Below are 72089 nucleotides of genomic sequence, written 5' to 3'. Positions count from 1 at the left end.
GAATGTTATTCCTTGGAGACCAATCGGCGCATTAATCACATTTATAAGGTCACAGTCCAGAATCAGTTGAATTAATTCCCACGGTCAATCGTTTCACTGTTGAAAGCGATACAACTTAGTAATATCGGAAGGAAATCACTAAATACATGTTGGTACGAATATGTGATGCAACCGTTGTAACTCAAACGGAATTATACCGCCAAGAAATCAATGAAATGTAGTTTTTAAGAATGTCTTTATTTCTTCAGCGCATGGTAACGGCCAGGATTGGTCCCACAGTAAGAAAATCTTATTTATCTAAATTTTTAAATAAAGCGCTACCGTAGAGCCTAATGTAACCGCTGAATTCCAGCAATCATGTCAAATTAAGAAGAATGTTATTCCTTGGAGACCAATTGGCGCATCAATCACATTTATAAGGTCAAAGTCCAAAATCAGTTCAATTAAGTCCCACAGTCAATCGTTTAACTGTTGAAAGCGATGCAACTTAGTAATATCGGAAGAAAATCACTAAATACATGTTGGTACGATTATGTGACGCAAGCTTTGTAAGTCAAACGGATTGACACCGTTAGAAAGTCAATGAAATGTAGTTTTTAAAACTGTCTCTATTTCTTCTGCGCGCGATAACGGCTAGGATTGGTCCTACAGTACAAAATGACTTATTTATCTAAATTTTTTAATAAAGCGTTACCACAGCGCCCAGTGTAATCGGTGAGTTCCATCAATCATGTCAAACTAAGAAGAATGTCATTTCTTGTAGTCAAAATGACTCATTTATCACATTTATAAGGTCAAAGTCTAAAATCAGTTCAACTAAGTCCCACAGTCAATCGTTTCACTGTTGATAGCGGTACAACTTAGTATTATCGGAAGGAAATCACTAAATACATGTTGGAACGAATATGTGACGCAACCGTTTTAACTCAAACGGATTGACACCGTTAGAAAGTCAATGAAATGTAGTTTTTAAAACTGTCTCTATTTCTTCAGCGCGCGATAACGGCTAGGATTGGTCCCACAGTACAAAATGACTTATTTATCTAAATTTTTAAATAAAGCGTTACCACAGCGCCCAGTGTAATTGGTGAGTTCCATCAATCATGTCAAACTAAGAAGAATGTCATTTCTTGTAGTCAAAATGACTCATTTATCACATTTATAAGGTCAAGGTCTAAAATCAGTTCAACTAAGTCCCACAGTCAATCGTTTCACTGTTGAAAGCGATACAACTTAGTAATATCGGAAGAAAATCACTAAATACATGCTGGTACGATTATGTGACGCAACCGTTCTAACTCAAACGGATTGACACCGTTAGAAAGTCAATGAAATGTAGTTTTGAAACTGTCTCTATTTCTTCAGCGCGCGGTAACGGCTAGGATTGGTCCCACAGTACAAAATGACTTATTTATCTTAATTTTTAAATAAAGCGTTACCACAGCGCCCAGTGTAATCGCTGAGTTCCAGCAATCATATCAAATTAAGAAGAATGTTATTCCTTGGAGACCAATCGGCGCATTAATCACATTTATAAGGTCACAGTCCAGAATCAGTTGAATTAATTCCCACGGTCAATCGTTTCACTGTTGAAAGCGATACAACTTAGTAATATCGGAAGGAAATCACTAAATACATGTTGGTACGAATATGTGATGCAACCGTTGTAACTCAAACGGAATTATACCGCCAAGAAATCAATGAAATGTAGTTTTTAAGAATGTCTTTATTTCTTCAGCGCATGGTAACGGCCAGGATTGGTCCCACAGTAAGAAAATCTTATTTATCTAAATTTTTAAATAAAGCGCTACCGTAGAGCCTAATGTAACCGCTGAATTCCAGCAATCATGTCAAATTAAGAAGAATGTTATTCCTTGGAGACCAATTGGCGCATCAATCACATTTATAAGGTCAAAGTCCAAAATCAGTTCAATTAAGTCCCACAGTCAATCGTTTAACTGTTGAAAGCGATGCAACTTAGTAATATCGGAAGAAAATCACTAAATACATGTTGGTACGATTATGTGACGCAAGCTTTGTAAGTCAAACGGATTGACACCGTTAGAAAGTCAATGAAATGTAGTTTTTAAAACTGTCTCTATTTCTTCTGCGCGCGATAACGGCTAGGATTGGTCCTACAGTACAAAATGACTTATTTATCTAAATTTTTTAATAAAGCGTTACCACAGCGCCCAGTGTAATCGGTGAGTTCCATCAATCATGTCAAACTAAGAAGAATGTCATTTCTTGTAGTCAAAATGACTCATTTATCACATTTATAAGGTCAAAGTCTAAAATCAGTTCAACTAAGTCCCACAGTCAATCGTTTCACTGTTGATAGCGGTACAACTTAGTATTATCGGAAGGAAATCACTAAATACATGTTGGAACGAATATGTGACGCAACCGTTTTAACTCAAACGGATTGACACCGTTAGAAAGTCAATGAAATGTAGTTTTTAAAACTGTCTCTATTTCTTCAGCGCATGGTAACGGCCAGGATTGGTCCCACAGTAAGAAAATCTTATTTATCTAAATTTTTAAATAAAGCGCTACCGTAGAGCCTAATGTAACCGCTGAATTCCAGCAATCATGTCAAATTAAGAAGAATGTTATTCCTTGGAGACCAATTGGCGCATCAATCACATTTATAAGGTCAAAGTCCAAAATCAGTTCAATTAAGTCCCACAGTCAATCGTTTAACTGTTGAAAGCGATGCAACTTAGTAATATCGGAAGAAAATCACTAAATACATGTTGGTACGATTATGTGACGCAAGCTTTGTAAGTCAAACGGATTGACACCGTTAGAAAGTCAATGAAATGTAGTTTTTAAAACTGTCTCTATTTCTTCTGCGCGCGATAACGGCTAGGATTGGTCCTACAGTACAAAATGACTTATTTATCTAAATTTTTTAATAAAGCGTTACCACAGCGCCCAGTGTAATCGGTGAGTTCCATCAATCATGTCAAACTAAGAAGAATGTCATTTCTTGTAGTCAAAATGACTCATTTATCACATTTATAAGGTCAAAGTCTAAAATCAGTTCAACTAAGTCCCACAGTCAATCGTTTCACTGTTGATAGCGGTACAACTTAGTATTATCGGAAGGAAATCACTAAATACATGTTGGAACGAATATGTGACGCAACCGTTTTAACTCAAACGGATTGACACCGTTAGAAAGTCAATGAAATGTAGTTTTTAAAACTGTCTCTATTTCTTCAGCGCGCGATAACGGCTAGGATTGGTCCCGCAGTACAAAATGACTTATTTATCTAAATTTTTAAATAAAGCGTTACCACAGCGCCCAGTGTAATTGGTGAGTTCCATCAATCATGTCAAACTAAGAAGAATGTCATTTCTTGTAGTCAAAATGACTCATTTATCACATTTATAAGGTCAAGGTCTAAAATCAGTTCAACTAAGTCCCACAGTCAATCGTTTCACTGTTGAAAGCGATACAACTTAGTATTATCGGAAGGAAATCTCTAAATACATGTTGGTACGAATATGTGACGCAACCGTTTTAACTCAAACGGATTGACACCGTTAGAAAGTCAATGAAATGTAGTTTTTGAAACTGTCTCTATTTCTTCAGCGTGCGATAACGGCTAGGATTGTTTCCACAGTAATAAATGCTTATTTATCTTAACTTTTAAACAAAGCGCTACCACAGCGCCCAGTGTAATCGCTGAGTTCCAGCAATCATGTCAAATTAAAGAGAATGTTATTTCTTCTAGTCATAATGGCTCATTTATTACATTTATAAGGTCAAAGTCCAAAATCAGTTCAATTAAGTCTCACAGTCAATCGTTTCTCTGTTGAAAGCGATAAAACTTAGTAATATCGGAAGAAAATCACTAAGAACATGCTGGTACGATTATGTGACGCAACCGTTTTAACTCAACCGGATTGACACCGTTAGAAAGTCAATGAAATGTAGTTTTTGAAACTGTCTCTATTTCTTCAGCGTGCGATAACGGCTAGGATTGTTTCCACCGTAATAAATGACTTATTTATCTTAACTTTTAAACAAAGCGTTACCACAGCGCCCAGTGTAATCGGTGAGTTCCATCAATCATGTCAAACTAAGAAGAATGTCATTTCCTGTAGTCAAAATGACTCATTTATCACATTTATAAGGTCAAAGTCCAAAATCAGTTCAACTAAGTCCCACAGTCAATCGTTTCACTGTTGAAAGCGATACAACTTAGTAATATCGGAAAAATATCACTAAATACATGTTGGTACGAATGTGTGACGCAACCGTTTTAATTCAAACGGAGTGACACCGTTAGAAAGTCAATGAAATGTAGTTTTTGAAACTGTTTCTATTTCTTCAGGGTGCGATAACGGCTAGGATTGTTTCCACAGTAATAAATGACTTATTTATCTTAACTTTTAAACAAAGCGCTACCACAGCGCCCATTGTAATCGCTGAGTTCCAGCAATCATGTCAAATTAAGGAGAATGTTATTTCTTTTAGTCATAATGGCTCATTTATTACATTTATAAGGTCAAAGTCCAAAATCAGTTCAATTAAGTCTCACAGTGAATCGTTTCTCTGTTGAAAGCGATACAACTTAGTAATATCGGAAGAAAATCACTAAATACATGCTGGTACGATTATGTGACGCAACCGTTTTAACTCAAACGGATTGACACCGTTAGAAAGTCAATGAAATGTAGTTTTTGAAACTGTCTCTATTTCTTCAGCGTGCGATAACGGCTAGGATTGTTTCCACCGTAATAAATGACTTATTTATCTTAACTTGTAAACAAAGCGCTACCACAGCGCATAGTGTAATCGCTGAGTTCCAGCAATCATGTCAAATTAAGGAGAATGTTATTTCTTCTAGTCACAATGGCTCATTTATTACATTTATAAGGTCAAAGGCCAAAATCAGTTCAATTAAGTCCCACAGTCAATCGTTTCTCTGTTGAAAGCGATACAACTTAGTAATATCGGAAGAAAATCACTAAATACATGCTGGTACGATTATGTGACGCAACCGTTTTAACTCAACCGGATTGACACCGTTAGAAAGTCAATGAAATGTAGTTTTTGAAACTGTCTCTATTTCTTCAGCGTGCGATAACGGCTAGGATTGTTTCCACCGTAATAAATGACTTATTTATCTTAACTTTTAAACAAAGCGTTACCACAGCGCCCAGTGTAATCGGTGAGTTCCATCAATCATGTCAAACTAAGAAGAATGTCATTTCCTGTAGTCAAAATGACTCATTTATCACATTTATAAGGTCAAAGTCCGAAATCAGTTCAACTAAGTCCCACAGTCAATCGTTTCACTGATGAAAGCGATACAACTTAGTAATATCGGAAAATTATCACTAAATACATGTTGGTACGAATGTGTGACGCAACCGTTTTAATTCAAACGGAGTGACACCGTTAGAAAGTCAATGAAATGTAGTTTTTGAAACTGTTTCTATTTCTTCAGGTTGCGATAACGGCTAGAATTGTTTCCACAGTAATAAATGACTTATTTATCTTAACTTTTAAACAAAGCGCTACCACAGCGCCCAGTGTATTCGCTGAGTTCCAGTAATCATGTCAAATTAAGGAGAATGTTATTTCTTTTAGTCATAATGGCTCATTTATTACATTTATAAGGTCAAAGTCCAAAATCAGTTCAATTAAGTCTCACAGTCAATCAATTCTCTGTTGAAAGCGATACAACTTAGTAATATCGGAAGAAAATCACTAAATACATGCTGGTACGATTATGTGACGCAACCGTTTTAACTCAAACGGATTGACACCGTTAGAAAGTCAATGAAATGTAGTTTTTGAAACTGTCTCTATTTCTTCAGCGTGCGATAACGAGTAGGATTGTTTCCACCGTAATAAATGACTTATTTATCTTAACTTTTAAACAAAGCGCTACCACAGCGCATAGTGTAATCGCTGAGTTCCAGCAATCATGTCAAATTAAGGAGAATGTTATTTCTTCTAGTCAAAATGGCTCATTTATTACATTTATAAGGTCAAAGTCAAAAATCAGCTCAATTAAGTGCCACAGTCAATCGTTTCTCTGTTGAAAGCGATACAACTTAGTAATATCGGAAGAAAATCACTGAATACATGTTGGTACGATAAGGTGAAGCAACCGTTCTAACTCAAAGGGATTGACACCGTTAGAAAGTCAATGAAATGGAGTTTTTGAAACTATCTCTATATCTTCAGCGCGCGCTAACGGCTAGGATTGGTCCCACAGTAAAAATGACTTCTTTATCTAAATTTTTAAATGAATCGCTACCACAGGGTCCAGTCTATACGCTTAGTTCCACCAATCATGTCAAAATAAGAAGAATGGTATTTCTTGGTGTCCAATTGTCTCACTTATAACATTTATAAGGTCAAAGTTCAAAATCAGTTCAATTAAGTCGCACAGTCAAACGTTTCACAGTTAAAAGCGATGCAACCTAGTATTATCGGAAGGAAATCACTAAATACATGTTGGTACGAATATGTGACGCAACCGTTTTAACTCAAACGGATTGACACCGTTAGAAAGTCAATGAAATGTAGTTTTTAAAACTGTCTCTATTTCTTCAGCGTGCGATAACGGCTAGGATTGTTTCCACCGTAATAAATGACTTATTTATCTTAACTTTTAAACAAAGCGCTACCACAGGGTCCAGTCTATACGCTTAGTTCCACCAATCATGTCAAATTAAGAAGAATGGTATTTCTTGGTGTCCAATTGTCTCACTTGTAACATTTATAAGGTCAAAGTTCAAAATCAGTTCAATTAAGTTGCACAGTCAAACGTTTCACAGTTAAAAGCGATGCAACCTCTTATTATCGGAAGGAAATCACTAAATACATGTTGGTACGAATATGTGACGCAACCGTTTTAACTCAAACGGATTGACACCGTTAGAAAGTCAATGAAATGTAGTTTTTAAAACTTTCTCTATTTCTTCAGCGTGCGATAACGGCTAGGATTGTTTCCACCGTAATAAATGACTTATTTATCTTAACTTTTGAACAAAGCGTTACCACAGCGCCCAGTGTAATCGGTGAGTTCCATCAATCATGTCAAACTAAGGAGAATGTCATTTCCTGTAGTCAAAATGACTCATTTATCACATTTATAAGGTCAAAGTCCGAAATCAGTTCAACTAAGTCCCACAGTCAATCGTTTCACTGTTGAAAGCGATACAACTTAGTAATATCGGAAAAATATCACTAAATACATGTTGGTACGAATGTGTGACGCAACCGTTTTAATTCAAACGGATTGACACCGTTAGAAAGTCAATGAAATGTAGTTTTTGAAACTGTCTCTATTTCTTCAGGGTGCGATAACGGCTAGGATTGTTTCCACAGTAATAAATGACTTATTTATCTTAACTTTTAAACAAAGCGCTACCACAGCGCCCAGTGTAATCGCTGAGTTCCAGCAATCATGTCAAATTAAGGAGAATGTTATTTCTTTTAGTCATAATGGCTCATTTATTACATTTATAAGGTCAAAGTCCAAAATCAGTTCAATTAAGTCTCACAGTCAATCGTTTCTCTGTTGAAAGCGATACAACTTAGTAATATCGGAAGAAAATCACTAAATACATGCTGGTACGATTATGTGACGCAACCGTTTTAACTCAAACGGATTGACACCGTTAGAAAGTCAATGAAATGTAGTTTTTGAAACTGTCTCTATTTCTTCAGCGTGCGATAACGGCTAGGATTGTTTCCACCGTAATAAATGACTTATTTATCTTAACTTTTAAACAAAGCGCTACCACAGCGCACAGTGTAATCGCTGAGTTCCAGCAATCATGTCAAATTAAGGAGAATGTTATTTCTTCTAGTCAAAATGGCTCATTTATTACATTTATAAGGTCAAAGTCAAAAATCAGTTCAATTAAGTGCCACAGTCAATCGTTTCTCTGTTGAAAGCGATACAACTTAGTAATATCGGAAGAAAATCACTAAATACATGTTGGTACGATTATGTGAAGCAACCGTTCTAACTCAAACGGATTGACACCGTTAGAAAGTCAATGAAATGGAGTTTTTGAAACTATCTCTATATCTCCAGCGCGCGTTAACGGCTAGGATTGGTCCCACAGTAAAAATGACTTCTTTATCTAAATTTTTAAATGAATCGCTACCACAGGGTCCAGTCTATACGCTTAGTTCCACCAATCATGTCAAATTAAGAAGAATGGTATTTCTTGGTGTCCAATTGTCTCACTTATAACATTTATAAGGTCAAAGTTCAAAATCAGTTCAATTAAGTTGCACAGTCAAACGTTTCACAGTTAAAAGCGATGCAACCTAGTATTATCGGAAGGAAATCACTAAATACATGTTGGTACGAATATGTGACGCAACCGTTTTAACTCAAACGGATTGACACCGTTAGAAAGTCAATGAAATGTAGTTTTTAAAACTGTCTCTATTTCTTCAGCGTGCGATAACGGCTAGGATTTTTTCCACCGTAATAAATGACTTATTTATCTTAACTTTTAAACAGAGCGCTACCACAGCGCATAGTGTAATCGCTGAGTTCCAGCAATCATGTCAAATTAAGGAGAATGTTATTTCTTCTAGTCAAAATGGCTCATTTATTACATTTATAAGGTCAAAGCCCAAAATCAGTTCAATTAAGTCCCACAGTCAATCGTTTCTCTGTTGAAAGCGATACAACTTAGTAATATCGGAAGAAAATCACTAAATACATGCTGGTACGATTATGTGACGCAACCGTTCTAACTCAAACGGATTGACACCGTTAGAAAGTCAATGAAATGTAGTTTTGAAACTGTCTCTATTTCTTCAGCGCGCGGTAATGGCTAGGATTGGTCCCACAGTACAAAATGACTTATTTATCTTAATTTTTAAATAAAGCGTTACCACAGCGCCCAGTGTAATCGCTGAGTTCCAGCAATCATGTCAAACTAAGAAGAATGTCATTTCTTGTTGTCAAAATGACTCATTCATCACATTTATAAGGTCAAAGTCCAAAATCAGTTCAACTAAGTCCCACAGTCAATCGTTTCACTGTTGAAAGCGATACAACTTAGTAATATCGGAAAAATATCACTAAATACATGTTGGTACGAATGTGTGACGCAACCGTTTTAATTCAAACGGATTGACACCGTTAGAAAGTCAATGAAATGTAGTTTTTGAAACTGTCTCTATTTCTTCAGGGTGCGATAACGGCTAGGATTGTTTCCACAGTAATAAATGACTTATTTATCTTAACTTTTAAACAAAGCGCTACCACAGCGCCCAGTGTAATCGCTGAGTTCCAGCAATCATGTCAAATTAAGGAGAATGTTATTTCTTCTAGTCATAATGGCTCATTTATTACATTTATAAGGTCAAAGTCCAAAATCAGTTCAATTAAGTTTCACAGTCAATCGTTTCTCTGTTGAAAGCGATACAACTTAGTAATAACGGAAGAAAATCACTAAATACATGCTGGTACGATTATGTGACGCAACCGTTTTAACTCAAACGGGTTGAAACCGTTAGAAAGTCAATGAAATGTAGTTTTTGAAACTGTCTCTATTTCTTCAGCGCGCGATAACGGCTAGGATTGGTCCCACAGTACCAAATGACTTATTTATCTTAATTTTTAAATAAAGCGTTACCACAGCGCCCAGTGTAATCGCTGAGTTCCAGCAATCATGTCAAACTAAGAAGAATGTCATTTCTTGTAGTCAAAATGACTCATTTATCACATTTATAAGGTCAAAGTCCAAAATCAGTTCAACTAAGTCCCACAGTCAAGCGTTTCACTGTTGAAAGCGATACAACTTAGTAATATCGGAAAATATCACTAAATACATGTTGGTAGGAATGTGTGACGCAACCGTTGTAACTCAAACGGATTGACACCTTGAAAAAGTCAATGAAATGTACTTTTTGAAGCTGTCTCTACTTCTTCAGCGCAAACTAACGGCTAGGATTGGTGCCACAGTAAAAAATGACTTATTCATCTTAATTTTTAAATAAAGCCTTACCACAGCGCCCAGTGTAATCGCTGAGTTCCAGCAATTATGTCAAATTAAGAAGAATGTTATTTCTTGGAGTCCAATTGTCTCACTTACAACATTTATAAGGTCAAAGTCCAAAAGCAGTTCAATTAAGTCGCACAGCCAAACGTTTCACAGTTAAAAGCGATGCAACCTAGTAATATCCGAATACTTTCGCTAAATACATGTTGGTACGAATATGTGACGCAACCGTTTTAATTCAAACGGATTGACACCGTTAGAAAGTCAATGAAATGTAGTTTTTGAAACTGTCTCTATTTCTTCAGGGTGCGATAACGGCTAGGATTGTTTCCACAGTAATAAATGACTTATTTATCTTAACTTTTAAACAAAGCGCTACCACAGCGCCCAGTGTAATCGCTGAGTTCCAGCAATCATGTCAAATTAAGGAGAATGTTATTTCTTCTAGTCATAATGGCTCATTTATTACATTTTTAAGGTCAAAGTCCAAAATCAGTTCAATTAAGTTTCAAAGTCAATCGTTTCTCTGTTGAAAGCAATACAACTTAGTAATATCGGAAGAAAATCACTAAATACATGCTGGTACGATTATGTGACGCAACCGTTTTAACTCAAACGGATTGACACCGTTAGAAAGTCAATGAAATGTAGTTTTTGAAACTGTCTCTATTTCTTCAGCGCGCGATAACGGCTAGTATTGGTCCCACAGTTAAAATGATTTATTTATCTTAATTTTTAAATAAAGCGTTACCACAGCGCCCAGTGTAATCGCTGAGTTCCAGCAATCATGTCAAACTAAGAAGAATGTCATTTCTTGTAGTCAAAATGACTCATTTATCACATTTATAAGGTCAAAGTCCGAAATCAGTTCAACTAAGTCCCACAGTCAATCGTTTCACTGTTGAAAGCGATACAACTTAGTAATATCGGAAAAATATCACTAAATACATGTTGGTACGATTGTGTGACGCAAACGTTTTAATTCAAACGGATTGACACCGTTAGAAAGTCAATGAAATGTAGTTTTTGAAACTGTCTCTATTTCTTCAGGGTGCGATAACGGCTAGGATTGTTTCCACAGTAATAAATGACTTATTTATCTTAACTTTTAAACAAAGCGCTACCACAGCGCCCAGTGTAATCGCTGAGTTCCAGCAATCATGTCAAATTAAGGAGAATGTTATTTCTTCTAGTCATAATGGCTCATTTATTACATTTATAAGGTCAAAGTCCAAAATCAGTTCAATTAAGTTTCAAAGTCAATCGTTTCTCTGTTGAAAGCAATACAACTTAGTAATATCGGAAGAAAATCACTAAATACATGCTGGTACGATTATGTGACGCAACCGTTTTAACTCAAACGGATTGACACCGTTAGAAAGTCAATGAAATGTAGTTTTTGAAACTGTCTCTATTTCTTCAGCGCGCGATAACGGCTAGTATTGGTCCCACAGTTAAAATGATTTATTTATCTTAATTTTTAAATAAAGCGTTACCACAGCGCCCAGTGTAATCGCTGAGTTCCAGCAATCATGTCAAACTAAGAAGAATGTCATTTCTTGTAGTCAAAATGACTCATTTATCACATTTATAAGGTCAAAGTCCGAAATCAGTTCAACTAAGTCCCACAGTCAATCGTTTCACTGTTGAAAGCGATACAACTTAGTAATATCGGAAAAATATCACTAAATACATGTTGGTACGATTGTGTGACGCAAACGTTTTAATTCAAACGGATTGACACCGTTAGAAAGTCAATGAAATGTAGTTTTTGAAACTGTCTCTATTTCTTCAGGGTGCGATAACGGCTAGGATTGTTTCCACAGTAATAAATGACTTATTTATCTTAACTTTTAAACAAAGCGCTACCACAGCGCCCAGTGTAATCGCTGAGTTCCAGCAATCATGTCAAATTAGGGAGAATGTTATTTCTTCTAGTCATAATGGCTCATTTATTACATTTATAAGGTCAAAGTCCAAAATCAGTTCAATTAAGTTTCACAGTCAATCGTTTCTCTGTTGAAAGCGATACAACTTAGTAATATCGGAGGAAAATCACTAAATACATGCTGGTACGATTATGTGACGCAACCGTTTTAACTCAAACGGATTGACACCGTTAGAAAGTCAATGAAATGTAGTTTTTGAAACTGTCTCTATTTCTTCAGCGCGCGATAACGGCTAGGATTGGTCCCACAGTACAAAATGACTTATTTATCTTAATTTTTAAATAAAGCGTTACCACAGCGCCCAGTGTAATCGCTGAGTTCCAGCAATCATGTCAAACTAAGAAGAATGTCATTTCTTGTAGTCAAAATGACTCATTTATCACATTTATAAGGTCAAAGTCCAAAATCAGTTCAATTAAGTCGCACAGCCAAACGTTTCACAGTTAAAAGCAATGCAACCTAGTAATATCCGAATACTTTCGCTAAATACATGTTGGTACGAATATGTGACGCAACCGTTTTAATTCAAACGGATCGACACCGTTAGAAAGTCAATGAAATGTAGTTTTTGAAACTGTCTCTATTTCTTCAGCTCGCGATAACGGCTAGGATTGGTCCCACAGTACAAAATGACTTATTTATCTTAATTTTTAAATAAAGCGTTACCACAGCGCCCAGTGTAATCGCTGAGTTCCAGCAATCATGTCAAATTAAGAAGAATGTCATTTCTTGTAGTCAAAATGACTCATTTATTACATTTATAAGGTCAAAGTCCAAAATCAGTTCAACTAAATCCCACAGTCAATCGTTTCACTGTTGAAAGCGATACAACTTAGTAACATTGGAAAAATATCACTAAATACATGTTGGTACGAATGTGTGACGCAATCGTTGTAACTCAAACGGATTGACACCGTGAGAAAGTCAATGAAATGTACTTTTTGAAGCTGTCTCTACTTCTTCAGCGCAAACTAACGGCTAGGATTGGTCCCACAGTAAAAAATGACTTATTCATCTTAATTTTTAAATAAAGCCTTACCACAGCGCCCAGTGTAATCACTGAGTTCCAGCAATCATGACAATATAAGAAAAATGTTATTCCTTGGAGACCAATTGGCGCATTATTCACATTTTTAAGGTCACAGTCCAGAATCAATTGAAATAATTCCCACGGTCAATCGTTTCACTGTTAAAAGCGATACAACTTAGTAATATCGGAAGGAAATCACTAAAAACATGTTGGTACAAATATGTGACGCAACCGTTTTAATTCAAACGGATTGACACCGTGAGAAAGTCAATGAAATGTACTTTTTGAAGCTGTCTCTACTTCTTCAGCGCAAACTAACGGCTAGGATTGGTCCCACAGTAAAAAATGACTTATTCATCTTAATTTTTAAATAAAGCCTTACCACAGCGCCCAGTGTAATCGCTGAGTTCCAGCAATCATGACAAATTAAGAAAAATGTTATTCCTTGGAGACCAATTGGCGCATTATTCACATTTTTAAGGTCACAGTCCAGAATCAATTGAAATAATTCCCACGGTCAATCGTTTCACTGTTAAAAGCGATACAACTTAGTAATATCGGAAGGAAATCACTAAATACAAGTTGGTACAAATATGTGACGCAACCGTTGTAACTCAAACGGATTGACACCGTTAGAAAGTCAATGAAATGTAGTTTTTGAAACTGTCTCGATTTCTTCAGCGTGCGATAACGGCTAGGATTGTTTCCACAGTAATAAATGACTTATTTATCTTAACTTTTAAACAAAGCGCTACCACAGCGCCCAGTGTAATCGCTGAGTTCCAGCAATTATGTCAAATTAAGGAGAATGTTATTTCCTCTAGTCATAATGGCTCATTTATTACATTTATAAGGTCAACGTCCTGAATCAGTTCAAATAATTCCCACAGTCAATCGTTTCACTGTTAAAAGCGATACAACTTAGTAATATCGGAAGAAAATCACTAAATACATGATGGTACGATTATGTGACACAACCGTTGTAACTCAAACGCATTGACACCGTTAGAAAGTCAATGAAATGTGGTTTTGAAACTGTCTCTATTTCTTCAGCGCGCGATATCTGCTAGGATTGGTCCAACAGTAAAAAAAGACTTATTTATCTTAATTTTTAAATAAAGCGCTACCACAGCGCCCAGTGTAATCGCTGAGTTCCAGCAATCATGTCAAATTAAGAAGAATGTCATTTCTTGGAGTCCAATTGTCTCACTTGTAACATTTATAAGGTCAAAGTCCAAAATCAGTTCAATTAAGTCGCACAGTCAAACGTTTCACAGTTAAAAGCGATGCAACCTAGTAATATCAGAATACTTTCGCTAAATACACGTTGGTACGAATATGTGACGCAACCGTTGTAACTCAAACGGATTGACACCGTTAGAAAGTCAATGAAATGTAGTTTTTGAAACAGTCTCTATTTCTTCAGCGTGCAATAACGGCTAGGATTGTTTCCACCGTAATAAATGACTTATTTATCTTAACTTTTAAACAAAGCGCTACCACAGCGCATAGTGTAATCGCTGAGTTCCAGCAATCATGTCAAATTAAGGAGAATGTTATTTCTTCTAGTCAAAATGGCTCATTTATTACATTTGTAAGGTCAAAGTCAAAAATCAGTTCAATTAAGTGCCACAGTCAATCGTTTCTCTGTTGAAAGCGATACAACTTAGTAATATCGGAAGAAAATCACTAAATACATGTTGGTACGATTATGTGAAGCAACCGTTCTAACTCAAACGGATTGACACCGTTAGAAAGTCAATGAAATGGAGTTTTTGAAACTATCTCTATATCTTCAGCGCGCGCTAACGGCTAGGATTGGTCCCACAGTAAAAATGACTTCTTTATCTAAATTTTTAAATGAATCGCTACTACAGGGTCCAGTGTATACGCTTAGTTCCACCAATCATGTCAAATTAAGAAGAATGGTATTTCTTGGTGTCCAATTGTCTCACTTATAACATTTATAAGGTCAAAGTTCCAAATCAGTTCAATTAAGTCGCACAGTCAATCGTTTCACAGTTAAAAGCAATACAACTTAATAATATCGGAAGAAAATCACTATATACATGCTGGTACGATTATGTGACGCAACCGTTCTAACTCAAACGGATTGACACCGTTAGAAAGTCAATGAAATGTAGTTTTTGAAACTGTCTCTATTTATTCAGCGCGCGGTAACGGCTAGGATTGGTCCAACAGTACAAAATGACTTATTTATCTTAATTTTTAAATAAAGCGTTACCACAGCGCCCAGTGTAATCGCTGAGTTCCAGCAATCATGTCAAACTAAGAAGAATGTCATTTCTTGTTGTCAAAATGACTCATTTATCACATTTATAAGGTCAAAGTCCAAAATCAGTTCAACTAAGTCCCACAGTCAATCGTTTCACTGTTGAAAGCGATACAACTTAGTAATATTGGAAAAATATCACTAAATACATGTTGGTACGAATGTGTGACGCAACCGTTTTAATTCAAACGGATTGACACCGTTAGAAAGTCAATGAAATGTAGCTTTTGAAACTGTCTCTATTTCTTCAGGGTGCGATAACGGCTAGGATTGTTTCCACAGTAATAAATGACTTATTTATCTTAACTTTTAAACAAAGCGCTACCACAGCGCCCAGTGTAATCGCTGAGTTCCAGCAATCATGTCAAATTAAGGAGAATGTTATTTCTTCTAGTCATAATGGCTCATTTATTACATTTATAAGGTCAAAGTCCAAAATCAGTTCAATTAAGTTTCACAGTCAATCGTTTTTCTGTTGAAAGCGATACAACTTAGTAATATCGGAAGAAAATCACTAAATACATGCTGGTACGAATATGTGACACAACCGTTTTAACTCAAACGGATTGACACCGTTAGAAAGTCAATGAAATGTAGTTTTTGAAACTGTCTCTATTTCTTCAGCGTGCGATAACGGCTAGGATTGGTTCCACCGTAATAAATGACTTATTTATCTTAACTTTTAAACAAAGCGCTACCACAGCGCACAGTGTAATCGCTGAGTTCCAGCAATCATGTCATATTAAGGAGAATGTTATTTCTTCTAGTCATAATGGCTCATTTATCCAATTTATAAGGCCAAAGTCCAAAATCAGTTCAACTAAGTCCCACAGTCAAGCGTTTCACTGTTGAAAGCGATACAACTTAGTAATATCGGAAAAATATCACTAAATACATGTTGGTACGAATGTGTGACGCAACCGTTGTAACTCAAACGGATTGACACCTTGAAAAAGTCAATGAAATGTACTTTTTGAAGCTGTCTCTACTTCTTCAGCGCGCGATAACGGCTAGGATTGTTTCCACAGTAATAAATGACTTATTTATCTAAATTTTTAAATGAATCGCTACCACAGGGTCCGGTGTAATCGCTGAGTTCCGGCAATCATGTCAAATTAAGAAGAATGTCCTTTCTTGGAGTCCAATTGTCTCATTTATCACACTTATGAGGTCACAGTCCAAAGTTAGTTCTATTAAGTCCCACAGTCAATCGTTTCACTGTTAGAAGCGATGCAACCTAGTAATATCAGAAAAATATCGCTAAATACATGTTGGTACGAATATGTGACGCAACCGTTGTAACTCAAACGGATTGACACCGTTAGAAAGTCAATGAAATGGAGTTTTTAAAACTGTCTCTATTTCTTCAGCGCGCGCTAACGGCTAGGATTTGTCCCACAGTAAAAAATGACTTATTTATCTAAATTTTTAATAAAAGGGCTACCACAGAGCCTAATGTAATCGCTGAGTTCCAGCAATCATGTCAAATTACGAATAATATCATTTCTTGTAGTCAAAATGACTCATTTATCACATTTATAAGGTCAAAGTTTAAAATCAGTTCAATTAAGTCCCACAGTCAATCGTTTCACTGTTGAAAGCGATACAACTTAGTGATATCGGAAAAAAATCACTAATAACATGTTGGTACGAATGTGTGACGCAACCGCTGTAACTCAAACGGATTGACACCGTTAGAAAGTCAATGAAATGGAGTTTTTGAAACTGTCTCTATATCTTCAGCGCGCGCTAACGGCTAGGATTGGTCCCACAGTAAAAATGACTTATTTATCTAAATTTTTAATGAATCGCTACGACAGGGTCCAGTGTAATCGCTGAGTTCCGGCAATCATGTCAAATTAAGAAGAATGTTCTTTCCTGGAGTCCAATTGTCTCATTTATCACACTTATAAGGTCACAGTCCAAAGTTAGTTCAATTAAGTCCCACAGTCAATCGTTTCACTGTTTGAAGCGATGCAACCTAGTAATATCAGAAAAATATCGCTAAATACATGTTGGTTGGAATATGTGACCCAACCGTTGTAACTCAAACGGATTGACACCGTTAGAAAGTCAATGAAATGTACTTTTTGAAGCTGTCTCTATTTCTTCAGCGCGAACTAACGGCTAGGATTGGTCCCACAGTAAAAAATGACTTATTTATCTAAATTTTTAAACAAGGGCTACCACAGAGCCTAATGTAATCGCTGAATTCCAGCAATCATGTCAAATTAAGAAGAATGATATTCCTTGAAGACCTATTGCCTCATTTATCACATTTATAAGGTCACAGTCCTGAATCAGTTCAAATAATTACCACAGTCAATAGTTTCACTGTTAAAAGCGATACAACTTAGTATTATCCGAAGAAAATCACTAAATACATTTTGGTACGAATATGTGACGCAACTGTTGTAACTCAAACGGATTGACACCGTTAGAAAGTCAATGAAATGTGGTTTTTGAAACTGTCTCTATTTCTTCAGCGCGCAATAACGGCTAGGATTGGTCCCACATTAAAAAAAGACTTATTTATCTTAATTTTTAAATAAAGCGCTACCACAGCGCCCAGTGTAATCGCTGAGTTCCAGCAATCATGTCAAATTAAAAAGAATGTTATTTCTTGGCGTCCAATTGTCTCACTTATAACATTTATAAGGTCAAAGTCCAAAATCAGTTCATTTAAGTCGCACAGTCAAACGTTTCACAGTTAAAAGCGATGCAACCTAGTAATATCCGAATACTTTCGCTAAATACATGTTGGTACGAATGTGTGACGCAACTGTTGTTACTCAAACGGATTGACACTGTTAGAAAGTCAATGAAATGGAGTTTTTAAACTGTCTCTATATCTTCAGTGCGCGCTAACGGCTATGATTGGTCCCACAGTAAAAATGACTTATTTATCTAAATTTTTAAATGGATCGCTACCACAGGGTCCAGTGTAATCGCTGAGTTCCGGCAATCATGTCAAATTAAGAAGAATGTTATTTCTTGGCGTCCAATTGTCTCACTTATAACATTTATAAGGTCAAAGTCCAAAATCAGTTCATATAAGTCGCACAGTCAAACGTTTCACAGTTAAAATCAATGCAACCTAGTAATATCCGAATACTTTCGTTAAATACATGCTGGTACGAATATGTGACGCAACCGTTGTAACTCAAACGGAATTATACCGCCAAGAAATCAATGAAATGTAGTTTTTGAGAATGTCTTTATTTCTTCAGTTCGTGCTAACGGCCAGGATTGGTCCCACAGTAAGAAAATCTTATTTACCTAAATTTTTAAATAAAACGCTACCACAGAGCCTAATGTAATCGCTGAGTTCCAGCAATCATGTCAAATTACGAATAATATCATTTCTTGTAGTCAAAATGACTCATTTATCACATTTATAAGGTCAAAGTCCAAAATCAGTTCAATTAAGTCCCACAGTCAATCGTTTCACTGTTGAAAGCGATACAACTTAGTAATATCGGAAAAAAATCACTAAATACATGTTGGTACGAATGTGTGACGCAACCGCTGTAACTCAAACGGATTGACACCGTTAGAAAGTCAATGAAATGGAGTTTTTGAAACTGTCTCTATATCTTCAGCGCGCGCTAACGGCTAGGATTGGTCCCACATTAAAAATGACTTATTTATCTAAATTTTTAATGAATCGCTACCACAGGGTCCAGTGTAATCGCTGAGTTCCGGCAATCATGTCAAATTAAGAAGAATGTTCTTTCCTGGAGTCCAATTGTCTCATTTATCACACTTATGAGGTCACAGTCCAAAGTTAATTCAATTAAGTCCCACAGTCAATCGTTTCACTGTTTGAAGCGATGCAACCTAGTAATATCAGAAAAATATCGCTAAATACATGTTGGTTCGAATATGTGACCCAACCGTTGTAACTCAAACGGATTGACACCGTTAGAAAGTCAATGAAATGTACTTTTTGAAGCTGTCTCTATTTCTTCAGCGCGAACTAACGGCTAGGATTGGTCCCACAGTAAAAAATGACTTATTTATCTAAATTTTTAAACAAGGGCTACCACAGAGCCTAATGTAATCGCTGAATTCCAGCAATCATGTCAAATTAAGAAGAATGATATTCCTTGAAGACCTATTGCCTCATTTATCACATTTATAAGGTCACAGTCCTGAATCAGTTCAAATAATTACCACAGTCAGTAGTTTCACTGTTAAAAGCGATACAACTTAGTATTATCCGAAGAAAATCACTAAATACATTTTGGTACGAATATGTGACGCAACTGTTGTAACTCAAACGGATTGACACCGTTAGAAAGTCAATGAAATGTGGTTTTTGAAACTGTCTCTATTTCTTCAGCGCGCAATAACGGCTAGGATTGGTCCCACATTAAAAAAAGACTTATTTATCTTAATTTTTAAATAAAGCGCTACCACAGCGCCCAGTGTAATCGCTGAGTTCCAGCAATCATGTCAAATTAAGAAGAATGTTATTTCTTGGCGTCCAATTGTCTCACTTATAACATTTATAAGGTCAAAGTCCAAAATCAGTTCATTTAAGTCGCACAGTCAAACGTTTCACAGTTAAAAGCGATGCAACCTAGTAATATCCGAATACTTTCGTTAAATACATGTTGGTACGAATGTGTGACGCATCTGTTGTTACTCAAACGGATTGACACCGTTAGAAAGTCAATGAAATGGAGTTTTTAAACTGTCTCTATATCTTCAGTGCGCGCTAACGGCTATGATTGGTCCCACAGTAAAAATGACTTATTTATCTAAATTTTTAAATGGATCGCTACCACAGGGTCCAGTGTAATCGCTGAGTTCCGGCAATCATGTCAAATTAAGAAGAATGTTATTTCTTGGCGTCCAATTGTCTCACTTAAAACATTTATAAGGTCAAAGTCCAAAATCAGTTCATATAAGTCGCACAGTCAAACGTTTCACAGTTAAAATCAATGCAACCTAGTAATATCCGAATACTTTCGCTAAATACATGCTGGTACGAATATGTGACGCAACCGTTGTAACTCAAACGGAATTATACCGCCAAGAAATCAATGAAATGTAGTTTTTGAGAATGTCTTTATTTCTTCAGTTCGTGCTAACGGCCAGGATTGGTCCCACAGTAAGAAAATCTTATTTACCTAAATTTTTAAATAAAACGCTACCACAGAGCCTAATGTAATCGCTGAGTTCCAGCAATCATGTCAAATTACGAATAATATCATTTCTTGTAGTCAAAATGACTCATTTATCACATTTATAAGGTCAAAGTCCAAAATCAGTTCAATTAAGTCCCACAGTCAATCGTTTCACTGTTGAAAGCGATACAACTTAGTAATATCGGAAAAAAATCACTAAATACATGTTGGTACGAATGTGTGACGCAACCGCTGTAACTCAAACGGATTGACACCGTTAGAAAGTCAATGAAATGGAGTTTTTGAAACTGTCTCTATATCTTCAGCGCGCGCTAACGGCTAGGATTGGTCCCACATTAAAAATGACTTATTTATCTAAATTTTTAATGAATCGCTACCACAGGGTCCAGTGTAATCGCTGAGTTCCGGCAATCATGTCAAATTAAGAAGAATGTTCTTTCCTGGAGTCCAATTGTCTCATTTATCACACTTATGAGGTCACAGTCCAAAGTTAATTCAATTAAGTCCCACAGTCAATCGTTTCACTGTTTGAAGCGATGCAACCTAGTAATATCAGAAAAATATCGCTAAATACATGTTGGTTCGAATATGTGACCCAACCGTTGTAACTCAAACGGATTGACACCGTTAGAAAGTCAATGAAATGTACTTTTTGAAGCTGTCTCTATTTCTTCAGCGCGAACTAACGGCTAGGATTGGTCCCACAGTAAAAAATGACTTATTTATCTAAATTTTTAAACAAGGGCTACCACAGAGCCTAATGTAATCGCTGAATTCCAGCAATCATGTCAAATTAAGAAGAATGATATTCCTTGAAGACCTATTGCCTCATTTATCACATTTATAAGGTCACAGTCCTGAATCAGTTCAAATAATTACCACAGTCAATAGTTTCACTGTTAAAAGCGATACAACTTAGTATTATCCGAAGAAAATCACTAAATACATTTTGGTACGAATATGTGACGCAACTGTTGTAACTCAAACGGATTGACACCGTTAGAAAGTCAATGAAATGTGGTTTTTGAAACTGTCTCTATTTCTTCAGCGCGCAATAACGGCTAGGATTGGTCCCACATTAAAAAAAGACTTATTTATCTTAATTTTTAAATAAAGCGCTACCACAGCGCCTAGTGTAATCGCTGAGTTGCAGCAATCATGTCAAATTAAGAAGAATGTTATTTCTTGGCGTCCAATTGTCTCACTTATAACATTTATAAGGTCAAAGTCCAAAATCAGTTCATTTAAGTCGCACAGTCAAACGTTTCACAGTTAAAAGCGATGCAACCTAGTAATATCCGAATACTTTCGTTAAATACATGTTGGTACGAATGTGTGACGCATCTGTTGTTACTCAAACGGATTGACACCGTTAGAAAGTCAATGAAATGGAGTTTTTAAACTGTCTCTATATCTTCAGTGCGCGCTAACGGCTATGATTGGTCCCACAGTAAAAATGACTTATTTATCTAAATTTTTAAATGGATCGCTACCACAGGGTCCAGTGTAATTGCTGAGTTCCGGCAATCATGTCAAATTAAGAAGAATGTTATTTCTTGGCGTCCAATTGTCTCACTTAAAACATTTATAAGGTCAAAGTCCAAAATCAGTTCATATAAGTCGCACAGTCAAACGTTTCACAGTTAAAATCAATGCAACCTAGTAATATCCGAATACTTTCGCTAAATACATGCTGGTACGAATATGTGACGCAACCGTTGTAACTCAAACGGAATTATACCGCCAAGAAATCAATGAAATGTAGTTTTTGAGAATGTCTTTATTTCTTCAGTTCGTGCTAACGGCCAGGATTGGTCCCACAGTAAGAAAATCTTATTTACCTAAATTTTTAAATAAAACGCTACCACAGAGCCTAATGTAATCGCTGAGTTCCAGCAATCATGTCAAATTACGAATAATATCATTTCTTGTAGTCAAAATGACTCATTTATCACATTTATAAGGTCAAAGTCCAAAATCAGTTCAATTAAGTCCCACAGTCAATCGTTTCACTGTTGAAAGCGATACAACTTAGTAATATCGGAAAAAAATCACTAAATACATGTTGGTACGAATGTGTGACGCAACCGCTGTAACTCAAACGGATTGACACCGTTAGAAAGTCAATGAAATGGAGTTTTTGAAACTGTCTCTATATCTTCAGCGCGCGCTAACGGCTAGGATTGGTCCCACAGTAAAAATGACTTATTTATCTAAATTTTTAATGAATTGCTACCACAGGGTCCAGTGTAATCGCTGAGTTCCGGCAATCATGTCAAATTAAGAAGAATGTTCTTTCCTGGAGTCCAATTGTCTCATTTATCACACTTATGAGGTCACAGTCCAAAGTTAGTTCAATTAAGTCCCACAGTCAATCGTTTCACTGTTTGAAGCGATGCAACCTAGTAATATCAGAAAAATATCGCTAAATACATGTTGGTTCGAATATGTGACCCAACCGTTGTAACTCAAACGGATTGACACCGTTAGAAAGTCAATGAAATGTACTTTTTGAAGCTGTCTCTAATTCTTCAGCGCGAACTAACGGCTAGGATTGGTCCCACAGTAAAAATGACTTATTTATCTAAATTTTTAAACAAGGGCTACCACAGAGCCTAATGTAATCGCTGAATTCCAGCAATCATGTTAAACTAAGAAGAATGATATTCCTTGAAGACCTATTGCCTCATTTATCACATTTATAAGGTCACAGTCCTGAATCAGTTCAAATAATTACCACAGTCAATAGTTTCACTGTTAAAAGCGATACAACTTAGTATTATCCGAAGAAAATCACTAAATACATTTTGGTACGAATATGTGAGGCAACTGTTGTAACTCAAACGGATTGACACCGTTAGAAAGTCAATGAAATGTGGTTTTTGAAACTGTCTCTATTTCTTCAGCGCGCGATAACGGCTAGGATTGGTCCCACATTAAAAAAAGACTTATTTATCTTAATTTTTAAATAAAGCGCTACCACAGCGCCCAGTGTAATCGCTGAGTTCCAGCAATCATGTCAAATTAAGAAGAATGTTATTTCTTGGCGTCCAATTGTCTCACTTATAACATTTATAAGGTCAAAGTCCAAAATCAGTTCATTTAAGTCGCACAGTCAAACGTTTCACAGTTAAAAGCGATGCAACCTAGTAATATCCGAATACTTTCGCTAAATACATGTTGGTACGAATGTGTGACGCAACTGTTGTAACTCAAACGGATTGACACCGTTAGAAAGTCAATGAAATGGAGTTTTTAAACTGTTTCTATATCTTCTGTGCGCGCTAACGGCTATGATTGGTCCCACAGTAAAAATGACTTAATTATCTAAATTTTTAAATGGATCGCTACCACAGGGTCCAGTGTAATCGCTGAGTTCCGGCAATCATGTCAAATTAAGAAGAATGTTATATCTTGGCGTCCAATTGTCTCACTTATAACATTTATAAGGTCATAGTCCAAAATCAGTTCATTTAAGTCGCACAGTCAAACGTTTCACAGTTAAAATCAATGCAACCTAGTAATATCCGAATGCTTTCGCTAAATACATGCTGGTACGAATATGTGACGCAACCGTTGTAACTCAAACGGAATTATACCGCCAAGAAATCAATGAAATGTAGTTTTTGAGAATGTCTTTATTTCTTCAGTTCGTGCTAACGGCCAGGATTGGTCCCACAGTAAGAAAATCTTATTTACCTAAATTTTTAAATAAAACGCTACCGCAGAGCCTAATGTAACCGCTGAATTCCAGCAATCATGTCAAATTAAGAAGAATGTTATTCCTTGGAGACCAATTGGCGCATTAATCACATTTACAAGGTCACAGTCCAGAATCAGTTGAATTAATTCCCACGGTCAATCGTTTCACCGTTGAAAGCGATACAACTTAGTAATATCGGAAAAAAATAACTAAATACATGTTGGTACGAATGTGTGACGCAACCGTTGTAACTCAAACGGATTGACACCGTTAGAAAGTCAATGAAATGGAGTTTTTGAAACTCTCTCTATATCTTCAGTGCGCGCTAACGGCTAGGATTGGTCCCACAGTAAAAATGACTTATTTATCTAAATTTTTAAATGGATCGCTACCACAGGGTCCAGTGTAATCGCTGAGTTCCGCCAATCATGTCAAATTAAGAAGAATGTTCTTTCTTGGAGTCCAATTGTCTCATTTATCACACTTATGAGGTCACAGTCCAAAGTTAGTTCAATTAAATCCCACAGTCAATCGTTTCACTGTTAGAACCGATGCAACCTAGTAATATCAGAAAAACATCGTTAATACATGTTGGTGCTAATATGTGACTCAACCGATGTAACTCAAACGGATTGACACCGTTAGAAAGTCAATGAAATGTACTTTTTGAAGCTGTCTCTATTTCTTCAGCGCGAACTAACGGCTAGGATTGGTCCCACAGTAAAAAATGACTTATTTATCTAAATTTTTAAAAAAAGGCTACCACAGAGCCTAATGTAATCGCTGAATTCCAGCAATCATGTTAAATTAAGAAGAATGTTATTCCTTGGAGACCTTTTCCCTCATTTAACACATTTATAAGGTCACAGTCCTGAATCAGTTCAAATAATTCCCACAGTCAATCGTTTCACTGTTAAAAGCGATACAACTTAGGAATATCCGCAGAAAATCACTAAATACATTTTCGTACGATTATGTGACGCAACTGTTGTAACTCAAACGGATTGACACCGTTAGAAAGTCAATGAAATGTGGTTTTTGAATCTGTCTCTATTTTTTCAGCGCGCGATAACGGCTAGGATTGGTCCCACAGTAAAAAAAGACTTATTTACTTAATTTTTAAATAAAGCGCTACCACAGCGCCCAGTGTAATCGCTGAGTTCCAGCAATCATGTCAAATTAAGAAGAATGTTATTTCTTGAAGTCCAATTGTCTCACTTATAACATTTATAAGGTCAAAGTCCAAAATCAGTTCAATTAAGTCGCACAGTCAAACGTTTCACAGTTAAAAGGAATGCAACCTAGTAATATCCGAATACTTTCGCTAAATACATGTCGCTAAATACATACTAAATACAAATACGAATATGTGACGCAACCGTTGTAATTCAAACGGTATTATACCGCCAAGAAATCAATGAAATGTAGTTTTTGAGAATGTCTTTATTTCTTCAGCGCGTGCTAACGGCCAGGATTGGTCCCACAGTAAGAAAATCTTATTTATCTAAATTTTTGAATAAAGCGCTACCGCAGAGCCTAAAGTAACCGCTGAATTCCAGCAATCATGTCAAATTAAGAAGAATGTTATTCCTTGGAGACCAATTGGCGCATTAATCACATTTATAAGGTCACAGTCCAGAATCAGTTGAATTAATCCCCACGGTCAATCGTTTTACTGTTAAAAGCGATACAACTTAGTAATATCGGAAGGAAATCACTATATACATGTTGGTACGAATATGTGACGCAACCGTTGTAACTCAAACGGATTGACGCGGTTAGAAAGTCAATGAAATGTAGTTTTTAAAACTGTCTCCACTTCTTCAGCGCGCGATAACGGCTAGGATTGTTTCCACAGTAATAAATGACTTATTTATCTTAACTTTTAAACAAACCGCTACCACAGCGCTCAGTGTAATCGCTGAGTTCCGGCAATCATGTCAAATTAAGAAGAATGTTCTTTCTTGGAGTCCAATTGTCATATTTATTACACTTATGAGGTCACAGTCCAAAGTTAGTTCAATTAAATCCCACAGTCAATCGTTTCACTGTTAGAACCGATGCAACCTAGTAATATCAGAAAAACATCGTTAAGACATGTTGGTACGAATATGTGACCCAACCGTTGTAACTCAAACAGATTGACACCGTTAGAAAGTCAATGAAATGTACTTTTTGAAGCTGTCTCTATTTCTTCAGTGTGCGATAACGGCTAGGATTGGTCCCACAGTAAAAAAAGACTTATTTATCTTAATTTTTAAATAAAGCGCTACCACAGCGCCCAGTGTAATCGCTGAGTTCCAGCAATCATTTCAAATTAAGAAGAAAGTTATTTCTTGGAGTTCAATTGTCTCACTTATAACATTTATAAGGTCAAAGTCCAAAATCAGTTCAATTAAGTCGCACAGTCAAACGTTACACAGTTAAAAGCAATGCAACCTAGTAATATCCGAATAATTTCGCTAAATACATGTTGGTACGAATATGTGACGCAACCGTTGTAACTCAAACGGAATTATACCGCCAAGAAATCATTGAAATGGAGCTTTTGAAACTGTCTCTATATCTTCAGCGCGCGCTAACGGCTAGGATTGGTCCCACAGTAAAAATGACTTATTTATCTAAATTTTTAAATGAATCGCTACCACAGGGTCCAGTTAAATCGCTGAGTTCCGGCAATCATGTCAAATTAAGAAGAATGTTATTTCTTGTAGTCAAAATGGCTCATTTATTGCTTTTACAAGGTCAAAGTCCAAAATCAGTTCAACTAAGTCCCACAGTCAATCGTTTCACTGTTGAAAGCGATACAACTTAGTAATATCGGAAGAAAATCACTAAATACATGTTGGTACGATTATGTGACGCAACCGTTGTAAGTCAAACGGATTAACACCGTTAGAAAGTCAATGAAATGTAGTTTTTGAAACTGTCTCTATTTTTCTAGCGCGCGATAACGGCTAGGATTGGTCCCACAGTACAAAATGACTTATTTATCTCAATTTATAAATAAACCGTTAGCACAGCGCCCAGTGTAATCGGTGAGTTCCATCAATCATATCAAATTAAGGAGAATGTTATTTCTTCTAGTCAAAATGGCTCATTTATTACATTTATAAGGTCAAAGTCCAAAATCAGTTCAATTAAGTCCCACAGTCAATCGTTTCTCTGTTGAAAGCGATACAACTTAGTAATATCGGAAGAAAATCACTAAATACATGTTGGTACGATTATGTGACGCAACCGTTCTAACTCAAACGGATTGACACCGTTAGAGAGTCAATAAAATGGATTTTTTGAAACTATCTCTATATCTTCAGCGCACGCTAACGGCTAGGATTGGTCCCACAGTAAAAATGACTTATTTATCTAAATTTTTAAATGAATCGCTACCACAGGGTCCAGTGTATACGCTTAGTTCCACCAATCATGTCAAATTAAGAAGAATGGTATTTCTTGGTGTCCAATTGTCTCACTTATAACATTTATAAGGTCAAAGTTCAAAATCAGTTCAATTAAGTCGCACAGTCAAACGTTTCACAGTTAAAAGCGATGCAACCTAGTAATATCCGAATACTTTCGCTAAATACATGTTGGTACGAATATGTGACGCAACCGTTGTAACTCAAACGGCATTATACCACCAAGAAATCAATGAAATGTAGTTTTTGAGAATGTCTTTATTTCTTCAGCGCATGGTAACGGCCAGGATTGGTCCCACAGTAAGAAAATCTTATTTATCTAAATTTTTAAATAAAGCGCTACCGAAGAGCCTGTTGTAACTGCTGAATTACAGCAATCATGTCAAATTAAGAAGAATGTTATTCCTTGGAGACCTTTTCCCTCATTTAACACATTTATAAGGTCACAGTTCTGAATCAGTTCAAATAATTCCCACAGTCAATAGTTTCACTGTTAAAAGCGATACAACTTAGGAATATCCGCAGAAAATCACTAAATACATTTTGGTACGATTATGTGACGCAACTGTTGTAACTCAAACGGATTGACACCGTTAGATAGTCAATGAAATGTGGTTTTTGAAACTGTCTCTATTTCTTCAGCGCGCGATAACGGCTAGGATTGGTCCCACAGTAAAAAAAGACTTATTTATCTTAATTTTTAAATAAATCCCTACCACAGCGCCCAGTGTAATCGCTGAGTTCCAGCAATCATGTCAAATTAAGAAGAATGTTATTTCTTGGCGTCCAATTGTCTCACTTATAACATTTATAAGGTCAAAGTCCAAAATCAGTTCAATTAAGTCGCACAGTCAAACGTTTCACAGTTAAAAGGAATGCAACCTAGTAATATCCGAATACTTTTGCTAAATACATGTTGGTACGAATATGTGACGCAACCGTTGTAACTCAAACGGAATTATACCGCCAAGAAATCAATGAAATGTAGTTTTTGAGAATGTCTTTATTTCTTCAGCGCGTGCTAACGGCCAGGATTGGTCCCACAGTAAGAAAATCTTATTTATCTAAATTTTTAAATAAAGCGCTAACGCAGAGCCTAATGTAACCGCTGAATTCCAGCAATCATGTCAAATTAAGAAGAATGTTATTCCTTGGAGACCAATTGGCGCATTAATCACATTTATAAGGTCACAGTCCAGAATCAGTTGAATTAATCCCCACGGTCAATCGTTTCACTGTTAAAAGCGATACAACTTAGTAATATCGGAAGGAAATCACTAAATACATATTGGTACGAATATGTGACGCAACCGTTGTAAGTCAAACGGATTAACACCGTTAGAAAGTCAATGAAATGTAGTTTTTGAAACTGTCTCTATTTTTCTAGCGCGCGATAACGGCTAGGATTGGTCCCACAGTACAAAATGACTTATTTATCTCAATTTATAAATAAACCGTTAGCACAGCGCCCAGTGTAATCGGTGATTTCCATCAATCATATCAAATTAAGGAGAATGTTATTTCTTCTAGTCAAAATGGCTCATTTATTACATTTATAAGGTCAAAGTCCAAAATCAGTTCAATTAAGTCCCACAGTCAATCGTTTCTCTGTTGAAAGCGATACAACTTAGTAATATCGGAAGAAAATCACTAAATACATGTTGGTACGATTATGTGACGCAACCGTTCTAACTCAAACGGATTGACACCGTTAGAGAGTCAATAAAATGGATTTTTTGAAACTATCTCTATATCTTCAGCGCACGCTAACGGCTAGGATTGGTCCCACAGTAAAAATGACTTATTTATCTAAATTTTTAAATGAATCGCTACCACAGGGTCCAGTGTATACGCTTAGTTCCACCAATCATGTCAAATTAAGAAGAATGGTATTTCTTGGTGTCCAATTGTCTCACTTATAACATTTATAAGGTCAAAGTTCAAAATCAGTTCAATTAAGTCGCACAGTCAAACGTTTCACAGTTAAAAGCGATGCAACCTAGTAATATCCGAATACTTTCGCTAAATACATGTTGGTACGAATATGTGACGCAACCGTTGTAACTCAAACGGCATTATACCACCAAGAAATCAATGAAATGTAGTTTTTGAGAATGTCTTTATTTCTTCAGCGCATGGTAACGGCCAGGATTGGTCCCACAGTAAGAAAATCTTATTTATCTAAATTTTTAAATAAAGCGCTACCGAAGAGCCTGTTGTAACTGCTGAATTACAGCAATCATGTCAAATTAAGAAGAATGTTATTCCTTGGAGACCTTTTCCCTCATTTAACACATTTATAAGGTCACAGTTCTGAATCAGTTCAAATAATTCCCACAGTCAATAGTTTCACTGTTAAAAGCGATACAACTTAGGAATATCCGCAGAAAATCACTAAATACATTTTGGTACGATTATGTGACGCAACTGTTGTAACTCAAACGGATTGACACCGTTAGATAGTCAATGAAATGTGGTTTTTGAAACTGTCTCTATTTCTTCAGCGCGCGATAACGGCTAGGATTGGTCCCACAGTAAAAAAAGACTTATTTATCTTAATTTTTAAATAAAGCCCTACCACAGCGCCCAGTGTAATCGCTGAGTTCCAGCAATCATGTCAAATTAAGAAGAATGTTATTTCTTGGCGTCCAATTGTCTCACTTATAACATTTATAAGGTCAAAGTCCAAAATCAGTTCAATTAAGTCGCACAGTCAAACGTTTCACAGTTAAAAGGAATGCAACCTAGTAATATCCGAATACTTTCGCTAAATACATGTTGGTACGAATATGTGACGCAACCGTTGTAACTCAAACGGAATTATACCGCCAAGAAATCAATGAAATGTAGTTTTTGAGAATGTCTTTATTTCTTCAGCGCGTGCTAACGGCCAGGATTGGTCCCACAGTAAGAAAATCTTATTTATCTAAATTTTTAAATAAAGCGCTAACGCAGAGCCTAATGTAACCGCTGAATTCCAGCAATCATGTCAAATTAAGAAGAATGTTATTCCTTGGAGACCAATTGGCGCATTAATCACATTTATAAGGTCACAGTCCAGAATCAGTTGAATTAATCCCCACGGTCAATCGTTTCACTGTTAAAAGCGATACAACTTAGTAATATCGGAAGGAAATCACTAAATACATATTGGTACGAATATGTGACGCAACCGTTGTAACTCAAACGGATTGACACGGTTAGAAAGTCAATGAAATGTAGTTTTTGAAACTGTCTCTACTTCTTCAGCGCGCGATAACGGCTAGGATTGTTTCCACAGTAATAAATGACTTATTTATCTTAACATTTAAACAAAGCGCTACCACAGCGCCCAGTGTAATCGCTGAGTTCCGGCAATCATGTCAAATTAAGAAGAATGTTCTTTCTTGGAGTCCAATTGTCATATTTATCACACTTATGAGGTCACAGTCCAAAGTTAGTTCAATTAAATCCCACAGTCAATCGTTTCACTGTTAGAACCGATGCAACCTAGTAATATCAGAAAAACATCGTTAATACATGTTGGTACGAATATGTGACCCAACCGTTGTAACTCAAACAGATTGACACCGTTAGAAAGTCAATGAAATGTACTTTTTGAAGCTGTCTCTATTTCTTCAGCGCGAACTAACGGCTAGGATTGGTCCCACAGTAAAAAATGACTTATTTATCTAAATTTTTAAAAAAAGGCTACCACAGAGCCTAATGTAATCGATGAATTCCAGCAATAATGTCAAATTAAAAAGAATGTTATTCCTTGGAGACCTTTTGCCTCATTTCTCACATTTATAAGGTCACAGTCTTGAATCAGTTCAAATAATTCCCACAGTCAATCGTTTCACTGTTAAAAGCAATACAACTTAGGAATATCCGAAAAAAATCACTAAATACATTTTGGTACGAATATGTGACGCAACTGTTTTAACTCAAACGGATTGACACCGTTAGAAAATCAATGAAATTTAGTTTTAGAAACTGTCTCTATTTCTTCAGCGCGCGATAACGGCTAGGATTGGTCCCACAGTAAAAAAAGACTTATTTATCTTAATTTTTAAATAAAGCGCTACCACAGCGCCCAGTGTAATCGCTGAGTTCCAGCAATCATGTCAAATTAAGAAGAAAGTTATTTCTAGGAGTCCAATTGTCTCACTTATAACATTTATAAGGTCAAAGTCCAAAATCAGTTCAATTAAGTCGCACAGTCAAACGTTTCACAGTTAAAAGCAATGCAACCTAGTAATATCCGAATACTTTCGCTAAATACATGTTGGTACGAATATGTGACGCAACCGTTGTAACTCAAACGGAATTATACCGGCAAGAAATCAATGAAATGGAGCTTTTGAAACGGTCTCTATATCTTCAGCGCGCGCTAACGGCTAGGATTGGTCCCACAGTAAAAATGACTTATTTATCTAAATTTTTAAATGAATCGCTACCACAGGGTCCAGTGTAATCGCTGAGTTCCGGCAATCATGTCAAATTAAGAAGAATGTTCTTTCTTGGAGTCCAATTGTCTCATTTATCACACTTATGAGGTCACAGTCCAAAGTTAGTTCAATTAAGTCCCACAGTCAATCGTTTCACTGTTGAAAGCGATACAACTTAGTAATATCGGAAAAATATCACAAAATACATGTTGGTACGAATGTGTGACGCAACCGTTGTAACTCAAACGGATTGACACCGTTAGAAAGTCAATGAAATGGAGTTTTTGAAACTGTGTCAATATCTTCAGCGCGCGCTAACGGCTAGGATTGGTCCCACAGTAAAAATGACTTATTTATTTAAATTTTTTAATGAATCGCTACCACAGGGTCCAGTGTAATTGCTGAGTTCCGGCAATCATGTCAAATTAAGAAGAATGTTATTTCTTCTAGTCAAAATGGCTCATTTATTGCATTTATAAGGTCAAAGTCCAAAATCAGTTCAACTAAGTCCCACAGTCAATCGTTTCACTGTTGAAAGCGATACAACTTAGTAATATCGGAAGAAAATCACTAAATACATGTTGGTACGATTATGTGACGCAACCGTTGTAAGTCAAACGGATTAACACCGTTAGAAAGTCAATGAAATGTAGTTTTTGAAACTGTCTCTATTTCTTCAGCGCGCGATAAGGGCTAGGATTGGTCCCACAGTACAAAATGACTTATTTATCTCAATTTATAAATAAACCGTTACCACAGCGCCCAGTGTAATCGGTGAGTTCCATCAATCATATCAAATTAAGGAGAATGTTATTTCTTCTAGTCAAAATGGCTCATTTATTACATTTATAAGGTCAAAGTCCAAAATCAGTTCAATTAAGTCCCACAGTCAATCGTTTCTCTGTTGAGAGCGATACAACTTAGTAATATCGGAAGAAAATCACTAAATACATGTTGGTACGATTATGTGACGCAACCGTTCTAACTCAAACGGATTGACACCGTTAGAAAGTCAATGAAATGGAGTTTTTGAAACTATCTCTATATCTTCAGCGTGCGCTAACGGCTAGGACTGGTCCGACAGTAAAAATGACTTATTTATCTAAATTTTTAAATGAATCGCTACCACAGGGTCCAGTGTATACGCTTAGTTCCACCAATCATGTCAAATTAAGAAGAATGGTATTTCTTGGTGTCCAATTGTCTCACTTATAACATTTATAAGGTCAAAGTTCAAAATCAGTTCAATTAAGTCGCACAGTCAAACGTTTCACGGTTAAAAGCGATGCAACCTAGTAATATCCGAATACTTTCGCTAAATACATGTTGGTACGAATATGTGACGCAACCGTTGTAACTCAAACGGAATTATACCACCAAGAAATCAAAGAAATGTAGTTTTTGAGAATGTATTTATTTCTTCAGCGCATGGTAACGGCCAGGATTGGTCCCACAGTAAGAAAATCTAATTTACCTAAATTTTTAAATAAAGCGCTGCCGCAGAGCCTTATGTAACCGCTGAATTCCAGCAATCATGTCAAGTTAAGAAGAATGTTATTCCTTGGAGACCAATTGGCGCATTAATCACATTTACAAGGTCACAGTCCAGAATCAGTTGAATTAATTCCCACGGTCAATCGTTTCACTGTTAAAAGCGATACAACTTAGTAATATCGGAAGGAAATCACTAAATACATGTTGGTACGAATATGTGACTTAACTGTTGTAACTTAAACGGATTGACACCGTTAGAAAGTCAATGAAATGTAGTTTTTGAAACTGTCTCTACTTCTTCAGCGCGTGATAACGGCTAGGATTGTTTCCACAGTAATAAATGACTTATTTATCTTAACTTTTAAACAAAGCGCTACCACAACGCCCAGTGTAATCGCTGAGTTCCAGCAATCATGTCAAATTAAGAAAAATGTTTTTTCTTTTAGTGAAAATGGCTCATTTATTACATTTATAAGGTGAAAGTCCCAAATCAGGTCAATTAAATCCCACAGTCAATCGTTTCACCGTTGAAAGCGATACAACTTAGTAATATCGGAAAAAATCACTAAATACATGTTGGTACGAATGTGTGACGCAACCGTTGTAACTCAAACGGATTGACACCGTTAGAAAGTCAATGAAATGGAGCTTTTGAAACTGTCTCTATATCTTCAGCGCGCGCTAACGGCTAGGATTGGTCCCACAGTAAAAATGACTTATTTATCTAAATTTTTAAATGGATCGCTACCACAGGGTCCAGTGTAATCGCTGAGTTCCGGCAATCATGTCAAATTAAGAAGAATGTTCTTTCTTGGAGTCCAATTGTCTCATTTATTACACTTATGAGGTCACAGTCCAAAGTTAGTTCAATTAAATCCCACAGTCAATCGTTTCACTGTTAGAACCGATGCAACCTAATAATATCAGAAAAACATCGTTAATACCTGTTGGTGCGAATATGTGACTCAACCGATGTAACTCAAACGGATTGACACCGTTAGAAAGTCAATGAAATGTACTTTTTGAAGCTGTCTCTATTTCTTCAGCGCGAACTAACGGCTAGGATTGGTCCCACAGTAAAAAATGACTTATTTATCTAAATTTTTTAAAAAAGGCTACCACAGAGCCTAATGTAATCGCTGAATTTCAGGAATCATGTTAAATTAAGAAGAATGTTATTCCTTAGAGACCTTTTCCCTCATTTATCACATTTATAAGGTCACAGTCCTGAATCAGTTCAAATAATTCCCACAGTCAATCGTTTCACTGTTAAAAGCGATACAACTTAGGAATATCCGCAGAAAATCACTAAATAAATTTTGGTACGATTATGTGACGCAACTGTTGTAACTCAAACGGATTGACACCGTTAGAAAGTCAATGAAATGTGGTTTTTGAAACTGTCTCTGTTTCTTCAGCGCGCGATAACGGCTAGGATTGGTCCCACAGTAAAAAAAGGCTTTCTTTATCTTAATTTTTAAATAAAGCGCTACCACAGCGCCCAGTGTAATCGCTGAGTTCCAGCAATCATGTCAAATTAAGAAGAATGTCATTTCTTGGAGTCCAATTGTCTCACTTATAACATTTATAAGGTCATAGTCCAAAATCAGTTCAATTAAGTCGCACAGTCAAACGTTTCACAGTTAAAAGGAATGCAACCTAGTAATATCTGAATACTTTTGCTAAATACATGTTGCTACGAATATGTGACGCAACCGTTGTAACTCAAACGGAATTATACCGCCAAGAAATCAATGAAATGTAGTTTTTGAGAATGTCTTTATTCCTTCAGCGCGAACTAACGGCTAGGACTGGTCCCACAGTAAAAAATGACTTATTTATCTAAATTTTTTAAAAAAGGCTACCACAGAGCCTAATGTAATCGCTGAATTCCAGCAATCATGTCAAATTAAGAAGAATGTTATTCCTTGGAGACCAATTGTCGCATTAATCACATTTATTAGGTCACAGTCCAGAATCATTGAATTAATTCCCACGGTCAATCGTTTCACTGTTAAAAGCGATACAACTTAGTAATATCGGAAGAAAATCACTAAATACATGTTGGTACAAATATGTGACACAACCGTTGTAACTCAAACAGATTGACACCGTTAGAAAGTCAATGAAATGTACTTTTTGAAGCTGTCTCTATTTCTTCAGCGCGAACTAACGGCTAGGATTGGTCCCACAGTAAAAAATGACTTATTTATCTAAATTTTTTAAAAAAGGCTACCACAGAGCCTTATGTAACCGCTGAATTCCAGCAATCATGTTAAATTAAGAAAAATGTTATTCCTTGGAGACCTTTTCCCTCATTTATCACATTTATAAGGTCACAGACCTGAATCAGTTCAAATAATTCCCACAGTCAATCGTTTCACTATTAAAAGCGATGCAACTTAGGAATATCCGAAAAAAATCACTAAATACATTTTGGTACGAATATGTGACGCAACTGTTTTAACTCAAACGGATTGACACCGTTAGAATGTCAATGAAATGTAGTTTTTGAAACTGTCTCTATTTCTTCAGCGCGCGATAACGGCTAGGATTGGTCCCACAGTACAAAATGACTTATTTATCTCAATTTATAAATAAACCGTTACCACAGCGCCCAGTGTAATCGGTGAGTTCCATCAATCATGTCAAATTAAGGAAAATGTTAATTCTTCTAGTCAAAATGGCTCATTTATTACATTTATAAGGTCAAAGTCCAAAATCAGTTCAATTAAGTCCCACAGTCAATCGTTTCTCTGTTGAAAGCGATACAACTTAGTAATATCGGAAGAAAATCACTAAATACATGTTGGTACGATTATGTGACGCAACCGTTCTAACTCAAACGGATTGACACCGTTAGAAAGTCAATGAAATGGAGTTTTTGAAACTATCTCTATATCTTCAGCGCGCGCTAACTGCTGGGATTGGTCCCACAGTAAAAATGACTTATTTATCTAAATTTTTAAATGAATCGCTACCACAGGGTCCAGTGTATACGCTTAGTTCCACCAATCATGTCAAATTAAGAAGAATGGTATTTCTTGGTGTCCAATTGTCTCACTTATAACATTTATAAGGTCAAAGTTCAAAATCAGTTCAATTAAGTCGCGCAGTCAAACGTTTCACAGTTAAAAGCGATGCAACCTAGTAATATCCGAATACTTTCGCTAAATACATGTTGGTACGAATATGTGACGCAACCGTTGTAACTCAAACGGAATTATACCACCAAGAAATCAATGAAATGTAGTTCTTGAGAATGTCTTTTTTTCTTCAGGGCATGGTAACGGCCAGGATTGGTCCCACAGTAAGAAAATCTTATTTATTTAAATTTTTAAATATAGCGCTACCGCAGAGCCTATTGTAACCGCTGAATTCCAGCAATCATGTCAAATTAAGAAGAATGTTATTCCTTGGTGACCAATTGGCGCATTAATCACATTTATAAGGTCAAAGTCCAAAATCAGTTCAACTAAGTCCCGCAGTCAATCGTTTCAATGTTGAAAGCGATACATCTTAGTAATATCGGAAGAAAATCAGTAAATACATGTTGGTACGATTATGTGTCGCAACCGTTGTAACTCAAACGGATTGACACCGTTAGAAAGTCAATGAAATGTAGTTTTCAAAACTGTCTCTATTTCTTCAGCGCGCGATAACGGCTAGGATTGGTCCCACAGTACAAAATGACTTATTTATCTAAATTTTTTAATAAAGCGTTACCACAGGGCCCAGTGTAATCGGTGAGTTCCATCAATCATGTCAAACTAAGAAGAATGTCATTTCTTGTAGTCAAAATGACTCATTTATCACATTTATAAGGTCAAAGTCTAAAATCAGTTCAACTAAGTCCCACAGTCAATCGTTTTACTGTTGAAAGCGATACAACTTAGTATTATCGGAAGAAAATCACTAAATACATGCTGGTACGATTATGTGACGCAACCGTTCTAACTCAAACGGATTGACACCGTTAGAAAGTCAATGAAATGTAGTTTTTGAAACTGTCTCTATTTCTTCAGCGTGCGATAACGGCTAGGATTGTTTCCACAGTAATAAATGACTTATTTATCTTAACTTTTAAACAAAGCGCTACCACAGCGCCCAGTGTAATCGCTGAGTTCCAGCAATCATGTCAAATTAAGGAGAATGTTATTTCTTCTAGTCATAATGGCTCATTTATTACATTTATAAGGTCAAAGCCCAAAATCAGTTCAATTAATTCCCACAGTCATTCGTTTCTCTGTTGAAAGCTATGCAACTTAGTAATATCGGAAGAAAATCACTAAATACATGCTGGTACGATTATGTGACGCAACCGTTCTAACTCAAACGGATTGACACCGTTAGAAAGTCAATGAAATGTAGTTTTTGAAACTGTCTCTATTTCTTCAGCGCGCGATAACGGCTAGGATTGGTCCCACAGTACAAAATGACTTATTTATCTTAATTTTTAAATAAAGCGTTACCACAGCGCCCAGTGTAATCGGTGAGTTCCAGCAATCATGTCAAACTAAGAAGAATGTCATTTCTTGTAGTCAAAATGACTCATTTATCACATTTATAAGGTCAAAGTCCAAAATCAGTTCAACTAAGTCCCACAGTCAATCGTTTCACTGTTGAAAGCGATACAACTTAGTAATATCGGAAGAAAATCACTAAATACATGCTGGTACGATTATGTGACGCAACCGTTCTAACTCAAACGGATTGACACCGTTAGAAAGTCAATGAAATGTAGTTTTTGAAACTGTCTCTATTTCTTCAGCGCGCTAAAACGGCTAAGATTGGTCCCACAGTACAAAATGACTTATTTATCTTAATTTTTAAATAAAGCGTTTCCACAGCGCCCAGTGTAATCGCTGAGTTCCAGCAATCATGTCAAACTAAGAAGAATGTCATTTCTTGTAGTCAAAATGACTCATTTATCACATTTATAAGGTCAAAGTCCAAAATCAGTTCAATTAAGTCTCACTGTCAATCGTTTCACTATTAAAAGCGATGCAACTTAGGAATATCCGAAAAAAATCACTAAATACATTTTGGTACGAATATGTGACGCAACTGTTTTAACTCAAACGGATTGACACCGTTAGAAAGTCAATGAAATGTAGTTTTTAAAACTGTCTCTATTTCTTCAGTGCGCGATAACGGCTAGGATTGGTCCCACAGTACAAAATGACTTATTTATCTCAATTTATAAATAAACCGTTACCACAGCGCCCAGTGTAATCGGTGAGTTCCATCAATCATGTCAAATTAAGGAAAATGTTAATTCTTCTAGTCAAAAAGGCTCATTTATTACATTTATAAGGTCAAAGTCCAAAATCAGTTCAATTAAGTCCCACAGTCAATCGTTTCTCTGTTGAAAGCGATACAACTTAGTAATATCGGAAGAAAATCACTAAATACATGTTGGTACGATTATGTGACGCAACCGTTCTAACTCAAACGGATTGACACCGTTAGAAAGTCAATGAAATGGAGTTTTTGAAACTATCTCTATATCTTCAGCGCGCGCTAACGGCTAGGATTGGTCCCACAGTAAAAATGACTTATTTATCTAAATTTTTAAATGAATCGCTACCACAGGGTCCAGTGTATTCGCTTAGTTCCACCAATCATGTCAAATTAAGAAGAATGGTATTTCTTGGTGTCCAATTGTCTCACTTATAACATTTATAAGGTCAAAGTTCAAAATCAGTTCAATTAAGTCGCACAGTCAAACGTTTCACAGCTAAAAGCGATGCAACCTAGTAATATCCGAATACTTTCGCTAAATACATGTTGGTACGAATATGTGACGCAACCGTTGTAACTCAAGCGGAATTATACCACCAAGAAATCAATGAAATGTAGTTCTTGAGAATGTCTTTTTTTCTTCAGCGCATGGTAACGGCCAGGATTGGTCCCACAGTAAGAAAATCTTATTTATCTAAATTTTTAAATAAAGCGCTACCGCAGAGCCTATTGTAACCGCTGAATTCCAGCAATCATGTCAAATTAAGAAGAATGTTATTCCTTGGTGACCAATTGGCGCATTAATCACATTTATAAGGTCAAAGTCCAAAATCAGTTCAACTAAGTCCCGCAGTCAATCGTTTCACTGTTGAAAGCGATACATCTTAGTAATATCGGAAGAAAATCAGTAAATACATGTTGGTACGATTATGTGTCGCAACCGTTGTAACTCAAACGGATTGACACCGTTAGAAAGTCAATGAAATGTAGTTTTTAAAACTGTCTCTATTTCTTCAGCGCGCGATAACGGCTAGGATTGGTCCCACAGTACAAAATGACTTATTAATCTAAATTTTTTAATAAAGCGTTACCACAGCGCCCAGTGTAATCGGTGAGTTCCATCAATCATGTCAAACTAAGAAGAATGTCATTTCTTGTAGTCAAAATGACTCATTTATCACATTTATAAGGTCAAAGTCTAAAATCAGTTCAACTAAGTCCCACAGTCAATCGTTTCACTGTTGAAAGCGATACAACTTAGTATTATCGAAAGGAAATCACTAAATACATGTTGGTACGAATATGTGACGCAACCGTTTTAACTCAAACGGATTGACACCGTTAGAAAGTCAATGAAATGTAGTTTTTAAAACTGTCTCTATTTCTTCAGCGCGCGATAACGGCTAGGATTGGTCCCACAGTACAAAATGACTTATTTATCTAAATTTTTAAATAAAGCGTTATCACAGCGCCCAGTGTAATCGGTGAGTTCCATCAATCATGTCAAACTAAAAAGAATGTCATTTCTTGTAGTCAAAGTGACTCATTTATCACATTTATAAGGTCAAAGTCTAAAATCAGTTCAACTAAGTCCCACAGTCAATCGTTTCACTGTTGAAAGCGATACAACTTAGTATTATCGGAAGGAAATCACTAAATACATGTTGGTACGAATATGTGACACAACCGTTTTAATTCAAACGGATTGACACTGTTAGAAAGTCAATGAAATGTAGTTTTTGAAACTGTCTCTATTTCTTCAGCGTGCGATAACGGCTAGGATTGTTTCCACAGTAATAAATGACTTATTTATCTTAACTTTTAAACAAAGCGCTACCACAGCGCATAGTGTAATCGCTGAGTTTTAGCAATCATGTCAAATTAAGGAGAATGTTATTTCTTCTAGTCATAATGGCTCATTTATTACATTTATAAGGTCAAAGCCCAAAATCAGTTCAATTAATTCCCACAGTCATTCGTTTCTCTGTTGAAAGCTATGCAACTTAGTAATATCAGAAGAAAATCACTAAATACATGCTGGTACGATTATGTGACGCAACCGTTCTAACTCAAACGGATTGACACCGTTAGAAAGTCAATGAAATGTAGTTTTTGAAACTGTCTCTATTTCTTCAGCGCGCGATAACGGCTAGGATTGGTCCCACAGTAAAAAATGACTTATTTATCTTAATTTTTAAATAAAGCGTTACCACAGCGCCCAGTGTAATCGCTGAGTTCCAGCAATCATGTCAAACTAAGAAGAATGTCATTTCTTGTAGTCAAAATGACTCATTTATCACATTTATAAGGTCAAAGTCCAAAATCAGTTCAACTAAGTCCCACAGTCAATCGTTTCACTGTTGAAAGCGATACAACTTAGTAATATCGGAAGAAAATCACTAAATACATGCTGGTACGATTATGTGACGCAACCGTTCTAACTCAAACGGATTGACACCGTTAGAAAGTCAATGAAATGTAGTTTTTAAACTGTCTCTATTTCTTCAGCGTGCGATAACGGCTAGGATTGTTTCCACAGTAATAAATGACTTATTTATCTTAACTTTTAAACAAAGCGCTACCACAGCGCCCAGTGTAATCGCTGAGTTCCAGCAATCATGTCAAATTAAGGAGAATGTTATTTCTTCTAGTCATAATGGCTCATTTATTACATTTATAAGGTCAAAGCCCAAAATCAGTTCAATTAATTCCCACAGTCATTCGTTTCTCTGTTGAAAGCGATGCAACTTAGTAATATCGGAAGAAAATCACTAAATACATGCTGGTACGATTATGTGACACAACCGTTCTAACTCAAACGGATTGACACCGTTAGAAAGTCAATGAAATGTAGTTTTTGAAACTGTCTCTATTTCTTCAGCGCGCGATAACGGCTAGGATTGGTCCCACAGTACAAAATGACTTATTTATCTTAATTTTTAAATAAAGCGTTACCACAGCGCCCAGTGTAATCGCTGAGTTCCAGCAATCATGTCAAACTAAGAAGAATGTCATTTCTTGTAGTCAAAATGACTCATTTATCACATTTATAAGGTCAAAGTCCAAAATTAGTTCAACTAAGTCCCACAGTCAATCGTTTCACTGTTGAAAGCGATACAACTTAGTAATATCGGAAGAAAATCACTAAATACATGCTGGTACGATTATGTGGCGCAACCGTTCTAACTCAAACGGATTGACACCGTTAGAAAGTCAATGAAATGTAGTTTTAGAAACTGTCTCTATTTCTTCAGCGCGCTAAAACGGCTAGGATTGGTCCCACAGTACAAAATGACTTATTTATCTTAATTTTTAAATAAAGCGTTTCCACAGCGCCCAGTGTAATCGCTGAGTTCCAGCAATCATGTCAAACTGAGAAGAATGTCATTTCTTGTAGTCAAAATGACTCATTTATCACATTTATAAGGTCAAAGTCCAAAATCAGTTCAATTAAGTCTCACTGTCAATCGTTTCTCTGTTGAAAGCGATAGAACTTAGTAATATCGGAAGAAAATCACTAAATACATGCTGGTACGATTATGTGACGCAACCGTTTTAACTCAAACGAATTGACACCGTTAGAAAGTCAATGAAATGTAGTTTTTGAAACTGTCTCTATTTCTTCAGCGTGCGATAACGGCTAGGATTGTTTCCACCGTAATAAATAACTTATTTATCTTAACTTTTAAACAAAGCGGTACCACAGCGCATAGTGTAATCGCTGAGTTCCAGCAATCATGTCAAATTACGGAGAATGTTATTTATTCTAGTCATAATGGCTCATTTATTACATTTATAAGGACAAAGCCCAAAATCAGTTCAATTAAGTCCCACAGTCAATCGGTTCTCTGTTGAAAGCGATACAACTTAGTAATATCGGAAGAAAATCACTAAATACATGCTGGTACGATTATGTGACGCAACCGTTCTAACTCAAACGGATTGACACCGTTAGAAAGTCAATGAAATGTAGTTTTTGAAACTGTCTCTATTTCTTCAGCGCGCGATAACGGCTAGGATTGGTCCCACAGTACAAAATGACTTATTTATCTTAATTTTTAAATAAAGCGTTACCACATCGCCCAGTGTAATCGCTGAGTTCCAGCAATCATGTCAAACTAAGAAGAATGTCATTTCTTGTAGTCAAAATGACTCAATTATCACATTTATAAGGTCAAACTCCAAAATCAGTTCAACTAAGTCCCACAGTCAATCGTTTCACTGTTGAAAGCGATACAACTTAGTAATATCGGAAAAATATCACTAAATACATGTTGATACGAATGTGTGACACAACCGTTGTAACTCAAACGGATTGACACCGTGAGAAATTCAATGAGATGTACTTTTTGAAGCTGTCTCTACTTCTTCAGCGCAAACTAACGGCTAGGATTGCTTCTACAGTAAAAAATGACTTATTCATCTTAATTTTTAAATAAAGCGCTACCACAGCGCCCAGTGTAATCGCTGAGTTCCAGCAATTATGTCAAATTAAGAAGAATGTTATTTCTTGGAGTGCAATTGTCTCACTTACAACATTTATAAGGTCAAAATCCAAAAGCAGTTCAATTAAGTCGCACAGTCAAACGTTTCACAGTTAAAAGCGATGCAACCTAGTAATATCCGAATACTTTCGCTAAATAAATGTTGGTACGAATATGTGACGCAACCGTTGTAACTCAAACGGAATTATACGCCAAGAAATCAATGAAATGTAGTTTTTGAGAATGTCTTTATTTCTTCAGCGCGTGCTAACGGCCAGGATTGGTCCCACAGTAAGAAAATCTTATTTATCTAAATATTTAAATAAAGCGCTACCACAGCGCCCAGTGTAATCGCTGAGTTCCAGCAATCATGTAAAATTAAGAAGAATGATATTTCTTTTAGTCAAAATGGCTCATTTATTACATTTATAAGGTCAAAGTCCTGAATCAGTTCAAATAATTCCCACAGTCAATCGTTTCACTGTTAAAAGCGATACAACTTAGTAATATCGGAAGAAAATCACTAAATACATTTTGGTACGAATATGTGACGCAGCTGTTGTAACTCAGACGGATTGACACCGTTAAAAAGTCAATGAAATGTGGTTTTTGAAACTGTCTCTATTTCTTCAGCGCGCGATAACTGCTAGGATTGGTCCCACAGTAAAAAAAGACTTATTTATCTTAATTTTTAAATAAAACGCTACCACAGCGCCCAGTGTAATCGCTGAGTTCCAGCAATCATGCCAAATTAAGAAGAATGTTATTTCTTGGAGTCCAATTGTCTCACTTATAACATTTACAAGGTCAAAGTCCAAAGTTAGTTCAATTAAGTCCCACAGTCAATCGTTTCACTGTTAGAAGCGATGCAACCTAGTAATATCAGAAAAACATCGTTAATACATGTTGGTACGAATATGTGACGCAACCGTTGTAACTCAAACAGATTGGCACCGTTAGAAAGTCAATGAAATGTACTTTTTGAAGCTGTCTCTATTTCTTCAGCGCGAACTAACGGCTAGGATTGGTCCCACAGTAAAAAATGACTTATTTATCTAAATTTTTTAAAAAAGCTACCACAGAGCCTAATGTAATCGCTGAATTCCAGCAATCATGTTAAATTAAGAAGAATGTTATTCCTTGGAGACCTTTTCCCTCATTTATCACATTTATAAGGTCACAGTCCTGAATCAGTTCAAATAATTCCCACAGTCAATCGTTTCACTGTTAAAAGCGATGCAACTTAGGAATATCCGAAAAAAATCACTAAATATATTTTGGTACGAATATGTGACGCAACTGTTTTAACTCAAACGGATTGACACCGTTAGAAAGTCAATGAAATGTAGTTTCTGAAACTGTCTCTATTTCTTCAGCGCGCGATAACGGCTAGGATTGGTCCTACAGTACAAAATGACTTATTTATCTCAATTTATAAATAAACCGTTACCACGGCGCCCAGTGTAATCCGTGAGTTCCATCAACCATGTCAAATTACGGAGAATGTTATTTCTTCTAGTCAAAATGGCTCATTTATTACATTTATAAGGTCAAAGTCCAAAATCAGTTCAATTAAGTCCCACAGTCAATCGTTTCTCTGTTGAAAGCGATACAACTTAGTAATATCGGAAGAAAATCACTAAATACATGTTGGTACGATTGTGTGACGCAACCGTTCTAACTCAAACGGATTGACACCGTTAGAAAGTCAATGAAATGGAGTTTTTGAAACTATCTCTATATCTTCAGCGCGCGCTAACGGCTAGGATTGGTCCCACAGTAAAAATGTCTTATTTATCTAAATTTTTAAATGAATCGCTACCACAGGGTCCAGTGTATACGCTTAGTTCCACCAATCATGTCAAATTAAGAAGAATGGTATTTCTTGGTGTCCAATTGTCTCACTTATAACATTTATAAGGTCAAAGTTCAAAATCAGTTCAATTAAGTCGCACAGTCAAACGTTTCACAGTTAAATGCGATGCAACCTAGTAATATCCGAATACTTTCGCTAAATACATGTTGGTACGAATATGTGACGCAACCGTTGTAACTCAAACAGAATTATACCACCAAGAAATCAATGAAATGTAGTTCTTGAGAATGTCTTTATTTCTTCAACGCATGGTAACGGCCAGGATTGGTCCCACAGTAAGAAATCCTTATTTATCTAAATTTTTAAATAAAGCGCTACCGCAGAGCCTATTGTAACCGCTGAATTCCAGCAATCATGTCAAATTAAGAAGAATGTTATTCCTTGGATACCAATTGGCGCATTAATCACATTTATAAGGTCAAAGTCCAAAATCAGTTCAACTAAGTCCCGCAGTCAATCGTTTCACTGTTGAAAGCGATACATCTTAGTAATATCGGAAGAAAATCAGTAAATACATGTTGGTACGATTATGTGTCGCAACCGTTGTAACTCAAACGGATTGACACCGTTAGAAAGTCAATGAAATGTAGTTTTTAAAACTGTCTCTATTTCTTCAGCGCGCGATAACGGCTAGGATTGGTCCCACAGTACAAAATGACTTATTTATCTAAATTTTTTAATAAAGCGTTACCACAGCGCCCAGTGTAATCGGTGAGTTCCATCAATCATGTCAAACTAAGAAGAATGTCATTTCTAGTAGTCAAAATGACTCATTTATCACATTTATAAGGTCAAAGTCTAAAATCAGTTCAACTAAGTCCCACAGGCAATCGTTTCACTGTTGAAAGCGATACAACTTAGTATTATCGGAAGGAAATCACTAAATACATGTTGGTACGAATATGTGACGCAACCGTTTTAACTCAAACGGATTGACACCGTTAGAAAGTCAATGAAATGTAGTTTTTAAAACTGTCTCTATTTCTTCAGCGCGCGATAACGGCTAGGATTGGTCCCACAGTAAAAAAAGACTTATTTATCTTAATTTTTTAATAAAGCGCCTCCACAGCGCCCAGTGTAATCGCCGAGTTCCAGCAATCATGCCAAATTAAGAAGAATGTTATTTCTTGGAGTCCAATTGTCTCACTTATAACATTTACAAGGTCAAAGTCCAAAGTTAGTTCAATTAAGTCCCACAGTCAATCGTTTCACTGTTAGAAGCGATGCAACCTAGTAATATCAGAAAAACATCGTTAATACATGTTGGTACGAATATGTGACCCAACCGTTGTAACTCAAACAGATTGACACCGTTAGAAAGTCAATGAAATGTACTTTTTGAAGCTGTCTCTATTTCTTCAGCGCGAACTAACGGCTAGGATTGGTCCCACAGTAAAAAATGACTTATTTATCTAAATTTTTTAAAAAAGGCTACCACAGAGCCTAATGTAATCGCTGAATTCCAGCAATCATGTTAAATTAAGAAGAATGTTATTCCTTGGAGACCTTTTCCCTCATTTATCACATTTATAAGGTCACAGTCCTGAATCAGTTCAAATAATTCCCACAGTCAATCGTTTCACTGTTAAAAGCGATGCAACTTAGGAATATCCGAAAAAAATCACTAAATACATTTTGGTACGAATATGTGACGCAACTGTTTTAACTCAAACGGATTGACACCGCTAGAAAGTCAATGAAATGTAGTTTTTAAAACTGTCTCTATTTCTTCAGCGCGCGATAACGGCTAGGATTGGTCCCACAGTACAAAATGACTTATTTATCTTAATTTTTAAATAAAGCGTTACCACATCGCCCAGTGTAATCGCTGAGTTCCAGCAATCATGTCAAACTAAGAAGAATGTCATTTCTTGTAGTCAAAATGACTCAATTATCACATTTATAAGGTCAAACTCCAAAATCAGTTCAACTAAGTCCCACAGTCAATCGTTTCACTGTTGAAAGCGATACAACTTAGTAATATCGGAAAAATATCACTAAATACATGTTGATACGAATGTGTGACACAACCGTTGTAACTCAAACGGATTGACACCGTGAGAAATTCAATGAGATGTACTTTTTGAAGCTGTCTCTACTTCTTCAGCGCAAACTAACGGCTAGGATTGCTTCTACAGTAAAAAATGACTTATTCATCATAATTTTTAAATAAAGCGCTACCACAGCGCCCAGTGTAATCGCTGAGTTCCAGCAATTATGTCAAATTAAGAAGAATGTTATTTCTTGGAGTGCAATTGTCTCACTTACAACATTTATAAGGTCAAAATCCAAAAGCAGTTCAATTAAGTCGCACAGTCAAACGTTTCACAGTTAAAAGCGATGCAACCTAGTAATATCCGAATACTTTCGCTAAATACATGTTGGTACGAATATGTGACGCAACCGTTGTAACTCAAACGGAATTATACGCCAAGAAATCAATGAAATGTAGTTTTTGAGAATGTCTTTATTTCTTCAGCGCGTGCTAACGGCCAGGATTGGTCCCACAGTAAGAAAATCTTATTTATCTAAATATTTAAATAAAGCGCTACCACAGCGCCCAGTGTAATCGCTGAGTTCCAGCAATCATGTAAAATTAAGAAGAATGATATTTCTTTTAGTCAAAATGGCTCATTTATTACATTTATAAGGTCAAAGTCCTGAATCAGTTCAAATAATTCCCACAGTCAATCGTTTCACTGTTAAAAGCGATACAACTTAGTAATATCGGAAGAAAATCACTAAATACATTTTGGTACGAATATGTGACGCAGCTGTTGTAACTCAGACGGATTGACACCGTTAAAAAGTCAATGAAATGTGGTTTTTGAAACTGTCTCTATTTCTTCAGCGCGCGATAACTGCTAGGATTGGTCCCACAGTAAAAAAAGACTTATTTATCTTAATTTTTAAATAAAACGCTACCACAGCGCCCAGTGTAATCGCTGAGTTCCAGCAATCATGCCAAATTAAGAAGAATGTTATTTCTTGGAGTCCAATTGTCTCACTTATAACATTTACAAGGTCAAAGTCCAAAGTTAGTTCAATTAAGTCCCACAGTCAATCGTTTCACTGTTAGAAGCGATGCAACCTAGTAATATCAGAAAAACATCGTTAATACACGTTGGTACGAATATGTGACGCAACCGTTGTAACTCAAACAGATTGACACCGTTAGAAAGTCAATGAAATGTACTTTTTGAAGCTGTCTCTATTTCTTCAGCGCGAACTAACGGCTAGGATTGGTCCCACAGTAAAAAATGACTTATTTATCTAAATTTTTTAAAAAAGCTACCACAGAGCCTAATGTAATCGCTGAATTCCAGCAATCATGTTAAATTAAGAAGAATGTTATTCCTTGGAGACCTTTTCCCTCATTTATCACATTTATAAGGTCACAGTCCTGAATCAGTTCAAATAATTCCCACAGTCAATCGTTTCACTGTTAAAAGCGATGCAACTTAGGAATATCCGAAAAAAATCACTAAATACATTTTGGTACGAATATGTGACGCAACTGTTTTAACTCAAACGGATTGACACCGTTAGAAAGTCAATGAAATGTAGTTTCTGAAACTGTCTCTATTTCTTCAGCGCGCGATAACGGTTAGGATTGGTCCTACAGTACAAAATGACTTATTTATCTCAATTTATAAATAAACCGTTACCACGGCGCCCAGTGTAATCCGTGAGTTCCATCAACCATGTCAAATTACGGAGAATGTTATTTCTTCTAGTCAAAATGGCTCATTTATTACATTTATAAGGTCAAAGTCCAAAATCAGTTCAATTAAGTCCCACAGTCAATCGTTTCTCTGTTGAAAGCGATACAACTTAGTAATATCGGAAGAAAATCACTAAATACATGTTGGTACGAATATGTGACGCAACCGTTTTAACTCAAACGGATTGACACCGTTAGAAAGTCAATGAAATGTAGTTTTTAAAACTGTCTCTATTTCTTCAGCGCGCGATAACGGCTAGGATTGGTCCCACAGTAAAAAAAGACTTATTTATCTTAATTTTTTAATAAAGCGCCTCCACAGCGCCCAGTGTAATCGCCGAGTTCCAGCAATCATGCCAAATTAAGAAGAATGTTATTTCTTGGAGTCCAATTGTCTCACTTATAACATTTACAAGGTCAAAGTCCAAAGTTAGTTCAATTAAGTCCCACAGTCAATCGTTTCACTGTTAGAAGCGATGCAACCTAGTAATATCAGAAAAACATCGTTAATACATGTTGGTACGAATATGTGACACAACCGTTGTAACTCAAACAGATTGACACCGTTAGAAAGTCAATGAAATGTACTTTTTGAAGCTGTCTCTATTTCTTCAGCGCGAACTAACGGCTAGGATTGGTCCCACAGTAAAAAATGACTTATTTATCTAAATTTTTTAAAAAAGGCTACCACAGAGCCTAATGTAATCGCTGAATTCCAGCAATCATGTTAAATTAAGAAGAATGTTATTCCTTGGAGACCTTTTCCCTCATTTATCACATTTATAAGGTCACAGTCCTGAATCAGTTCAAATAATTCCCACAGTCAATCGTTTCACTGTTAAAAGCGATGCAACTTAGGAATATCCGAAAAAAATCACTAAATACATTTTGGTACGAATATGTGACGCAACTGTTTTAACTCAAACGGATTGACACCGTTAGAAAGTCAATGAAATGTAGTTTTTAAAACTGTCTCTATTTCTTCAGCGCGCGATAACGGCTAGGATTGGTCCCACAGTACAAAATGACTTATTTATCTCAATTTATAAATAAACCGTTACCACAGCGCCCAGTGTAATCGGTGAGTTCCATCAATCATGTCAAATTACGGAGAATGTTATTTCTTCTAGTCAAAATGGCTCATTTATTACATTTATAAGGTCAAAGTCCAAAATCAGTTCAATTAAGTCCCACAGTCAATCGTTTCTCTGTTGAAAGCGATACAACTTAGTAATATCGGAAGAAAATCACTAAATACATGTTGGTACGATTGTGTGACGCAACCGTTCTAACTCAAACGGATTGACACCGTTAGAAAGTCAATGAAATGGAGTTTTTGAAACTATCTCTATATCTTCAGCGCGCGCTAACGGCTAGGATTGGTCCCACAGTAAAAATGACTTATTTATCTAAATTTTTAAATGAATCGCTACCACAGGGTCCAGTGTATACGCTTAGTTCCACCAATCATGTCAAATTAAGAAGAATGGTATTTCTTGGTGTCCAATTGTCTCACTTATAACATTTATAAGGTCAAAGTTCAAAATCAGTTCAATTAAGTCGCACAGTCAAACGTTTCACAGTTAAAAGCGATGCAACCTAGTAATATCCGAATACTTTCGCTAAATACATGTTGGTACGAATATGTGACGCAACCGTTGTAACTCAAACGGAATTATACCACCAAGAAATCAATGAAATGTAGTTCTTGAGAATGTCTTTATTTCTTCAGCGCATGGTAACGGCCAGGATTGGTCCCACAGTAAGAAAATCTTATTTATCTAAATTTTTAAATAAAGCGGAACCGCAGAGCCTATTGTAACCGCTGAATTCCAGCAATCATGTCAAATTAAGAAGAATGTTATTCCTTGGAGACCAATTGGCGCATTAATCACATTTATAAGGTCAAAGTCCAAAATCAGTTCAACTAAGTCCCGCAGTCAATCGTTTCACTGTTGAAAGCGATACATCTTAGTAATATCGGAAGAAAATCAGTAAATACATGTTGGTACGATTATGTGTCGCAACCGTTGTAACTCAAACGGATTGACACCGTTAGAAAGTCAATGAAATGTAGTTTTTAAAACTGTCTCTATTTCTTCAGCGCGCGATAACGGCTAGGATTTGTCCCACAGTACAAAATGACTTATTTATCTAAATTTTTAAATAAAGCGTTACCACAGCGCCCAGTGTAATCGGTGAGTTCCATCAATCATGTCAAACTAAGAAGAATGTCATTTCTTGTAGTCAAAATGATTCATTTATCACATTTATAAGGTCAAAGTACAAAATCAGTTCAACTAAGTCCCACAGTCAATCGTTTCACTGTTGAAAGCGATACAACTTAGTAATATCGGAAAAATATCACTAAATACATGTTGGTACGAATATGTGACGCAACCGTTGTAACTCAAACAGATTGACACCGTTAGAAAGTCAATGAAATGTACTTTTTGAAGCTGTCTCTATTTCTTCAGCGCGAACTAACGGCTAGGATTGGTCCCACAGTAAAAAATGACTTATTTATCTAAATTTTTTAAAAAAGCTACCACAGAGCCTAATGTAATCGCTGAATTCCAGCAATCATGTTAAATTAAGAAGAATGTTATTCCTTGGAGACCTTTTCCCTCATTTATCACATTTATAAGGTCACAGTCCTGAATCAGTTCAAATAATTCCCACAGTCAATCGTTTCACTGTTAAAAGCGATGCAACTTAGGAATATCCGAAAAAAATCACTAAATACATTTTGGTACGAATATGTGACGCAACTGTTTTAACTCAAACGGATTGACACCGTTAGAAAGTCAATGAAATGTAGTTTCTGAAACTGTCTCTATTTCTTCAGCGCGCGATAACGGCTAGGATTGGTCCTACAGTACAAAATGACTTATTTATCTCAATTTATAAATAAACCGTTACCACAGCGCCCAGTGTAATCGGTGAGTTCCATCAATCATGTCAAATTACGGAGAATGTTATTTCTTCTAGTCAAAATGGCTCATTTATTACATTTATAAGGTCAAAGTCCAAAATCAGTTCAATTAAGTCCCACAGTCAATCGTTTCTCTGTTGAAAGCGATACAACTTAGTAATATCGGAAGAAAATCACTAAATACATGTTGGTACGATTGTGTGACGCAACCGTTCTAACTCAAACGGATTGACACCGTTAGAAAGTCAATGAAATGGAGTTTTTGAAACTATCTCTATATCTTCAGCGCGCGCTAACGGCTAGGATTGGTCCCACAGTAAAAATGACTTATTTATCTAAATTTTTAAATGAATCGCTACCACAGGGTCCAGTGTATACGCTTAGTTCCACCAATCATGTCAAATTAAGAAGAATGGTATTTCTTGGTGTCCAATTGTCTCACTTATAACATTTATAAGGTCAAAGTTCAAAATCAGTTCAATTAAGTCGCACAGTCAAACGTTTCACAGTTAAAAGCGATGCAACCTAGTAATATCCGAATACTTTCGCTAAATACATGTTGGTACGAATATGTGACGCAACCGTTGTAACTCAAACGGAATTATACCACCAAGAAATCAATGAAATGTAGTTCTTGAGAATGTCTTTATTTCTTCAGCGCATGGTAACGGCCAGGATTGGTCCCACAGTAAGAAAATCTTATTTATCTAAATTTTTAAATAAAGCGCTACCGCAGAGCCTATTGTAACCGCTGAATTCCAGCAATCATGTCAAATTAAGAAGAATGTTATTCCTTGGAGACCAATTGGCGCATTAATCACATTTATAAGGTCAAAGTCCAAAATCAGTTCAACTAAGTCCCGCAGTCAATCGTTTCACTGTTGAAAGCGATACATCTTAGTAATATCGGAAGAAAATCAGTAAATACATGTTGGTACGATTATGTGTCGCAACCGTTGTAACTCAAACGGATTGACACCGTTAGAATGTCAATGAAATGTAGTTTTTAAAACTGTCTCTATTTCTTCAGCGCGCGATAACGGCTAGGATTGGTCCCACAGTACAAAATGACTTATTTATCTAAATTTTTTAATAAAGCGTTACCACAGCGCCCAGTGTAATCGGTGAGTTCCATCAATCATGTCAAACTAAGAAGAATGTCATTTCTAGTAGTCAAAATGACTCATTTCTCACATTTATAAGGTCAAAGTCTAAAATCAGTTCAACTAAGTCCCACAGGCAATCGTTTCACTGTTGAAAGCGATACAACTTAGTATTATCGGAAGGAAATCACTAAATACATGTTGGTACGAATATGTGACGCAACCGTTTTAACTCAAACGGATTGACACCGTTAGAAACTCAATGAAATGTAGTTTTTAAAACTGTCTCTATTTCTTCAGCGCGCGATAACGGCTAGGATTGGTCCCACAGTAAAAAAAGACTTATTTATCTTAATTTTTTAATAAAGCGCCTCCACAGCGCCCAGTGTAATCGCCGAGTTCCAGCAATCATGCCAAATTAAGAAGAATGTTATTTCTTGGAGTCCAATTGTCTCACTTATAACATTTACAAGGTCAAAGTCTAAAGTTAGTTCAATTAAGTCCCACAGTCAATCGTTTCACTGTTAGAAGCGATGCAACCTAGTAATATCAGAAAAACATCGTTAATACATGTTGGTACGAATATGTGACCCAACCGTTGTAACTCAAACAGATTGACACCGTTAGAAAGTCAATGAAATGTACTTTTTGAAGCTGTCTCTATTTCTTCAGCGCGAACTAACGGCTAGGATTGGTCCCACAGTAAAAAATGACTTATTTATCTAAATTTTTTAAAAAAGCTACCACAGAGCCTAATGTAATCGCTGAATTCCAGCAATCATGTTAAATTAAGAAGAATGTTATTCCTTGGAGACCTTTTCCCTCATTTATCACATTTATAAGGTCACAGTCCTGAATCAGTTCAAATAATTCCCACAGTCAATCGTTTCACTGTTAAAAGCGATGCAACTTAGGAATATCCGAAAAAAATCACTAAATACATTTTGGTACGAATATGTGACGCAACTGTTTTAACTCAAGCGGATTGACACCGTTAGAAAGTCAATGAAATGTAGTTTCTAAAACTTTCTCTATTTCTTCAGCGCGCGATAACGGCTAGGATTGGTCCTACAGTACAAAATGACTTATTTATCTCAATTTATAAATAAACCGTTACCACAGCGCCCAGAGTAATCGGTGAGTTCCATCAATCATGTCAAATTACGGAGAATGTTATTTCTTCTAGTCAAAATGGCTCATTTATTACATTTATAAGGTCAAAGTCCAAAATCAGTTCAATTAAGTCCCACAGTCAATCGTTTCTCTGTTGAAAGCGATACAACTTAGTAATATCGGAAGAAAATCACTAAATACATGTTGGTACGATTGTGTGCCGCAACCGTTCTAACTCAAACGGATTGACACCGTTAGAAAGTCAATGAAATGGAGTTTTTGAAACTATCTCTATATCTTCAGCGCGCGCTAACGGCTAGGATTGGTCCCACAGTAAAAATGACTTATTTATCTAAATTTTTAAATGAATCGCTACCACAGGGTCCAGTGTATACGCTTAGTTCCACCAATCATGTCAAATTAAGAAGAATGGTATTTCTTGGTGTCCAATTGTCTCACTTATAACATTTATAAGGTCAAAGTTCAAAATCAGTTCAATTAAGTCGCACAGTCAAACGTTTCACAGTTAAAAGCGATGCAACCTAGTAATATCCGAATACTTTCGCTAAATACATGTTGGTACGAATATGTGACGCAACCGTTGTAACTCAAACGGAATTATACCACCAAGAAATCAATGAAATGTAGTTCTTGAGAATGTCTTTATTTTTTCAGCGCATGGTAACGGCCAGGATTGGTCCCACAGTAAGAAAATCTTATTTATCTAAATTTTTAAATAAAGCGCTACCGCAGAGCCTATTGTAACCGCTGAATTCCAGCAATCATGTCAAATTAAGAAGAATGTTATTCCTTGGAGACCAATTGGCGCATTAATCACATTTATAAGGTCAAAGTCCAAAATCAGTTCAACTAAGTCCCGCAGTCAATCGTTTCACTGTTGAAAGCGATACATCTTAGTAATATCGGAAGAAAATCAGTAAATACATGTTGGTACGATTATGTGTCGCAACCGTTGTAACTCAAACGGATTGACACCGTTAGAAAGTCAATGAAATGTAGTTTTTAAAACTGTCTCTATTTCTTCAGCGCGCGATAACGGCTAGGATTGGTCCCACAGTACAAAATGACTTATTTATCTAAATTTTTTAATAAAGCGTTACCACAGCGCCCAGTGTAATCGGTGAGTTCCATCAATCATGTCAAACTAAGAAGAATGTCATTTCTAGTAGTCAAAATGACTCATTTATCACATTTATAAGGTCAAAGTCTAAAATCAGTTCAACTAAGTCCCACAGGCAATCGTTTCACTGTTGAAAGCGATACAACTTAGTATTATCGGAAGGAAATCACTAAATACATGTTGGTACGAATATGTGACGCAACCGTTTTAACTCAAACGGATTGACACCGTTAGAAAGTCAATGAAATGTAGTTTTTAAAACTGTCTCTATTTCTTCAGCGCGCGATAACGGCTAGGATTGGTCCCACAGTAAAAAAAGACTTATTTATCTTAATTTTTTAATAAAGCGCCTCCACAGCGCCCAGTGTAATCGCCGAGTTCCAGCAATCATGCCAAATTAAGAAGAATGTTATTTCTTGGAGTCCAATTGTCTCACTTATAACATTTACAAGGTCAAAGTCCAAAGTTAGTTCAATTAAGTCCCACAGTCAATCGTTTCACTGTTAGAAGCGATGCAACCTAGTAATATCAGAAAAACATCGTTAATACATGTTGGTACGAATATGTGACCCAACCGTTGTAACTCAAACAGATTGACACCGTTAGAAAGTCAATGAAATGTACTTTTTGAAGCTGTCTCTATTTCTTCAGCGCGAACTAACGGCTAGGATTGGTCCCACAGTAAAAAATGACTTATTTATCTAAATTTTTTAAAAAAGGCTACCACAGAGCCTAATGTAATCGCTGAATTCCAGCAATCATGTTAAATTAAGAAGAATGTTATTCCTTGGAGACCTTTTCCCTCATTTATCACATTTATAAGGTCACAGTCCTGAATCAGTTCAAATAATTCCCACAGTCAATCGTTTCACTGTTAAAAGCGATGCAACTTAGGAATATCCGAAAAAAATCACTAAATACATTTTGGTACGAATATGTGACGCAACTGTTTTAACTCAAACGGATTGACACCGTTAGAAAGTCAATGAAATGTAGTTTTTGAAACTGTCTCTATTTCTTCAGCGCGCGATAACGGCTAGGATTGGTCCCACAGTACAAAATGACTTATTTATCTCAATTTATAAATAAACCGTTACCACAGCGTCCAGTGTAATCGGTGAGTTCCATCAATCATGTCAAATTACGGAGAATGTTATTTCTTCTAGTCAAAATGGCTCATTTATTACATTTATAAGGTCAAAGTCCAAAATCAGTTCAATTAAGTCCCACAGTCAATCGTTTCTCTGTTAAAAGCGATGCAACTTAGGAATATCCGAAAAAAATCACTAAATACATTTTGGTACGAATATGTGACGCAACTGTTTTAACTCAAACGGATTGACACCGTTAGAAAGTCAATGAAATGGAGTTTTTGAAACTATCTCTATATCTTCAGCGCGCGCTAACGGCTAGGATTGGTCCCACAGTAAAAATGACTTATTTATCTAAATTTTTAAATGAATCGCTACCACAGGGTCCAGTGTATACGCTTAGTTCCACCAATCATGTCAAATTAAGAAGAATGGTATTTCTTGGTGTCCAATTGTCTCACTTATAACATTTAAAAGGTCAAAGTTCAAAATCAGTTCAATTAAGTCGCACAGTCAAACGTTTCACAGTTAAAAACGATGCAACCTAGTAATATCAGAAAAACATCGTTAATACATGTTGGTACGAATATGTGACCCAACCGTTGTAACTCAAACAGATTGACACCGTTAGAAAGTCAATGAAATGTACTTTTTGAAGCTGTCTCTATTTCTTCAGCGCGAACTAACGGCTAGGATTGGTCCCACAGTAAAAAATGACTTATTTATCTAAATTTTTTAAAAAAGGCTACCACAGAGCCTAATGTAATCGCTGAATTCCAGCAATCATGTTAAATTAAGAAGAATGTTATTCCTTGGAGACCTTTTCCCTCATTTATCACATTTATAAGGTCACAGTCCTGAATCAGTTCAAATAATTCCCACAGTCAATCGTTTCACTGTTAAAAGCGATGCAACTTAGGAATATCCGAAAAAAATCACTAAATACATTTTGGTACGAATATGTGACGCAACTGTTTTAACTCAAACGGATTGACACCGTTAGAAAGTCAATGAAATGTAGTTTTTGAAACTGTCTCTATTTCTTCAGCGCGCGATAACGGCTAGGATTGGTCCCACAGTACAAAATGACTTATTTATCTCAATTTATAAATAAACCGTTACCACAGCGTCCAGTGTAATCGGTGAGTTCCATCAATCATGTCAAATTACGGAGAATGTTATTTCTTCTAGTCAAAATGGCTCATTTATTACATTTATAAGGTCAAAGTCCAAAATCAGTTCAATTAAGTCCCACAGTCAATCGTTTCTCTGTTGAAAGCGATACAACTTAGTAATATCGGAAGAAAATCACTAAATACATGTTGGTACGATTGTGTGACGCAACCGTTCTAGCTCAAACGGATTGACACCGTTAGAAAGTCAATGAAATGGAGTTTTTGAAACTATCTCTATATCTTCAGCGCGCGCTAACGGCTAGGATTGGTCCCACAGTAAAAATGACTTATTTATCTAAATTTTTAAATGAATCGCTACCACAGGGTCCAGTGTATACGCTTAGTTCCACCAATCATGTAAAATTAAGAAGAATGGTATTTCTTGGTGTCCAATTGTCTCACTTATAACATTTAAAAGGTCAAAGTTCAAAATCAGTTCAATTAAGTCGCACAGTCAAACGTTTCACAGTTAAAAACGATGCAACCTAGTAATATCCGAATACTTTCGCTAAATACATGTTGGTACGAATATGTGACGCAACCGTTGTAACTCAAACGGAATTATACCACCAAGAAATCAATGAAATGTAGTTCTTGAGAATGTCTTTATTTCTTCAGCGCATGGTAACGGCCAGGATTGGTCCCCCAGTAAGAAAATCTTATTTATCTAAATTTTTAAATAAAGCGGAACCGCAGAGCCTATTGTAACCGCTGAATTCCAGCAATCATGTCAAATTAAGAAGAATGTTATTCCTTGGAGACCAATTGGCGCATTAATCACATTTATAAGGTCAAAGTCCAAAATCAGTTCAACTAAGTCCCGCAGTCAATCGTTTCACTGTTGAAAGCGATACATCTTAGTAATATCGGAAGAAAATCAGTAAATACATGTTGGTACGATTATGTGTCGCAACCGTTGTAACTCAAACGGATTGACACCGTTAGAAAGTCAATGAAATGTAGTTTTTAAAACTGTCTCTATTTCTTCAGCGCGCGATAACGGCTAGGATTTGTCCCACAGTACAAAATGACTTATTTATCTAAATTTTTAAATAAAGCGTTACCACAGCGCCCAGTGTAATCGGTGAGTTCCAGCAATCATGACAAATTAAGGAGAATGTTATTTCTTCTAGTCATAATGGCTCATTTATCACATTTATAAGGTCAAAGTACAAAATCAGTTCAACTAAGTCCCACAGTCAATCGTTTCACTGTTGAAAGCGATACAACTTAGTAATATCGGAAAAATATCACTAAATACATGCTGGTACGATTATGTGACGCAACCGTTCTAACTCAAACGGATTGACACCGTTAGAAAGTCAATGAAATGTAGTTTTTGAAACTGTCTCTATTTCTTCAGCGCGCGATAACGGCTAGGATTGGTCCCACAGTACAAAATGACTTATTTATCTTAATTTTTAAATAAAGCGTTTCCACAGCGCCCAGTGTAATCGCTGAGTTCCAGCAATCATATCAAACTAAGAAGAATGTCATTTCTTGTAGTCAAAATGACTCATTTATCACATTTATAAGGTCAAAGTCCAAAATCAGTTCAACTAAGTCCCACAGTCAATCGTTTCACTGTTGAAAGCGATACAACTTAGTAATATCGGAAAAATATCACTAAATACATGTTGGTACGAATGTGTGACGCAACCGTTTTAACTCAAACGGATTGACACCGTTAGAAAGTTAATGAAATGTAGTTTTTAAAACTGTCTCTATTTCTTCAGCGCGCGATAACGGCTAGGATTGGTCCCACAGTACAAAATGACTTATTTATCTAAATTTTTAAATAAAGCGTTACCACAGCGCCCAGTGTAATCGGTGAGTTCCATCAATCATGTCAAACTAAGAAGAATGTCATTTCTTGTAGTCAAAATGACTCATTTATCACATTTATAAGGTCAAAGTCTAAAATCAGTTCAACTAAGTCTCACAGTCAATCGTTTCACTGTTGAAAGCGATACAACTTAGTATTATCGGAAGGAAATCACTAAATACATGTTGGTACGAATATGTGACGCAACCGTTTTAATTCAAACGGATTGACACCGTTAGAAAGTCAATGAAATGTAGTTTTTGAAACTGTCTCTATTTCTTCAGCGCGCGATAACGGCTAGGATTGGTCCCACAGTACAAAATGACTTATTTATCTTAATTTTTAAATAAAGCGTTTCCACAGCGCCCAGTGTAATCGCTGAGTTCCAGCAATCATATCAAACTAAGAAGAATGTCATTTCTTGTAGTCAAAATGACTCATTTATCACATTTATAAGGTCAAAGTCCAAAATCAGTTCAACTAAGTCCCACAGTCAATCGTTTCACTGTTGAAAGCGATACAACTTAGTAATATCGGAAAAATATCACAAAATACATGTTGGTACGAATGTGTGACGCAACCGTTTTAACTCAAACGGATTGACACCGTTAGAAAGTCAATGAAATGTAGTTTTTAAAACTGTCTCTATTTCTTCAGCGCGCGATAACGGCTAGGATTGGTCCCACAGTACAAAATGACTTATTTATCTAAATTTTTAAATAAAGCGTTACCACAGCGCCCAGTGTAATCGCTGAGTTCCATCAATCATGTCAAACTAAGAAGAATGTCATTTCTTGTAGTCAAAATGACTCATTTATCACATTTATAAGGTCAAAGTCTAAAATCAGTTCAACTAAGTCCCACAGTCAATCGTTTCACTGTTAAAAGCGATACAACTTAGTATTATCGGAAGGAAATCACTAAATACATGTTGGTACGAATATGTGACGCAACCGTTTTAATTCAAACGGATTGACACCGTTAGAAAGTCAATGAAATGTAGTTTTTGAAACTGTCTCTATTTCTTCAGCGTGCGATAACAGCTAGGATTGTTTCCACAGTAATAAATGACTTATTTATCTTATCTTTTAAACAAAGCGCTACCACAGCGCATAGTGTAATCGGTGAGTTCCATCAATCATGTCAAATTACGGAGAATGTTATTTCTTCTAGTCAAAATGGCTCATTTATTACATTTATAAGGTCAAAGTCCAAAATCAGTTCAATTAAGTCCCACAGTCAATCGTTTCTCTGTTGAAAGCGATACAACTTAGTAATATCGGAAGAAAATCACTAAATACATGTTGGTACGATTGTGTGACGCAACCGTTCTAACTCGAACGGATTGACACCGTTAGAAAGTCAATGAAATGTAGTTTTTAAAACTGTCTCTATTTCTTCAGCGCGCGATAACGGCTAGGATTGGTCCCACAGTACAAAATGACTTATTTATCTAAATTTTTAAATAAAGCGTTACCACAGCGCCCAGTGTAATCGGTGAGTTCCATCAATCATGTCAAACTAAGAAGAATGTCATTTCTTGTAGTCAAAATGACTCATTTATCACATTTATAAGGTCAAAGTCTAAAATCAGTTCAACTAAGTCCCACAGTCAATCGTTTCACTGTTGAAAGCGATACAACTTAGTATTATCGGAAGGAAATCACTAAATACATGTTGGTACGAATATGTGACGCAACCGTTTTAATTCAAACGGATTGACACCGTTAGAAAGTCAATGAAATGTAGTTTTTGAAACTGTCTCTATTTCTTCAGCGTGCGATAACAGCTAGGATTGTTTCCACAGTAATAAATGACTTATTTATCTTAACTTTTAAACAAAGCGCTACCACAGCGCATAGTGTAATCGGTGAGTTCCATCAATGATGTCAAATTACGGAGAATGTTATTTCTTCTAGTCAAAATGGCTCATTTATTACATTTATAAGGTCAAAGTCCAAAATCAGTTCAATTAAGTCCCACAGTCAATCGTTTCTCTGTTGAAAGCGATACAACTTAGTAATATCGGAAGAAAATCACTAAATACATGTTGGTACGATTGTGTGACGCAACCGTTCTAACTCAAACGGATTGACACCGTTAGAAAGTCAATGAAATGGAGTTTTTGAAACTATCTCTATATCTTCAGCGCGCGCTAACGGCTAGGATTGGTCCCACAGTAAAAATGACTTATTTATCTAAATTTTTAAATGAATCGCTACCACAGGGTCCAGTGTATACGCTTAGTTCCACCAATCATGTCAAATTAAGAAGAATGGTATTTCTTGGTGTCCAATTGTCTCACTTATAACATTTATAAGGTCAAAGTTCAAAATCAGTTCAATTAAGTCGCACAGTCAAACGTTTCACAGTTAAAAGCGATGCAACCTAGTAATATCCGAATACTTTCGCTAAATACATGTTGGTACGAATATGTGACGCAACCGTTGTAACTCAAACGGAATTATACCACCAAGAAATCAATGAAATGTAGTTCTTGAGAATGTCTTTATTTCTTCAGCGCATGGTAACGGCCAGGATTGGTCCCACAGTAAGAAAATCTTATTTATCTAAATTTTTAAATAAAGCGGAACCGCAGAGCCTATTGTAACCGCTGAATTCCAGCAATCATGTCAAATTAAGAAGAATGTTATTCCTTGGAGACCAATTGGCGCATTAATCACATTTATAAGGTCAAAGTCCAAAATCAGTTCAACTAAGTCCCGCAGTCAATCGTTTCACTGTTGAAAGCGATACATCTTAGTAATATCGGAAGAAAATCAGTAAATACATGTTGGTACGATTATGTGTCGCAACCGTTGTAACTCACACGGATTGACACCGTTAGAAAGTCAATGAAATGTAGTTTTTAAAACTGTCTCTATTTCTTCAGCGCGCGATAACGGATAGGATTTGTCCCACAGTACAAAATGACTTATTTATCTAAATTTTTAAATAAAGCGTTACCACAGCGCCCAGTGTAATCGGTGAGTTCCATCAATCATGTCAAACTAAGAAGAATGTCATTTCTTGTAGTCAAAATGACTCATTTATCACATTTATAAAGTCAAAGTCTAAAATCAGTTCAACTAAGTCTCACAGTCAATCGTTTCACTGTTGAAAGCGATACAACTTAGTATTATCGGAAGGAAATCACTAAATACATGTTGGTACGAATATGTGACGCAACCGTTTTAATTCAAACGGATTGACACCGTTAGAAAGTCAATGAAATGTAGTTTTTGAAACTGTCTCTATTTCTTCAGCGCGCGATAACGGCTAGGATTGGTCCCACAGTACAAAATGACTTATTTATCTTAATTTTTAAATAAAGCGTTTCCACAGCGCCCAGTGTAATCGCTGAGTTCCAGCAATCATATCAAACTAAGAAGAATGTCATTTCTTGTAGTCAAAATGACTCATTTCTCACATTTATAAGGTCAAAGTCCAAAATCAGTTCAACTAAGTCCCACAGTCAATCGTTTCACTGTTGAAAGCGATACAACTTAGTAATATCGGAAAAATATCACTAAATACATGTTGGTACGAATGTGTGACGCAACCGTTTTAACTCAAACGGATTGACACCGTTAGAAAGTCAATGAAATGTAGTTTTTAAAACTGTCTCTATTTCTTCAGCGCGCGATAACGGCTAGGATTGGTCCCACAGTACAAAATGACTTATTTATCTAAATTTTTAAATAAAGCGTTACCACAGCGCCCAGTGTAATCGGTGAGTTCCATCAATCATGTCAAACTAAGAAGAATGTCATTTCTTGTAGTCAAAATGACTCATTTATCACATTTATAAGGTCAAAGTCTAAAATCAGTTCAACTAAGTCCCACAGTCAATCGTTTCACTGTTGAAAGCGATACAACTTAGTATTATCGGAAGGAAATCACTAAATACATGTTGGTACGAATATGTGACGCAACCGTTTTAATTCAAACGGATTGACACCGTTAGAAAGTCAATGAAATGTAGTTTTTGAAACTGTCTCTATTTCTTCAGCGTGCGATAACAGCTAGGATTGTTTCCACAGTAATAAATGACTTATTTATCTTAACTTTTAAACAAAGCGCTACCACAGCGCATAGTGTAATCGGTGAGTTCCATCAATCATGTCAAATTACGGAGAATGATATTTCTTCTAGTCAAAATGGCTCATTTATTACAATTATAAGGTCAAAGTCCAAAATCAGTTCAATTAAGTCCCACAGTCAATCGTTTCTCTGTTGAAAGCGATACAACTTAGTAATATCGGAAGAAAATCACTAAATACATGTTGGTACGATTGTGTGACGCAACCGTTCTAACTCAAACGGATTGACACCGTTAGAAAGTCAATGAAATGGAGTTTTTGAAACTATCTCTATATCTTCAGCGCGCGCTAACGGCTAGGATTGGTCCCACAGTAAAAATGACTTATTTATCTAAATTTTTAAATGAATCGCTACCACAGGGTCCAGTGTATACGCTTAGTTCCACCAATCATGTCAAATTAAGAAGAATGGTATTTCTTGGTGTCCAATTGTCTCACTTATAACATTTATAAGGTCAAAGTTCAAAATCAGTTCAATTAAGTCGCACAGTCAAACGTTTCACAGTTAAAAGCGATGCAACCTAGTAATATCCGAATACTTTCGCTAAATACATGTTGGTACGAATATGTGACGCAACCGTTGTAACTCAAACGGAATTATACCACCAAGAAATCAATGAAATGTAGTTCTTGAGAATGTCTTTATTTCTTCAGCGCATGGTAACGGCCAGGATTGGTCCCACAGTAAGAAAATCTTATTTATCTAAATTTTTAAATAAAGCGGAACCGCAGAGCCTATTGTAACCGCTGAATTCCAGCAATCATGTCAAATTAAGAAGAATGTTATTCCTTGGAGACCAATTGGCGCATTAATCACATTTATAAGGTCAAAGTCCAAAATCAGTTCAACTAAGTCCCGCAGTCAATCGTTTCACTGTTGAAAGCGATACATCTTAGTAATATCGGAAGAAAATCAGTAAATACATGTTGGTACGATTATGTGTCGCAACCGTTGTAACTCAAACGGATTGACACCGTTAGAAAGTCAATGAAATGTAGTTTTTAAAACTGTCTCTATTTCTTCAGCGCGCGATAACGGCTAGGATTTGTCCCACAGTACAAAATGACTTATTTATCTAAATTTTTAAATAAAGCGTTACCACAGCGCCCAGTGTAATCGGTGAGTTCCATCAATCATGTCAAACTAAGAAGAATGTCATTTCTTGTAGTCAAAATGACTCATTTATCACATTTATAAGGTCAAAGTACAAAATCAGTTCAACTAAGTCCCACAGTCAATCGTTTCACTGTTGAAAGCGATACAACTTAGTAATATCGGAAAAATATCACTAAATACATGTTGGTACGAATGTGTGACGCAACCGTTTTAACTCAAACGGATTGACACCGTTAGAAAGTCAATGAAATGTAGTTTTTAAAAGTGTCTCTATTTCTTCAGCGCGCGATAACGGGTAGGATTGGTCCCACAGTACAAAATGACTTATTTATCTAAATTTTTAAATAAAGCGTTACCACAGCGCCCAGTGTAATCGGTGAGTTCCATCAATCATGTCAAACTAAGAAGAATGTCATTTCTTGTTGTCAAAATGACTCATTTATCACATTTATAAGGTCAAAGTCTAAAATCAGTTCAACTAAGTCCCACAGTCAATCGTTTCACTGTTGAAAGCGATACAACTTAGTATTATCGAAAGGAAATCACTAAATACATGTTGGTACGAATATGTGACGCAACCGTTTTAATTCAAACGGATTGACACCGTTAGAAAGTCAATGAAATGTAGTTTTTGGAACTGTCTCTATTTCTTCAGCGTGCGATAACGGCTAGGATTGTTTCCACAGTAATAAATGACTTATTTATCTTAACTTTTAAACAAATCGCTACCACAGCGCATAGTGTAATCGCTGAGTTCCAGCAATCATGTCAAATTAAGGAGAATGTTATTTCTTCTAGTAATAATGGCTCATTTATTACATTTATAAGGTCAAAGCCCACAATCAGTTCAATTAAGTCCCACAGTCAATCGTTTCTCTGTTGAAAGCGATTCAACTTAGTAATATCGGAAGAAAATCACTAAATACATGCTGGTACGATTATGTGACGCAACCGTTCTAACTCAAACGGATTGACACCGTTAGAAAGTCAATGAAATGTAGTTTTTGAAACTGTCTCTATTTCTTCAGCGCGCGATAACGGCTAGGATTGGTCCCACAGTACAAAATGACTTATTTATCTTAATTTTTAAATAAAGCGTTACCACAGCGCCCAGTGTAATCGGTGAGTTCCATCAATCATGTCAAACTAAGAAGAATGTCATTTCTTGTAGTCAAAATGACTCATTTATCACATTTATACGGTCAAAGTCCAAAATCAGTTCAACTAAGTCCCACAGTCAATCGTTTCACTGTTGAAAGCGATACAACTTAGTAATATCGGAAAAATATCACTAAATACATGTTGGTACGAATGTGTGACGAAACCGTTTTAACTCAAACGGATTGACACCGTTAGAAAGTCAATGAAATGTAGTTTTTAAAACTGTCTCTATTTCTTCATCGCGCGATAACGGCTACGATTGGTCCCACAGTACAAAATGACTTATTTATCTAAATTTTTAAATAAAGCGTTACCACAGCGCCCAGTGTAATCGGTGAGTTCCATCAATCATGTCAAACTAAGAAGAATGTCATTTCTTGTAGTCAAAATGACTCATTTATCACATTTATAAGGTCAAAGTCTAAAATCAGTTCAACTAAGTCCCACAGTCAATCGTTTCACTGTTGAAAGCGATACAACTTAGTATTATCGGAAGGAAATCACTAAATACATGTTGGTACGAATATGTGACGCAACCGTTTTAATTCAAACGGATTGACACCGTTAGAAAGTCAATGAAATGTAGTTTTTGAAACTGTCTCTATTTCTTCAGCGTGCGATAACAGCTAGTATTGTTTCCACAGTAATAAATGACTTATTTATCTTAACTTTTAAACAAAGCGCTACAACAGCGCATAGTGTAATCGCTGAGTTCCAGCAATCATGTCAAATTAAGGAGAATGTTATTTCTTCTAGTCATAATGGCTCATTTATTACATTTATAAAGTCAAAGCCCAAAATCAGTTCAATTAAGACCCACAGTCAATCGTTTCTCTGTTGAAAGCGATTCAACTTAGTAATATCGGAAGAAAATCACTAAATACATGCTGGTACGATTATGTGACGCAACCGTTCTAACTCAAACGGATTGAGGCCGTTAGAAAGTCAATGAAATGTAGTTTTTGAAACTGTCTCTATTTCTTCAGCGTGCGATAACGGCTAGGATTGTTTCCACAGTAATAAATGACTTATTTATCTTAACTTTTAATCAAAGCGCTACCACAGCGCCCAGTGTAATCGCTGAGTTCCAGAAATCATGTCACATTAAGGAGAATGTTATTTCTTCTAGTCATAATGGCTCATTTATTACATTTATAAGGTCAAAGCCCAAAATCAGTTCAATTAATTCCCACAGTCAATCGTTTCTCTGTTGAAAGCGATGCAACTTAGTAATATCGGAAGAAAATCACTAAATACATGCTGGTACGATTATGTGACGCAACCGTTCCAACTCAAATGGATTGACACCGTTAGAAAGTCAATGAAATGTAGTTTTTGAAACTGTCTCTATTTCTTCAGCGCGCGATAACGGCTAGGATTGGACCCACAGTACAAAATGACTTTCTTTTCTTCTTATTTAAATGAAGCGCTACCACAGCACCCAGTGTAATCGCTGAGTTCCATCAATCATGTCAAACTAAGAAGAATGTCATTTCTTGTAGTCAAAATGACTCATTTATCACATTTATAAGGGCAAAGTACAAAATCAGTTCAACTAAGTCCCACAGTCAATCGTTTCACTGTTGAAAGCGATACAACTTAGTAATATCGGAAAAAAATCACTAAATACATGTTGGTACGAATGTGTGACGCAACCGTTGTAACTCAAACGGATTGACACCGTTAGAAAGTCAATGAAATGTAGTTTTTAAAACTGTCTCTATTTCTTCAGCGCGCGATAACGGCTAGGATTGGTCCCACAGTACAAAATGACTTATTTATCTAAATTTTTAAATAAAGCGTTACCACAGCGCCCAGTGTAATCGGTGAGTTCCATCAATCATGTCAAACTAAGAAGAATGTCATTTCTTGTAGTCAAAATGACTCATTTATCACATTTATAAGGTCAAAGTCTAAAATCAGTTCAACTAAGTCCCACAGTCAATCGTTTCACTGTTGAAAGCGATACAACTTAGTATTATCGAAAGGAAATCACTAAATACATGTTGGTACGAATATGTGACGCAACCGTTTTAATTCAAACGGATTGACACCGTTAGAAAGTCAATGAAATGTAGTTTTTGGAACTGTCTCTATTTCTTCAGCGTGCGATAACGGCTAGGATTGTTTCCACAGTAATAAATGACTTATTTATCTTAACTTTTAAACAAAGCGCTACCACAGCGCATAGTGTAATCGCTGAGTTCCAGCAATCATGTCAAATTAAGGAGAATGTTATTTCTTCTAATCATAATGGCTCATTTATTACATTTATAAGGTCAAAGCCCAAAATCAGTTCAATTAAGTCCCACAGTCAATCGTTTCTCTGTTGAAAGCGATTCAACTTTGTAATATCGGAAGAAAATCACTAAATACATGCTGGTACGATTATGTGACGCAACCGTTCTAACTCAAACGGATTGACACCGTTAGAAAGTCAATGAAATGTAGTTTTTGAAACTGTCTCTATTTCTTCAGCGCGCGATAACGGCTAGGATTGGTCCCACAGTACAAAATGACTTATTTATCTTAATTTTTAAATAAAGCGTTTCCACAGCGCCCAGTGTAATCGCTGAGTTCCAGCAATCATATCAAACTAAGAAGAATGTCATTTCTTGTAGTCAAAATGACTCATTTATCACATTTATAAGGTCAAAGTCCAAAATCAGTTCAACTAAGTCCCACAGTCAATCGTTTCACTGTTGAAAGCGATACAACTTAGTAATATCGGAAAAATATCACTAAATACATGTTGGTACGAATGTGTGACGCAACCGTTTTAACACAAACGGATTGACACCGTTAGAAAGTCAATGAAATGTAGTTTTTAAAACTGTCTCTATTTCTTCAGCGCGCGATAACGGCTAGGATTGGTCCCACAGTACAAAATGACTTATTTATCTAAATTTTTAAATAAAGCGTTACCACAGCGCCCAGTGTAATCGGTGAGTTCCATCAATCATGTCAAACTAAGAAGAATGTCATTTCTTGTAGTCAAAATGACTCATTTATCACATTTATAAGGTCAAAGTCTAAAATCAGTTCAACTAAGTCCCACAGTCAATCGTATCACTGTTGAAAGCGATACAACTTAGTATTATCGGAAGGAAATCACTAAATACATGTTGGTACGAATATGTGACGCAACCGTTTTAATTCAAACGGATTGACACCGTTAGAAAGTCAATGAAATGTAGTTTTTGAAACTGTCTCTATTTCTTCAGCGTGCGATAACAGCTAGGATTGTTTCCACAGTAATAAATGACTTATTTATCTTAACTTTTAAACAAAGCGCTACCACAGCGCATAGTGTAATCGCTGAGTTCCAGCAATCATGTCAAATTAAGGAGAATGTTATTTCTTCTAGTCATAATGGCTCATTTATCACATTTATAAGGTCAAAGTCCAAAATCAGTTCAACTAAGTCCCACAGTCAATCGTTTCACTGTTGAAAGCGATACAACTTAGTATTATCGGAAGGAAATCACTAAATACATGTTGGTACGAATATGTGACGCAACCGTTTTAATTCAAACGGATTGACACCGTTAGAAAGTCAATGAAATGTAGTTTTTGAAACTGTCTCTATTTCTTCAGCGTGCGATAACAGCTAGGATTGTTTCCACAGTAATAAATGACTTATTTATCTTAACTTTTAAACAAAGCGCTACCACAGCGCATAGTGTAATCGCTGAGTTCCAGCAATCATGTCAAATTAAGAAAAATGTTATTTCTTCTAGTCATAATGGCTCATTTATTACATTTATAAAGTCAAAGCCCAAAATCAGTTCAACTAAGTCCCACTGTCAATCGTTTCACTGTTGAAAGCGATACAACTTAGTAATATCGGAAAAATATCACTAAATACATGTTGGTACGAATGTGTGACGCAACCGTTTTAACTCAAACGGATTGACACCGTTAGAAAGTCAATGAAATGTAGTTTTTAAAACTGTCTCTATTTCTTCAGAGCGCGATAACGGCTAGGATTGGTCCCACAGTACAAAATGACTTATTTATCTAAATTTTTAAATAAAGCGTTACCACAGCGCCCAGTGTAATCGGTGAGTTCCATCAATCATGTCAAACTAAGAAGAATGTCATTTCTTGTAGTCAAAATGACTCATTTATCACATTTATAAGGTCAAAGTCTAAAATCAGTTCAACTAAGTTCCACAGTCAATCGTTTCACTGTTGAAAGCGATACAACTTAGTATTATCGGAAGGAAATCACTAAATACATGTTGGTACGAATATGTGACGCAACCGTTTTAATTCAAACGGATTGACACCGTTAGAAAGTCAATGAAATGTAGTTTTTGAAACTGTCTCTATTTCTTCAGCGTGCGATAACAGCTAGGATTGTTTCCACAGTAATAAATGACTTATTTATCTTAACTTTTAAACAAAGCGCTACCACAGCGCATAGTGTAATCGCTGAGTTCCAGCAATCATGTCAAATTAAGGAGAATGTTATTTCTTCTAGTCATAATGGCTCATTTATTACATTTATAAAGTCAAAGCCCAAAATCAGTTCAATTAAGACCCACAGTCAATCGTTTCTCTGTTGAAAGCGATTCAACTTAGTAATATCGGAAGAAAATCACTAAATACATGCTGGTACGATTATGTGACGCAACCGTTCTAACTCAAACGGATTGAGACCGTTAGAAAGTCAATGAAATGTAGTTTTTGAAACTGTCTCTATTTCTTCAGCGCGCGATAACGGCTAGGATTGGTCCCACAGTACAAAATGACTTATTTATCTTAATTTTTAAATAAAGCGTTTCCACAGCGCCCAGTGTAATCGCTGAGTTCCAGCAATCATGTCAAACTAAGAAGAATGTCATTTCTTGTAGTCAAAATGACTCAATTTTCACATTTATAAGGTCAAACTCCAAAATCAGTTCAACTAAGTCCAACAGTCAATCGTTTCACTGTTGAAAGCGATACAACTTAGTAATATCGGAAAAATATCACTAAATACATGTTGGTACGAATGTGTGACACAACCGTTGTAACTCAAACGGATTGACACCGTGAGAAATTTAATGAAATGTACTTTTTGAAGCTGTCCCTACTTCTTCAGCGCAAACTAACGGCTAGGATTGCTTCCACAGTAAAAAATGACTTATTCATCTTAATTTTTAAATAAAGCGCTACCACAGCGCCCAGTGTAATTGCTGAGTTCCAGCAATTATGTCAAATTAAGAAGAATGTTATTTCTTGGAGTGCAATTGTCTCACTTACAACATTTATAAGGTCAAAATCCAAAAGCAGTTCAATTAAGTCGCACAGTCAAACGTTTCACAGTTAAAAGCGATGCAACCTAGTAATATCCGAATACTTTCGCTAAATACATGTTGGTACGAATATGTGACGCAACCGTTGTAACTCAAACGGAATTATACCGCCAAGAAATCAATGAAATGTAGTTTTTGAGAATGTCTTTATTTCTTCAGCGCGTGCTAACGGCCAGGATTGGTCCCACAGTAAGAAAATCTTATTTATCTAAATATTTAAATAAAGCGCTACCACAGCGCCCAGTGTAATCGCTGAGTTCCAGCAATCATGTAAAATTAAGAAGAATGATATTTCTTTTAGTCAAAATGGCTCATTTATTACATTTATAAGGTCAAAGTCCTGAATCAGTTCAAATAATTCCCACAGTCAATCGTTTCACTGTTAAAAGCGATACAACTTAGTAATATCGGAAGAAAATCACTAAATACATTTTGGTACGAATATGTGACGCAGCTGTTGTAACTCAAACGGATTGACACCGTTAAAAAGTCAATGAAATGTGGTTTTTGAAACTGTCTCTATTTCGTCAGCGCGCGATAACTGCTAGGATTGGTCCCACAGTAAAAAAAGACTTATTTATCTTAATTTTTAAATAAAGCGTTTCCACAGCGCCCAGTGTAATCGCTGAGTTCCAGCAATCATGTCAAACTAAGAAGAATGTCATTTCTTGTAGTCAAAATGACTCAATTTTCACATTTATAAGGTCAAACTCCAAAATCAGTTCAACTAAGTCCCACAGTCAATCGTTTCACTGTTGAAAGCGATACAACTTAGTAATATCGGAAAAATATCACTAAATACATGTTGGTACGAATGTGTGACACAACCGTTGTAACTCAAACGGATTGACACCGTGAGAAATTTAATGAAATGTACTTTTTGAAGCTGTCCCTACTTCTTCAGCGCAAACTAACGGCTAGAATTGCTTCCACAGTAAAAAATGACTTATTCATCTTAATTTTTAAATAAAGCGCTACCACAGCGCCCAGTGTAATTGCTGAGTTCCAGCAATTATGTCAAATTAAGAAGAATGTTATTTCTTGGAGTGCAATTGTCTCACTTACAACATTTATAAGGTCAAAATCCAAAAGCAGTTCAATTAAGTCACACAGTCAAACGTTTCACAGTTAAAAGCGATGCAACCTAGTAATATCCGAATACTTTCGCTAAATACATGTTGGTACGAATATGTGACGCAACCGTTGTAACTCAAA

The sequence above is a fragment of the Hydractinia symbiolongicarpus genome, chromosome 3 (assembly GCF_029227915.1).
Source record: "Hydractinia symbiolongicarpus strain clone_291-10 chromosome 3, HSymV2.1, whole genome shotgun sequence".
NCBI lineage: Eukaryota > Metazoa > Cnidaria > Hydrozoa > Anthoathecata > Hydractiniidae > Hydractinia > Hydractinia symbiolongicarpus.
The sequence above is the reverse complement of the archived record's forward strand: the minus strand, read 5'-3'. Positions refer to the sequence as shown.